Source organism: Nicotiana sylvestris, chromosome 1 (assembly GCF_000393655.2).
Source record: "Nicotiana sylvestris chromosome 1, ASM39365v2, whole genome shotgun sequence".
Classification (NCBI taxonomy): Eukaryota; Viridiplantae; Streptophyta; class Magnoliopsida; order Solanales; family Solanaceae; genus Nicotiana; species Nicotiana sylvestris.
The window spans coordinates 133,136,349-133,198,501 of record NC_091057.1 but is presented as its reverse complement, the minus strand read 5'-3'; the positions used below and the strand labels follow the sequence as shown (position 1 = coordinate 133,198,501).

The 62,153-nt window shown below is 39.5% G+C and overlaps 4 protein-coding genes across 7 annotated transcripts; 1 reads left to right on the top strand and 3 right to left on the bottom strand.

Moving 5' to 3' along the window:
- Positions 1 to 24,879: 24,879 nt before the first annotated feature.
- On the bottom strand, positions 24,880 to 28,447 carry LOC104232448 (GDSL esterase/lipase EXL3-like). The gene is made up of 7 exons (XM_070153349.1): positions 28,373 to 28,447; positions 28,194 to 28,314; positions 27,552 to 27,682; positions 27,236 to 27,448; positions 26,877 to 27,132; positions 26,074 to 26,181; positions 24,880 to 25,175 (listed from the first exon to the last, which is right to left on the bottom strand). The coding sequence occupies exons 1-7, from the start codon at positions 28,445 to 28,447 to the stop codon at positions 24,880 to 24,882; spliced, it is 1,200 nt and encodes a 399-aa protein (XP_070009450.1).
- Positions 28,448 to 29,170: 723 nt separating this feature from the next.
- On the bottom strand, positions 29,171 to 39,994 carry LOC104232454 (protein SEMI-ROLLED LEAF 2). Its single transcript, XM_009785670.2, has 20 exons — positions 39,777 to 39,994; positions 39,118 to 39,256; positions 38,642 to 38,716; positions 38,410 to 38,525; positions 37,704 to 37,818; positions 36,528 to 36,650; positions 36,293 to 36,340; positions 35,122 to 35,309; positions 34,789 to 34,985; positions 34,020 to 34,303; positions 33,800 to 33,949; positions 33,154 to 33,543; positions 32,903 to 33,052; positions 32,672 to 32,750; positions 32,464 to 32,588; positions 31,872 to 32,063; positions 31,594 to 31,734; positions 31,251 to 31,394; positions 29,839 to 30,045; positions 29,171 to 29,531 (listed from the first exon to the last, which is right to left on the bottom strand). The coding sequence occupies exons 2-20, from the start codon at positions 39,250 to 39,252 to the stop codon at positions 29,415 to 29,417; spliced, it is 2,976 nt and encodes a 991-aa protein (XP_009783972.1). The 5' UTR covers positions 39,253 to 39,256; positions 39,777 to 39,994; the 3' UTR covers positions 29,171 to 29,414.
- Positions 39,995 to 45,364: 5,370 nt separating this feature from the next.
- Positions 45,365 to 50,381, bottom strand: LOC104232465 (uncharacterized). 4 transcript variants are annotated; one of them, XM_009785680.2, is made up of 7 exons: positions 50,160 to 50,381; positions 48,736 to 49,337; positions 47,322 to 47,991; positions 47,144 to 47,244; positions 46,965 to 47,054; positions 46,111 to 46,238; positions 45,365 to 45,951 (listed from the first exon to the last, which is right to left on the bottom strand). In XM_009785680.2, the coding sequence occupies exons 2-7, from the start codon at positions 49,294 to 49,296 to the stop codon at positions 45,807 to 45,809; spliced, it is 1,695 nt and encodes a 564-aa protein (XP_009783982.1). In that variant the 5' UTR covers positions 49,297 to 49,337; positions 50,160 to 50,381; the 3' UTR covers positions 45,365 to 45,806. The 4 variants fall into 4 exon arrangements, with proteins under 4 accessions (XP_009783982.1, XP_009783995.1, XP_009784002.1 ...); XM_009785693.2 differs by having other exon boundaries at positions 48,736 to 49,328; XM_009785700.2 differs by having other exon boundaries at positions 50,222 to 50,381.
- A 2,051-nt stretch (positions 50,382 to 52,432) lies between these two features.
- LOC138874603 (uncharacterized) lies at positions 52,433 to 52,957 on the top strand. Its single transcript, XM_070153347.1, has 2 exons — positions 52,433 to 52,723; positions 52,811 to 52,957. The coding sequence occupies exons 1-2, from the start codon at positions 52,433 to 52,435 to the stop codon at positions 52,955 to 52,957; spliced, it is 438 nt and encodes a 145-aa protein (XP_070009448.1).
- Positions 52,958 to 62,153: the final 9,196 nt, after the last annotated feature.

Here is a 62,153-nt window from a genome sequence, read left to right as displayed (position 1 = left end):
AGAGGGCAATATTTGCTTTCGCCAAGGCCAGTGTCTCCGCATGCGTTTCTGGATCTACTAAGCATTAGTCGGAAGGTACAACATGACGATTTATCGAGAGGATATTGTGATCTCCATTTCTTGTATCAGCGGTACGGAACCCCGCAGGGTTTCGAGGAACCGAACCTTGGGTTAACTCACGGAGGGAACAGAAACAAATGGGAAGCAAGACGTACTTTGGCTTTTATCACAGCATTCTTGGGAGTCATGGTCTGTCCAAGGAAGGATAAAAAGATAGAGATAGGTCTGGTAGGGATGGCCGACGTGGCAATCAAAAGAACCAATAGTACTGTGGTTCCTTTGATTTTGTCCGAAATCTACCGGGCTCTGACTATATGCCGAGAAGGAGGCAAGTTCTTCCAAGGTTGCAACCTGTTACTTCAGCTATGGATGCAGGAACATCTCCATCACCGAGTAGGATACATGAACCACGGGTTGACCGAGAGGAATTGTATCAGCGGATTCAAGAAGCGCATGACAGGCGCCAGATTTCCTGAAGGTGTCGAAGCATGGTTTACACGGTTAAGGTCAACAACAGCTGACCAAATTGAATGGGCATTCGGTTGGTTGGCTGATACTGAGGTGATCTACATGTCGGCTGAAGAATGTCATGTTCTCTTAATGGGTCTTCGCAGCATCCAGCCATATGCCCCTCATCGGGTATTACGACAATTGGGCAGGTTTCAAGTAGTCCCTACTGACGAAGACATGAGCAAGCATGCCTTGGAATTAAGCCCGGGAGTCATATTCCCCGAGGGGAAGATTAGAAAACTGTGGCATGAATGTAGATTCTTGGAGCCCAAGACCATGGTGCGAGAACTAGCCAAAGGTGAGGTAGACCCAAAGTACGATGCTTGGTTCGAAGGAAGGTTTCAGATTCGGCAAAGACCTGCTAAAAGGGCACACGTCCAACACTTCACAGATGATTCGCAAGAGCAATGGGGATGGTTAAAAAGGGAGGAAGGTTACCGGGTTGAAATCGGGAAGCTAAAGCAACAAGTCGAAAGACTTACATTTGAGAACAATGTGCAAGCCGCTTCGGAGCAGGCTGAAAGAAACAAGCTAGCCCAAGAAAACCAAATCTTGAAGGCCCGCCTTCACCAAGACAGTAAGAGTGACGTTGACCGACAGAAGCGTCGCTCTGACGAAAGATTGATAGCAAGTTTGAGAAGTCAGGTCATCCAGAGCCAAGAAGAATTAGAACAATCAGAAGCATGCATAGCAAGGATGAAGGTCAGATGGGCAAGGCACACAATGGCCCGGAAGCAGCGTTTGCAACAGGTCATAAGGGATTATGAGATGAGCATCGGAATATTGAGGGAGACGAACTCCACTCTACATGATCGGATCGTCAAACAAGCACGAGATGCCCAAGCCGACAGAAGGCGATGTTACGATGCAATGACCAGAATGGAAAGACAAATGGAGATATTCCAGGATCAGCTTGCCAACAATGCGCAAACACTGGGGTTGAAGAACCGACAGATAAGGCATTTGTTCGCAGAAAGGGACAACATTCGAGGAAGGATCGACGAGATTGGGCATTACATCTACATGAGATGCCTGGCATGCGAGCAAATGCCTCGGAAGACCCTCCTTGTTTCCATCATGGGTTGCGTCCACCGAATCATGAATGAGTTGAAAGGTCTGCAGAGAGACCTCACACCAAGGGCCGCGGAAAGGCCGAATGATGCCTCGCGGGCCCCTAAGTTGGAAAATTAATCTTTGGTTGAGTCTTGTTTATTTGGTTTTGTTGTTTTTCCATATGTTGTTTTCTTTTCTTTTAGTCAAAACGGGTTAAGAACTGTGGAGTCTGTACTATTGCTATTCCTTGCTTGAAGTAATTTGTAATAGCAAAATTTTGAGAATGAATTTAACGATTTCACAAGAATTTTGTGTTTCTTTACTTTAAGGCAGAACTACGCCTGGTCTGATTCACGCGGGGACGTGATACGTAGGCAATCCCCATAAGATTCGACCGCTTTTAATAAATAAAGAAAAGAAAATGTAAATAAAATAAAATGCAAGGTTTCGCAAAATACTTTAAAGAGACGAATGAGCAAACCGGGATGACGCATGTTGTTTGAAGCAAAGCATGTAGAAACGGTTAATCGCCTAGGTGCATTGCATCCTCTATGTGTTATGATCAAATCTGTTAAGCTCTAACACTAACAAAGTTTGTTGTTGTCTGATACCAGACAGTTAGTTGTTAAAGAATTCTGGCAACACATTCATACCAAACCAGATCCAAAGGACCGATAGCATCAAGCATGACTACTTCGGAGAATAGCAATGAAGAAGAAAGGCCGATGAGCCAGTTGTTAAAAGAAGCGATGGAAAAGATTGAAAGGATGGGACTAGAAATGAATGCAATGCAACTAGCCCTAGCCAAAACACAAAAGAGTCCTGAAACACTGGGACACATGCCGGAGTACCCTCACTCTGGCCCTTCCACAAGCCGCCCAAATCCCCTCTATCATCAAGAAAGAAGCCCTCATGATTCACAAGCTCCACCACCCCATCAACCTCTCCCAACACCCAATATTCCCATTTTTGTGGGACCAACCTCAGCCCCTTTGCAAGAGAACGACCAGTGAGCCATTGTTTCAGGCTCACGATACCCAATACTATCCCCCTGAGCCTACATTCCATGCACCCGAACCACAGGCTTACAATCCCCATTTGGAAGTACCGGCAGAGGTTGAGAAGCCGGTTAAGGCCCCTGAACAGGATGAAGTGTTGAGAAAGTTCAAAAGCCTGGAGCAATCCTTCAGGAACTTGCACGGGCTGGGCAATCAAGTCAGCGTGGCATACAAAGATCTGTGCCCTTTCCCAGATGTCCAACTCCCGGCTGGGTTCAAGATGCCCAAGTTTGATTTATATGAAGGGCACGGTGATCCCATGGCACATTTGCGGGGATTCTGTAGCAAAATGAGAGGGGCAGGAGGCAAGGATGAGCTTTTGATAGCTTATTTCGGCCAAAGTCTGAGCGGATCTGCACTGGAATGGTATACCAGGCAGGATTTCAGCAGGTGGTACACGTGGGATGACCTGGCGCAGGCTTTTGCAGGTCATTTCCAGTACAATCTGGAGATAGTCCCTGACCGTCTCACGTTATTGAGAACTGGGAAGAAACCCGGGGAAAGTTTTCGCGAGTTCGGGTTCCGCTGGAGAGAACAAGCAGCTAGGGTCGATCCTCCCATGAGAGAGGGAGAGATGGTAGACTATTTTTTGCAGACATTGGATCCAACCTACTTTGGTCACTTGGTGACAACGGTTGGAAAATCTTTCAACGAGGTGGTCAAAATAGGGGTCATGATAGAAGAAGGTTTGAGGTCGGACAAGATCTTGAACTATTCGGCACTCAAAGCCACGACCCAGGCTATTCAAAGCGGCACGGGGGGTGCGCTTAGAAGAAAGAAAGAAGAGGTTGCCACGATCGAGGCAGGCAGTTGGTCCAGGGCTGGCAGGCCGCACTACAACCAACCCAGGCCTCACAGGTCAAATTACCCATACAACCCACCACAAAATTTCTATCCACCTCGAGAACCACATTGTTCCGTACACCAAGCCCAGGTATACACTCAGCCTCCGGTTCGCCCACAATGGCGCGCACCGGCTCCCCAGAACATATATGCACCACCACAAAACACCTACCCTCCACCAAGGGCATATAGAAACCCTTCAGGGGCAGGTTTCCGGGGAAATCCAGATGCTAGGAATGACAGGTTGCGGAAGCAAAGAACCTTCACCGAACTGGGAGAAACCTACACCGCTGTGTTCCACAAGCTGCGGCAATTGGGTTTGGTTAGTCCTGTCCATACTCGGGAACCAAATCCCCCGCCTCAGAATTTGGATCGTTCAATCAGTTGTGAATACTGTTCAGGGATGCTCGGGCACGATACCGAGAAGTGCTGGAAGTTAAGGCATGCCATACAGGATCTTATTGACACCAATAAGATCGAGGTCCAGACACCGGAGGCTCCTAACATCAACCAAAACCCACTGCCAGCGCACCACGAAACTCACATGATTGAGTTGGTGTGTGAGGGAGGAGAATTAAGAAAACCCTCACAAACAGTGATGATGATCCAAGCCGCCCCGAAAGAAGTCTTAACCAGTGGAGGAACGAGTGTACAGTCGCAGGGAGAAGGCGTCAAGCCGGTAGTGATATTGGGGAAGAGCCCGTCCGTCGTAGCAAGCAAACCCGAGCCAAGCAAGTTGGTAATACCAGGGATCCTGCCCACACCGGCAGTCGTGTTGAAAGGGGTATGTAGAGAACGGGTGACCATAAAGCCTGTGGTTCAACTGCCGATGATTGACAGCAGGGCTGTGCCCTAGAAATATGAAAAGGCAGTGGTGACGTACCAAGGAAAACAGGTGGAAGAAGTCAGTTGTGAAGCGCAAGGGCTGACTCGATCAGGTCGATGTTTTGCTCCGGTGGAGTTAAGAAAAACCAACCCAGTGGCAACCAAGAAGCCAGTGTCAGAAGAAGAGGCTGAAGAATTCCTGAGGAAGATGAAAGTACAAGACTATTCTGTGGTTGAGCAGCTGAGAAAAACACCTGCCCAGATCTCACTATTGTCATTACTCCTCCATTCCGAGGAACATCGTCGGGCCCTGTTAAAGATATTGAACGAGGCCCATGTACCCAGTGAGATTTCTGTAAACCACCTGGAAACCATTGCCAGCAAGATTTTCGAGGTGAACAGAGTGACATTCTCAGATGATGACCTGCCGGTGGAAGGAACGGAGCACAATAAAGCTCTATACCTAGCTGTCAAATGTGAAGACTCGGTGGTAACCCGAGTATTGGTGGATAACGGCTCAAGCGCCAATATTTGTCCATTATCCACCCTGGACCAGTTAAAGATTGACCGTGGAAGAATCCGGGAGAATAGCATCTGTGTCCGGGGGTTTGACGGAAACGGAACAGCCACTGTGGGGGATGTTGTACTTGAACTGACCATTGGTCCGGTCCTGTTTACCATGGAATTCCAGGTATTGGACGCCACGGTATCTTATAACCTGCTGTTAGGATGACCCTGGATTCATGCAGCCAAGGCGGTGCCTTCCACCCTACATCAGACGGTGAAGTTCGAGTGGGAAAGACAAGAGGTCGTGTTACACGGCGAGGATACAACATGCACCATGGGCGGAACCATTGTGCCTTTCATAGAGACCACTGATGACAAAGGTCCTTGGGTCTACCAGATTCTCGATACAGGGTCGGCCAACAAAATTTCTGAAGGAGAAATCATCCCGCACCCTAGGGTAGCTGCCGCAACAGTCATGATGGTATCAGAAATGCTGGGTAATGGATTTGTGCCGGGAAAAGGCCTGGGAGTTGAACTTCAAGGGATAGTCCAACCTGTTTCCCTTCCTAAGAATCTGGAAACCTTCGGGTTGGGGTTCAAACCAACCGCAGCAGACAGGAAGCAAGCGCGAAAAATGAAGAAGAGGGTCTGGTTTCTGCCTAAACCAGTGCCACGCCTCTCAAGGTCTTTTGTTAAAGCAAGTGCCAAGGGGTCAGCGATCCCAAAGATTCGAGGACCTTTGATCGGTATAAATGAAGACCTGAATCAGAGTTTTGAGAGGCTATTCGCAGATGTCAGTATGGTGGAAGCTGGAGAAGGTTCCAGCAGAGCAGAGATACAATTTGTGGGGCCTGAGGCCAAGACCAACAATTGGACAGTTACTCCTCTTCCTGTCCGAGGGGAGTCTTGGTAGTAGGCTTTGATTTATGTTTTGTGTGTTTTGTTTTGTCCGGATTATTCAAGGGTGTAATCCAAATTTTACTTTCGTTTTTGTAAAAGTGTGAACCCTTTTATCCCGCAAGTTTAATGAAGTTCTTTTCTTTTGTCCCATTTTAATTTTGTTTTGTTCTTTTTCTTTCTGAACAGTTCTCTTTTTACTGGTTCTAATGACATGGCATGCACAGCGGATCTTCGACCTAGTCTAATAAATCAATCTGAAACCGACTCAATGATGCAAGAGGTCGTTTGTGACGATGAATCTGAATGTGACGAAGGGGAAGCCTTCGAAGAGATAAACCGAGAACTGTGCCAATTTGAAGAGAAACCCAAGCCTAACCTAAATGACACCGAGGCTGTGAATCTAGGAGACGCTGATAACGTCCAAGAGACCAAAATTAGTATCCACATTGAGCCGAATGTCAGAGAAGAATTGATCAAAACCCTCATGGAATTCAAAGATGTTTTTGCATGGTCATATGACGATATGCCTGGATTAAGCACCAATTTAGTGGTTCACAAATTGCCCACTGACCCGGCATACCCTCCGGTCAAGCAAAAACTAAGGAAATTTAAAACAGAAATGAGTGTAAAAATCAAAGAAGAGGTGATTAAGCAGTTGCAGGCAAAGGTCATTCGGGTCACTCGATATCCCGAGTGGTTGGCCAATGTGGTACCAGTACCAAAAAAGGATGGAAAAATTAGGGTGTGCGTCGACTACCGCAACCTCAACAAAGCAAGTCCCAAGGACAATTTTCCATTACCCAACATTCATATCCTGATCGATAATTGCGCTGGGCGCGAGATCGGATCCTTTGTGGATTGCTATGCGGGTTATCATCAGATCCTAATGGACGAAGAGGATGCTGAGAAGACAGCGTTTATTACGCCGTGGGGAACCTACTGCTATCGGGTAATGCCGTTCGGTTTAAAGAACGCTGGGGCAACGTACATGCGAGCAATGACTGCTGTGTTTCATGACATGATACACAAAGAAATAGAGGTGTACGTCGATGATGTGATCATCAAATCTTGGCGTCAGGAGGACCATGTGGCAGACCTAAGGAGATTTTTCCAAAGACTCCGGAGGTATGATATCAAGCTTAACCCGGCCAAATGCGCATTCGGGGTTCCATCAGGAAAGTTGCTAGGATTCATCGTCAGTCGACGGGGGATTGAGTTAGACCCATCCAAAATTGAATCCATCCGAGATTTGCCACCGCCAAGGAACAAAACAGAGGTAATGAGTTTGCTGGGTAGACTCAATTACATCAGCAGGTTCATCGCTCAACTCACAGCAACTTGTGAGCCCATATTTCGGCTACTGAGAAAGGATGCTGCAGAAGGTTGGACGACAGAGTGTCAAGAGGCTTTCGACCAAATCAAAGGGTATCTGTCTAATCCACCCGTGTTGGTCCCGCCTAAGCCCGGGAAACCCCTAATCCTTTACCTGACAGTCTTGGAAAATTCATTTGGTTGTGTACTGGGGCAACATGATGACACAGGAAGGAAGGAGCAGGCCATCTACTATCTTAGCAAGAAATTCACAGTACATGAGGTCAAGTACACTCAACTCGAGAAAACATGTTGTGCCTTAACTTGGGTAGCTCAGAAGTTTGAAGCACTACCTATCTTCGTATACTACTTATCTCATATCCCGTTTGGACCCATTGAAGTATATCTTTCAGAAACCTATGCCCACGGGAAGGTTGGCAAAATGGCAAATTCTGCTCACAGAGTTTGATATCATCTATGTGACGAGGACGGCCATGAAAGCCCAGGCGCTGGCAGACCATTTGGCAGAGAATCCCGTTGATGAAAAATACGAGCCCTTAAGAACGTATTTTCCTGACGAAGAGGTCATGCATACGAATGAGTTGGAATTAGCTGAGGAACCGGGTTGGAAGCTTTTCTTCGATGGAGCTGCAAACGCAAAAGGGGTCGGAATAGGAGCATTACTCATTTCTGAAACAGGACGGCATTATCCTGTTACGGCTCAACTACGCTTCTATTGCACCAACAATATGGCCGAGTATGAGGCTTGCATTCTGGGTCTGCGCTTGGCTGCTGACATGGATGTCCAAGACGTCTTGGTCTTGGGAGACTCGGACCTCTTGGTACATCAAATTCAGGGTGAATGGGAAACACGAGATCTAAAGCTCATACCATACCGACAATGCTTGCATGATCTGAGCAAGCAATTTCGATCGGTGAAGTTCAAACACATCCCGAGAGTTCACAATGAGGTTGCGGATGCCTTGGCCACCTTAGCATCAATGCTGCACCACCCTGACAAAATGTATGTTGATCCTCTGCACATCCAGGTCCGTGATCAGCACGCCTACTGCAATGCCATAGAAGAAGAAGCAGATGGCGAACCCTGGTTTCATGATATCAAGGAATACCTCAGAATGGGGATATATCCAGAACATGCCTCTAGAGACCAAAAAAGAGCCCTTCGGCGTTTGTCGAATGGTTTCTTCCTCAGTGGAGGAGTATTGTACAAAAGAACCCCGGATTTGGGATTGTTGAGATGCATAGATGCCAGTCAAGCAACGACAGTTATGGCAGAGGTACATGCTGGAGTTTGTGGGCCACACATGAGCGGATATATATTGGCAAGAAAGATCCTTCGAACAGGGTGTTATTGGCTCACCATGGAACACGACTGTATCACTTTTGTGAGGAAATGCCATCAGTGCCAGATACATGGAGATTTGATTCATTCTCCACCAACAGAGTTACATACGATGTCAGCACCCTGGCCGTTTGTAGCATGGGGCATGGATGTCATTGGGCCCATCGAGCCAGCAGCGTCCAACGGTCATAGGTTCATTCTAGTGACCATTGATTACTTCACCAAATGGGTTGAGGCTAAAACCTTCAAATCAGTAACCAAGAAGGCAGTGGTGGACTTTGTTCACTCCCATATCATCTGCAGATTTGGGATCCCAAAAGTGATCATCACGGATAACGGTGCGAATCTTAATAGCAGCTTGATGAGAGAGGTATGCCAACAATTCAAGATTACACACCGCAATTCCACCCCATATCGTCCCAAGGCGAATGGAGCAGTCGAAGCAGCCAATAAGAATATCAAGAAGATACTGCGAAAAATGGTGGAAGGGTCCAGACAATGGCACGAGAGATTACCCTTTGCTTTGTTGGGTTACCGCACTACGGTCCGAACTTCCATAGGCACAACTCCTTATTTGTTGGTGTACGGAACTGAGGCCGTAATACCAGCGGAAGTCGAAATTTCCGTCCCTCCGAATTGTCGCTGAAGCCGGGATTGATGATGATGAATGGGTCAAAGCTCGATTGGAACAGTTGAGCCTGATAGATGAGAAAAGATTGGCAGCAGTGTGCCATGGTCAGCTGTACCAGAAGAGAATGGCGAGAACATATAATAAGAAGGTGCGCCCCAGGAAGTTTGAGGTAGGGCAGCAGGTATTGAAGAAGATCCTCCCACATCAGGTCGAGGCAAAAGGCAAATTCGCCCCAAATTGGCAAGGGCCTTATATCGTGACCAGAGTATTGTCCAACGGTGCTTTGTGTTTGACAGATGTCGAGGGTAGATGTGTCGACATGGCTATCAATTCAGATGCAGTCAAGAGATATTATGCGTAATTTCTTTAATTACGGCAATTTTTGGTTTATTTGTTTGTATTTGGCATTTGTTGAATAATGAGATGACGGAGGCAATTCTTTCTTCTATCCAAACACTTTTAACCCTCGCTTCCCCCTTTGAGCCTTAAGCAATTCTTTCATACCCCTCTTTTGGAATCACTAATGGAAAAGACATGGAAAAAAGAGAAAACAGAAAAGAGAAAGAAAATGAAAAGAAGGAAAAGAAAAAAAGAAGAAGAAGATAAAATCATAAGAAATACAAAACAGTGGGAACTACGTTTGACCTGATTCCTCGAAGAGGATACGTAGGCGCCTCACGGCTCGGTCATAGTGTGCATCATAGCGAATATAGGATGCATAATGTACATAGTGTGCATCATAGCGAATATAGGATGCATAATGTACATAGTGTGCATCATAGCGAATATAGGATGCATAATGTACATAGTGTGCATAATAGGACCATGTGCGTAACGCACATAGCGCAACATAAGTGTAAAAGATAAATTCCCCAAGCAAGAAAACTGGGGCAGAAGTTATGTTTTAAGTTCCAACAAAGGCTTGATTCCAAAGGTTGTAGCACATCACCCATCAAATTATTTTCATTTTTATAGCCCTTCTTTAACTCCACACCAAAACCAACATCAACGTCCAAAAGACCTCCCGATCAATGTTCGAGAGATGCCAAGTCCGGCAAATAAGGCCGAGAATAATACACCGATCCCCAGCAAAGGAGAGGATCGTAAGACTGGGAATGAATTGATGGTCAAGGGAATCTCCAGAAAAGAGGGTCGTATCTACAACACCCCGATTCCCCGAAAGTAATAAAATGAGAGAGTCTTATCGGTGAAAACCTTCGCCAGGCACCGAGAGGCGATGTAAGATGAGGGACATGAAATGAGAGAGTCTTATTGGTGAAAACCTTCACAGGCACCATAAGGCGCCGGGAGATGAGAGAAAAGAGAGAGTCTCATTAGTGAAAACCCCTCGAAGGGCACTATGAGGCGACAAGACAGATCAACAAAAGCTACAACATTCGAAATGGACACTCCTTTATCAGCCCCAGCAAATCAAACCATCGGGCAAATCGATTGATACAAATAGACTGGGTCGGGAATCGGTGGTGCACGTCATGATCACGGGGACCAGTCATGTCCTCCAGATAAGTTCTTTTGAGTTTCTTCTCCCACCAAAATATTGGTTCAGAAAGATTTTCTCCTTTTTCTATCTTTTATTTCTTTTCCTAAAATGTGTCTTGAAAGGATTTTTCAAAGCTTACTACCAGAAACCGGAGGGGAATTCATCCAATGCAGGATAATACAAACAGTCTTAAAGGCCGATCCCAGGCAATGCAGTGAACGTGCCCGGCAATTTTGGAGGAAGTAAGCTCATAAAGGGAGTGGTTTTGGGAATTAAAAGCAGACTCCCACAGCATGTGCTTAAAGAGAAAGTAGAAAAGGGGATTAGTTGAAAGCCAATCCCCAGCAGGCTAGAGACCCCCAGCAGGCAACTCTGCCCACTAATCAATTATGGGGACATAAAGCAAGAAAAAGAGAAGAAAGGAAAAATCATCCGCCCGAAAGGCACCCTCTACCACCACGATGAAAACTAATTAAATCCTTTTGTCTGCTGCAGGAAAACAAAGGATTGATGATGGCGGCAAGATACAACGCCAGGGAAATCACCAAAACCGGGGCAGAAAATTTTCTGCCGATTGTCAAAATTTTTCTCGGAAGAACGGGGAAACAATTTCAAATACATTTAAGTTCTAGGTCGCCCACCAGTATAATGCGGGAATACTTTTATATTCTAGGTCGCCCACCAGTATAATGCGGGAATACATTTAAGTTCTAGGTCGCCCACCAGTATAATGCGGGAATACTTTTAAGTTCTAGGTCGCCCACCAGTATAATGCGGGAATACATTTAAGTTCTAGGTCGCCCACCAGTAAAATGCGGGAATACTTTTAAGTTCTAGGTCGCCCACCAGTATAATGCGGGAATACTTTTAAGTTCTAGGTCGCCCACCAGTAAAATGCGGGAATACTTTTAAGTTCTAGGTCGCCCACCAGTATAATGCGGGAATACTTTTAAGTTCTAGGTCGCCCACCAGTAAAATGCGGGAATACATTTAAGTTCTAGGTCGCCCACCAGTATAATGCGGGAATACATTTAAGTTCTAGGTCGCCCACCAGTATAATGCGGGAATACATTTAAGTTCTAGGTCGCCCACCAGTATAATGCGGGAATACATTTAAGTTCTAGGTCGCCCACCAGTATAATGCGGGAATACATTTAAGTTCTAGGTCGTCCACCAGTATAATGCGGGAATACTTTTAAGTTCTAGGTCGCCCACCAATATAATGCGGGAATACATTTAAGTTCTAGGTCGCCCACCAGTAAAATGCGGGAATACTTTTAAGTTCTAGGTCGCCCACCAGTATAATGCGGGAATACTTTTAAGTTCTAGGTCGCCCACCAGTATAATGCGGGAATACTTTTAAGTTCTAGGTCGCCCACCAGTATAATGCGGGAATACATTTAAGTTCTAGGTCGCCCACCAGTATAATGCGGGAATACATTTAAGTTCTAGGTCGCCCACCAGTAAAATGCGGGAATACATTTAAGTTCTAGGTCGCCCACCAGTATAATGCGGGAATACATTTAAGTTCTAGGTCGCCCACCAGTATAATGCGGGAATACATTTAAGTTCTAGGTCGCCCACCAGTATAATGCGGGAATACATTTAAGTTCTAGGTCGCCCACCAGTATAATGCGGGAATACATTTAAGTTCTAGGTCGCCCACCAGTATAATGCGGGAATACATTTAAGTTCTAGGTCGCCCACCAGTATAATGCGGGAATACATTTCAGTTCTAGGTCGCCCACCAGTATAATGCGGGAATACATTTTGTCCGTTCATTCCATATTCTAGGTCGCCCACCAGTATAATGCGGGAATACATTTCAGTTCTAGGTCGCCCACCAGTATAATACGGGAATACATTTTGTCCGTTCATTCCATATTCCAGGTCGCCCACAAGTATAAATGCAGGCATGTCATCACCATAGGAGACGCACTTCCTCAGTTTAGTTTCACCATAGGAGACGCACTTCCTAAGTTTAATCTTACCAATAGGAGACCCGCCTGTAGAACGGAGTTTGTTGTAGGACAAAGAAAAATAGAAATCAGGCGTCCACCTGGAGAACAAGGACAAAGAAGGAAGAAATCAGGCGTCCACCTGGAGAACAAGGACAAAGAAAATAGAAATCAGGCGTCCACCTGGAGAATAAGGACAAAGGAAGGAAGAAATCAGGCACCCACCTAGAGAATAAGGGAATACAATTGAAGCATTGAAGTCAAAAGCCCGCTCATATGAGAAAGGAGCACACTTAGAATCAATGAAGCAAAGGAATACAACAGGAACCTCCAGCAGGAAGCAATAAAATCCCCAGCATCCACAAAAGGCTGGTCAAGAAAGACAACAAGAAAACAAGAGGGGAAAAGAACCCAAGGTACGGAAGTAGAGAACAGATGTGGTCCGCTCAAAGAACTAGCACCTACAACTAGCTGTATCAAGGTTCAAACCTGAAGTCTGTATGAAGCACCATTCAAGACTCAAGACCAAGTTTCAGAAGACTTACAGATAGGAATCCTTGTAACTAGTAGCTGATAGGCTTAGTTAGTCTTCTTTTTCAGTTTTCATTTTTGTTGTAACGACAGGACCGCGGACCGGAACCTCAACGGAACGGCACCTCGATCGGCTCTTCACCTCGGTACACTTCACTATCTCTCTCATTTCCGAACTACACGTGGCCTGATTCCTGTATAACCAAGGATATGTAGGCAGCTCAGATACCAGGGCTCGGTCACATTCCCTCCCTTTCCTTAAGTGTAGTCCGTCCAAGTAATGGTCGGGTCAAAAACACGTCTAGTCGTTCTTTGTCGGAAAACTCTTCGTGTTTCCAGTCAAAGAGGGGCAGCTGTAAGCACGTGATTTTTGACCCTCCCCGAGAATTTTCACATTTTTAGCGTGAATATGTGAAATTGGGTCTAGTATAGCTATTTTAACTATTTTTACTTTATTTCGTTGCAAAAAGAAAAATTTCAAAAAATATATATATAAATTTTAGTTTATGTATCTCTCATAAACTTGAAAAATACAAAAATTTGTACTTTATTTTGGTACTTTATATAAATTTGAAAATTATAAAAAATATATAGTTCTATTAATGTTTGCAGCCATTATAATTTTGAAAAGTACAAAAAATATTACTTCATATTTTTGTCTTTATTAAAAAACAAAAAATTACAAAAAAAGTAGTTTTATTAATATTCTATAGTCGTTTTAATTTTAGAAAAATACAAAAATATTACTTTATATTTTATCTTTATATAAAAAACGAAAATTACAAAAAATAGTTTTATTAATATTTTGTAGTTATTTTAAATCGTGAAAAAATATTAAGAAAATAATATAGTTTTGTTTTAAATAATTAGTCTTATTTTAGTAGCTATTTTGCTTACATAGGACTATTTAAGCAACGTGTTCCTATTTCTCGGGTCCGGGCAAAAGAATAATATTCGGGTTCAAACTACCCGGTTTTAGGCCTAATTTCGGACCTAACCCATAATAAACCGTGTCCAGGACACATGGGGAACCCCACCACGCGTGGGGGACATAAACCTTGAACCCCACCACGCGTGGGGCTCATTTTTCTGGGCAAAACCCAGTACAAAACACGGACAAGGGCCAAAAGCAGGGGGAAAACGAAAAAAGATTTTGGAAAATTTTAAAAAGCAAAAAACTACTGTTCCTCTTTCTTCTTCAAACGAAGAAAGAAAGGAAACCTACTGGGAAAAAGAGAAAAACCAACGACGCCGGCACCCCCCACGCACCCGCCACCACCATTGTTGCCGTTGCGAGCTCCCTCACGTCTGCAACCAGTCACCTTCCCCGGCTTCTTCTTCCCTACCCCGAAAAAACCAGAAAAACGGACGACCAAAAAACCCTACCTCCCCGCGTCCAAACCCAACACCAAACGAACGCCATAACCACCACCCCCCACGTCCAAAGTCACCATCAACGACGCCCAGCTCCATCACACCCGTCGCAACCCAAAACCAGTCGCGACGCCACTTCCTCACGTCCGAACGACCATCGCTTCCATCCTCCATTAAATCCGGCGAGTACTGCTGCTTCGCCTTCGTCGTCAAACCTTCAGCTCCCAAACACCACCTTCAACCAACCCACCTGCTCGTCGAACCCCCTCCTCCTCACGTCCAGCAAAAACACCAACTCCCTCACCTTCCCCATCGCCCCGACGACCCACTGCTGCTGCCCAGCTCGCAGTCCCCAGTCCAGCATCCAAACGACCCCTTTTGCTTCATATTCGCGTATCAGTCTGTTGCGTCGAAGAACGGAAATACAGCAGCAACCAACATTTCGTGCGTTGGCGGTCTTGGCCGAGGTTTCAGTCTCCATTGAGGTCGTCGTTGTTCGTCGAGGTCCGGAACGTCGAGGTCATTTCGAGTTTTCGTTGTTGTACCTCGTTCAGTGAAGTCCAGCTAGAGTCCCGTCGGGGTCTTGTTTCGTTCTAGGATTGTCGAGGTTCGAAGGTTGGTGTTCTTCGTCCCTTGTTTCATTTTGTTCGTTTCGCATGTTATGATTCAAGGCAAATGAGAGTATTTGATATTGATGAATGTCGACAATGAAATTTTGTTGTTTTGTTAAAAAAAAATGTTTATTTTATGGATAGTTACTGCGTGTTTAAAGTGAATGTGAGAATGTATGAGCGGTTTGCGAGTCATCTTGGTTGAATCGTTTTTTTTTATTATTTTTTATTTTACCATGAATATTATTATTTATTAGAATCGTTGTTTTCCTTCAATCTCGAGATGACGTCATCGGTAGAAAATTTTAATTATTTTTAGGCTTGCCTTTAATAAAAATGAGACGAGCCTCGAAAAAACGCACAAGCTGCGGGGCCCTCTAAGTGTATATATTAAATACTTAGATTCCGGGACGGGTCGTTTAGCAAATTTCACGGCCCTCCCCAAAAATAATAATGCGCTAGTTGCTTTAGGCGCGCCTTTAATAATTTAATTTTCTTAAACTCGGGTGCGCATTTCATGCGACCCAAATCCAAATTCTAAAACATCAAATAAAATATGTTTCGGATTGTGGGTGCATTTCATGTGACACAGTCCAAAGATATGTTTTAAGCGATGTTCACATTTCTTAATAATAATAATTAATAAAGCGGTTAAAAGATAAAATTTGCACATGGTTCATAATTGTATTAAAAATCAGATAAATAAGCCGAATATAACAGTTGAGCGACCGTGCTAGAACCACGGAACTCGGGAATGCCTAACACCTTCTCCCGGGTTAACAGAATTCCTTATCCGGATTTCTGGTACGCAGACTGTAATATAGAGTCATTCTTTTCCTCGATTCGGGATTAAAATTGGTGACTTGGGACACCCTAAATCTCCCAAGTGGCGACTCTGAAATAATTAAACCAATCTCGTTTCGATTGTCCTTTAATTGGAAAAAACTCCCCCTGCGCCCCCTCGGGCGCGGAAAAAGGAGGTGTGACAAGTTTAACTGCCTATTGTGATGCAGATTGGCAGCTTGTCCTAATACTAGGAGATCTGTGACAGGATATATTGTTAAAATGGGTAGTTCTCTGATTTCATGGGAATCTAAGAAATAACAAACAGTTAGTAGGAGCTCAGCAGAAGCAGAATATAGGAGTATGGCAGCTGTGGCAACAAAAATAACTTGGTTATCAGGCCTTCTTGAAGAACTAGGGATACCAATCTCTAAATTTGTTCAACTATTATGTGACAATAAAGCAGCTATTCAAATAACTGTGAATCCCATATTTCATGAACACACCAAATACATAGAAATAGGTTGTCACTTTGTGCGACAAAAAAATCAAGTCTGGGCTCATAGCACCTCACCATGTTAGCTCTGCTCTTCAACTTGCAGACCTGTTCACAAAGGGTCTGTCTATTCCTCGTCATAACTTGCTAGTTTCCCAACTTTGAGTGTTTGCTGCCTTCCACCCTCCAGCTTGAGGGGGAGTATTAGAGTAAAGACATATTAGTTGTGGTAGTTACATTGTGAGCAGGGGTATTTTAGTCCTTTCATATACTCTACACACATGAATCGTGTGAGCTCATGTGAGTTGAGTTGTATATAACTAACTCACTCTGTGTTAACAGGGCAGTTAGTCACATAATGAAAGATTCGCTTTCTTATTCCTCTCTCGTTCTCTGATTTCCATTCTAGCTTATTTCAATCGCATGCAATTGTTTTCCTTGCTAGATCTGTACAGAGATTCTATCATATATTTTATATTAATTATTTAATCATGTATATTCAATTAATAAAAGTAATTACAAACATGGTGTTATTTAGATCACTTAAATTTTCAAGTTGGACAATTTGATCATATGTTATAGCCTATAGGTGTCAAACTTGCAGATTTTCTACTAAATGAAGGTCACAACTGTAACGACGATTTGCTAATTTGAGAAAATGCGCTTAAGGAAATTGAATTTTTTTTCTCCTAACAGATTTAAACCATGTAGCTTAAGAAAGATTTTAGATAACTTATTTAAATTTTTTCAATGTACAACAAAAAAATAGGTGTCTCCATCACAAACAGTCAATAGAAAAAGTAGAAAAAATACAACGCTGGAAACCCCAAATAATAGCTGTTAGAACCCAATGAGATTCGAATCTGGGGACAATGAGAAAGAGAAGAAGATCGTCGCACGGTAGAGAGAGAAAATTTGGATTAACACAAATGACCGGTTCACTCTCTCTGGAACCTTCTATAAGTTATGTAAGATCCAATTACAAAGAATAAGCTGGAAAAGAAAAACGATACAAGGCCAACTACAACCCAATATAAATAACGAAGCCCAAACACAACCAAAGCCCAACTAATCCCAACTAATATTCTAACACCCCCCCTCAAGTTGGAGGGTGGTTTGCCACACCCAACTTGCTCAAGATGGATCGGTGAGCCACTCCAGGAAGAGCTTTAGTTAATATGTACGTAAGTTGCAGTCTGCTAGGTACAAAAGATAAAGAGATGAGACCCTCATGAAGCTTTTCCTGCACAAAATGACTGTCAAGCTCAATATGCTTGGTGCGTTCGTGAAAAACAGGATTTCAAGATATATAGATGTCATATTAACTGTCACAATGAAGGGGAACTGGAACAATCGAAGCAACGGACAGCTCATTGAGTAATCTGGCCAACCATGCCAACTCCGCAACGACTCTACGCATAGACCTGTATTCTGCTTCAGCAGAAGAGAGGGCAACGATTTGTTGTTTCTTGGATTTCCAAGTAATAAGGGACCCCCTTAAGTAGAACCAAATAACCACTAACAGATTTGTGAGAATGGGGACAAGTTGCCCAATCAGAATAGCAGTAAGCTTGAAGAGAAAAATCAGGATCATTAGACATAAGCAAACCTTGACCCAAAGTCCCTTTGACATATTTAAGCACATGAAAGGCATCAGTGAGATGAGAAGAAGAAGGAGCATGCATAAATTGGCTTAAAATTGAATAGAAAAGTCAAGGTCTGGTCTAGTATTAGTGAGAAAATTCAGTTTCCCAACCAACTTTCTGTAAAGTGTATGATCAGGCAAGAGTTCCTCAGAATTGGCTTTGAATTTCATAGTAACATCCATCGGACTAGCTACAGGAGTGCAATCCAAGTAGTTGAACTCAGTTAAGAGATCAAGAGCAAACTTCCTTTGACAAACGATCACCCCTCTAGGTTCTGGTAACACTTCCAAACCAAGAAAATAGTGAAGAAGTCCCAAATCTTTTATTTTAAACTGATGGTCCAGAAAAAGTTTGAGGGAAGACATTTCTTTTTCATCATTCCCACTCAACAAAATGTCATCAACATAAACAACCACAATACTAATAAGACCATGACCAGACTTAATGAAAAGTGAGTAATCATTCTTAGAAACTGAATAACCCATGGGAATAAGAGATTCGCTCAACTTGGAATACCATTGTATAGAGGCTTGTTTTAAACCATATAAAAAAATTTCAATTTGCACACCATATTGCTCCCAGAAACCATCATACCTTGAGGAATTCTCATGTACACCTCTTCATCTAAATCCCCATGCAAAAAGGCATTGTTGACATCTAATTGAAACATATTCCAACCCTTCTTAACAGCTACATCAATGATTGATCTGATTGTGGTCATTTTGACAACAGGAGAAAAAGTTTCTGTGTAGTTAATTCCTTCTTGTTGAGTGTCCTTCACAACTAATCTTGCCTTAAATCTTTCTATACTCCCATCGGCCTTATGTTTAATTTTATATACTCATTTATTTCCAATTGGTTTCTTTCCAGGTGGAAGAGGTGCAATATTCCAAGTCGCATTAGCTTCAAGGGCCTCAAATTCTTTCAACATAGCTTCCTTCCAGGTTGGATGTAATGCTGCCTGTTGATAAGTTGTTGGCTCAAGAACAATATCTAAAGCTTTATTAAACCTTGATTAGTTGAACTTAAACTACTAAAGCAAACTGACTTGAGATAAGTAGGAACAGAAGTTAAAGTGAGTGGAAAACGAGAAGAAGCAGAAACACACACATAATCTTTCAAGTAAGAAGGTTGATGATGGCGCCGAGAAGGATATCTTAGAGGAACTTCAGGTGCAGTAACTTGAGAAGGTGCAAAAATATCAGAGATAGGAATTGAAACAGGTGGAGAAAGTGAGGTAACAGAAGAGGGAGAAGGTGTAGAAATATTTTGGGAAGAAGGAGAAGTGTGCTGACGAGAGGAATTAGTAGGACCAGGTATACAAGAGGTAGGATAATCAAAGTTTGAAGAACTAAAAACATCTGGAAACAATGTTGTAGGTGAAATGGACTCAAAGTAAGGAAAAATATTTTCATGAAAAACAACATCTCTAGAGATGAGGATTTTCCTGTCTGAAAGTTGCAGCAGCTTGTATGCTTTTTTTCCAGGAGGGTAACCAAGGAAAATGCATGGAGTAGATCTTGGAGAAAATTTATCTCTTAAAGGCTTAGGGACCACTACATAACACAAGCAATCAAAAATCCTCAAGTGATTATAGGTAGGTTGGACTCCATATAGAATTTCAAATGGGATTTTTCCAAATAAAATTGTACTAGGAAGTCTATTTATTAAGTAGGTAGTTGTGAGTATACAATCTCCCCAAAAATGAAGTGGAAGTTTGGATTGATATAGGAGAGCCCTTGTTGTTTCTAAGAGATGTTTGTGCTTTCTCTAAACTATACCATTTTATTGAGGTGTATAAGGGCACGAAGTCTGATGTAAAACTCCTTTTGAATGAAAGAATTGAGTGGCTTCAAAACTCATACCAAGTTTTAGGGCATTATCTGTTCTAATGGTTTTAATTTTCAGGTTGAATTGAGTCTTAACCATTGAAAAAAATGATTTTAGGATAGAAAGTGCATTCCCTCTGGTGTTTTAAAGATGAGTCCAAGTACCTATACTACAATCATCTACCAGTGTTAAAAAATACTTGCAATTTCTGTATGTTGCAGTGTGATATGGTCCCCATATATTATAGGTGTTAAATGGGTCGGGTCAGCCCGGTTTCGGACCGGCCCATACAGGTTAAAATCGGAACCGGCCCAGACCGGTATAAGGGGGCTGGGTTGGGCTGGGTTAAGGGGGACATGCGGGTTGCACCATTCACATTTGAAATACCGGTTACCCAGACCGATACAACCCGATAGATAAACAATGATATCAAACCGGTTAACGGGCCCGACCCGGACCGGTTTAACGGTAATTTTTTTTTTTATTTTAAATATGGGCCCATATCTGACTGTTGGCAACGGTCCATTTCAGAAAATGGTCGTTGCCCAACGGCTGAATTGCACAATTAGCCCAATTTTGTTTTTTTTTAAAGATTAACCCCTTTTTCAAAAACTATAAATACCCCCCCCCCCTCTCTTCCTCATTTTTTCACTCATCTCTCAATTCTCAATCTCAATTCTCATATTCTCTCATTCTTCAATCTTCATTCTTCACCTATTAAAGTGCAATCAACTATTTGGCTATTTTTTTTGAAATTTAATTTATCATAATATTTATTTTTTGAAGTTTGAACAATTGAACTTCAAAATTGGAATAATTGATGTTTCTTTGTGGTAACATTGGAGTTGCGAAATCATCAAGTGCTCAATTTATTGCCGAATTCGGTGCACTCCCTCTAACTCTTTCTCCTATTTACTATTTTATTTGCATATTTATTTGTTTTGTTGCTAGTAGTTAAATTTTTACAATTTGTTTAATACTGCAAAAAGAGTTTATAACAAGGTTACTAATCGGGGAAATAAAAAAAGAGGTAGTACTTCAGCTTCAGCATCTAGTAGTAATTTAAATACCTCTCCAAATATTACTGAAACATTACCTGATAATAATATAGATTATGAACAATTGCAGGAAGATTTTGGTATAGATGATAATGAATTAGAAATGGAAGATGAGATACCACTTACACCTAGTAGTGTTGGAGCTGCTAGCAGGGGTGGTGGTCGTGGTGCTAGTAGTAGACCACCTGTGGACCCGACTAGTAATCGTAGAAAAAGAAGTAAGGTTTGGGAATTTTTTGAGGAAATAGAAGGTACTGATAGAGTTAAATGCAAACTTTGTAATGATACCTTTAAACATAAGACTGGGGACAATTAGGGGGGACTGGGACACTTAGTAGACATATGAGAATTGAGCATCCTATAGAATGAGGATCTGATGGAGATGGAAACCAATCAACTCTAAACCCTACTACTGGAGGTCTTCTGAAATATAATAAAATGACGGATCGTGAGGAGTTAGCAAAAATGATTGCTTTGGGTTGTCTACCTTTTTCTTTTGCTTCTTCATCATATCTTATTATGTATATTCAAAGGATCTCAATCCTTTATTTAAAGGTATCCCTAGAAGTACTTGTAGATTTGATATCTTTAGACTTCATGGACAATATCAAACATACATACGTTATTTGTTTAGCCACCTTCCTTGTAGAGTTTCTCTAACTTATGATATTGGTCATGCTGTTAATGAAAATAATTATTTGACAATTACATATCATTGGATAGATGATACTACTTGTATGCAAAAACGTATTATCGCTTTTAAATATGATGACAATCAGAGTCATACTGCTGCGTTTATAAGTAGTACTATTTGTGAAGTTGTTGAATTTTATAATCTCAAGCAAAAAGTATTGTATATGCCTTTTGATAATGCTTCTAACAATAATGCCGCAATTTCAATATTAAAACTGCATTTGCAACCACCTCTTGATGAAATTTTTCATGTTTGGTGTGCATGTTATGTTTATAATTTAATTGTTAAAAGTGGCCTTGATTTATTTTCAACTGAGATTACTCATGTTAGAGTGTTATTCAAGGAAATAATAGACAATCTAGAATAAAGGAATTTAAGAATAAGTGTGTCCAGTATAACCTTAAACCCAGATTCATGTCAGACGAAATTGTTATTAGATGGAATTATACATATATTTTTAAAATGTTGCTACAAATATAGATTCCCAATAACTGAAGTTGCTAATGCGCATTGTATTGATCCAAACTGTATGTTAACAACTACTACTTGGGAGGTCATTAATATGTTGTTAAATTTTTACATAAATTTTATACATCTACTGTTGAGTTTTCTGGAGCATATTACCCTACTGTTACTATGGCTTTAGTACATATAGCTGAAATTTCTTTTCTACTCTTTGAATTTAAGAAGAAAGAAAAATATAGGGATGTTGTTGAAAAAATGCAAGCAAAATTCAAAAAATATTTCTTTTCAATTCCTCCGATTTACTTAATTGGTGTTGTTTTAAATCCTTCTATTAAGATGTCTGATTGTCACCTATTAATGAATTCTTTATATACTTATATGGAGATTGGACCAACTGAAACCTCAGATTTATATACTTGTATGAACAAGCTAAATGAATATTTACAACAATTATATAATTATTATGCAAATGTAATTGATGATGCTGCTCTTAATGTAGGCAATATTAATCCCACTATGCACTGTACCACTTCTGCTACTATGGATGATGAAGAAGGCCTTGATAGTTTTAATATTTTTTCTACATTTTCTAACACTCAAACCAGTAGCAGGAACATTGATGAACTTCAATTCTACTTGTAGAAGCAAAAAGAGCCTCGCACAAAGGAATTTTCACCGTTGGGATGGTGGCATGAGAATGGAAAGCAATTTCTTGTTCTTTTCGCTATGGCTCGGGACGTACTAAATGTGCCAATTTCAACTGTTGCATCAGAGAGTGCATTTAGCCAAGCAAGACAACAACTTGGAGACACCCGTCACTCGTTAGGAAGTAATGATTTGGAAGTTTTAGTATGTTTCAGAGATTGGATTAGATCGGAACGAAGAAATCAAGGACGTGAAGATGTTGATAGCCCAGAAGATGAGGAACTTGGAGACATATTAACACATGGTAACCCATCCGAATTTAACACTCCAGAAGAAGGCCACTCAGTTCATATTGATTATGAAGAACTTACTAAGGCAATGCAAAACCTTTGAATTTACTCTTTTTTGGTTAATTTACTTGTTGTTAAATATAAACCTTTCAATTTGTAAGTTTGAATTTTGAAATAAATATAGCACTTGCAATTTATAAGTGCAATTTTTTCCCATCTTCCTTGTATTCTTTATATTAATACAAAGTATTAATTTAACTTACAATAGTTATACAAAATAAAAAAATAAAAAATACACTAAACCCGGCCCGACCCGACCCCCTCAAATCGTAACCCTTACGGTTTAGTTTTTACCCGGATGAACCCGAACCTGTTAAATCCGGTAAGCCCCAACCCGTAACCGGCCCGGACCATAACCCGTACGAGTCCAAAAAATCCTAACCCAGCCCGGCCCGGCCCACCCGTTAAACACCCTTACCATATATCCACATGGACAAGATCAAAAATATTTAAAGCATGCGACTGACTATTTTGGAAAGGAATTCGTTGTTGTCTAGCAAGTGGGCACGCATCACAAATGAAAGGTTGTCTATCACAAGATGGAACATTGATAAAAGTGATTTTATGTAATTTGGAAAAGGGAAGATGACCCAACCTATTATGCCACAAAATGTGTGACTTATTCATATTGACATTATTTACATGAACAGAAAGTGAAAAAGGAACCGTGGAACAATCAGATTGTGGTCCTGTGGAGCTGGAATTGAGGAGATAAAGTCCTTTAGCCATCTTACCATGTACGAATGGCTTCTTCAGAGAAGGGCCCTGTAGGAAGCATGCGATTAAGGAGAAAGTTAGGAGTAATGAAGTGTCAAGAATAAGCTTATAGACAGAAATAAGATTGTACTAAATGTAGGCAGATAGAGTACTTTAGAAAGAGTAACTAATGAGTTAGTATGTACAGTACCAATAGAGGTCACTTTCACTTTATATCCATTAGGTAGTGTGACAAGGATGAGAATTGGTAAGTTAGTTATATTGGTAAGTAAACTTTTATCAGAGGTCATATGGTCAGTTGTTCCAGAGTCTATAATCCAAGAACCAGGATTTAAATGAGACTTTAAACACGAACAAGTTGCATAACTCATGTGACAGAAACAAGCAAGAATACCTGCGAAACTTGCAGAAGCAGAGGGGTACTGATTCTGGCCTTCATCTACAACTTGCACTTGTTGAAGGATGTTCCTTAGCTGCTTGTATTGGTCTGCGGTTATGGTAGTGGATGAAGTGGGATTCTCAGAGAAATTGTCAACTTTGCTTTCAGGATTGGAATACACATTAGTAGCAACTCTTGCGTTTCTATTGCCAAATTTGAAGTTCTGTGGATAGCCATGAAGTTTATAACACTTTTCTATTAGATGCACATTCTTTTTGCAATACTACAAAATAGTTTCTGAGGATCTGAGATTCCTTATCCATCAGAATTTCCCCTTTGATATTGATTCAGAGTAGGGAAATTATACTTCTGCGGTTGAGTATTGAAACTAGTTCTTGGATTGTTGAAGGAGTGTTTGGGTTTGGAGTTAGATCCAACAAAAAAGGAAGCCGAATCCGATTGAAACACAAGAAGATTTTGAAAACCCATTTGTTTCTCATCTTGAATAACCAAAGAATACGCTTTGTTCACAACAGGAATAGGCTCCATCATTAAGATGTTTCCCCTAGCATTGTTGAAGATTTCATTGAGGCCCATTAAGAACTGCATTAGTTTCAAGTTTTGATCCCTTTTCATCATCTTATGTTTACCCCCACAAGTACACTCACAAATACAGTAAGAATCTGTGTTTAAGGACTCCATATCATCCCAAAGTCTTTTAACTTTGTTGAACTAACCACTCTCGTCAGATGACCCTTGAGAAACTGAACTCAAATCCTTCTAAACTTCGTACATTCGAGCACCATTGGACTGTCCATACCGCTGGTTCAATTCATCCCAAAGTCTTTTGGCAGTTTTGGAATATATGATACTTTGAGAAATATCCGGGTCTAGAGAATTGAGGATCCAACTAATAACCATATGATTACATTGTTCCCACTGATCAAAGAGTAGGGACTCAACAGGAGGTCGAACATAACTACCATTAATAAACCCTGTTTTCTTCTTCGCAGAAAGTGCGATAATGATTCCCCTCCTCCAGGAACCAAAGCATGTACCATCAAACTGTTTGGAAACTAACATAATACCAGGATTATCAGAGGGATGCAAATAGAAAGGATGTGAAGGGGGAAACAGGTTCATCATCAAATTGGAAATTTAGAGATGGATTCTGGTTAATTTGTTCATCATGATCACTTGTATCACCCATCGCAAAAAAAAATGTGCTACACAATCAGAGAATTTGAAAAAAATGAGATGTTATCAATTCACTTAGAACACCTAAAAACAACAGCAACTTCCCGTCATAATTTTCTGTGAAATACCTCCACGGAACTCCTCAAAAACGCCTCAAATACCAAAACAATTGAACCGTTGATTCTCATATGAAGGAATTCGATCAATCTCTTGACGTGAACTGAAGGAGAAGGTCAAATTGATAGCAAACAAAATTAGGTAAAAAACAGCAACGAAATTGAGAATTTCCCCGATCCAGAAACGAAACAAAAAAAAAAATTAAGGAGAATTAACCAAGGAAATCAAAGACACAATCGGAAACTAGGTGATTTCCATGGCTCTGATACCATGTTAGAATCCAATGAGATTCGAATTTGGGGACAATGAGAAAGAGAAGAAGATCGTCGCACAGTAGAGAGAGAAAAATTGAATTAGCAAAAATGACCGATTCATTCTCTCTAGAACCTTCTATTAGTTAAGTAAGATCCATTTACAAAGAATAAGCTGAAAAAGAAAAATGATACAAGGCCAACTACAACCCAATATAAATAATGAAGCCCAAATGCAACCAAACCCTAACTAAGCCCAACTAATATTCTAACAGTAACCAAATAGAGGAAAGTAGAACCATGCTTGTGTATATGAATCGATCATTTGGTCATGAGATGAAGGTTTGAAGATGTTGGAGGAGAACTTGACGGACTAGGAGTCTATAGCCTTTCTCTGTAAGATGGAAACCGTCCCAAAAAATATAGTCATAATCATTTGAACATGCGGTGGGACAGTAATCTAGCAAATCTAGTTTTCCAGCAAGAGCACAACACCCATTTTGTGCAATCTTGTACCCTGCCACAGCAAATCAAATAAAATGAAATTAAACTTTGTATTCCAATTTCATTTTAATAAAAGAACGATATGAATTGTGTAACGATTAGCTATTAGGAATGATAGTTCACAAAAGTTCCTGTCAAGTAGTAGCTGGCTGTAGAAGATTAAAGATAGTTTAGTACTCCATCCGTTTTAATTTATTTGAACTCATTTGATTGGGCAAGTCCATTTCTTGACTTGGCCTACGTGCATTATACCTAACCTTTTAATTTGATTTCAATCTCAACAAAGAAATGAAAGTATAACTCTTTGCTCGCTTGCGGCACCTCTTAGTCTTTTATTTTAGTCTGCCTTGTAAAGATCTCTCGGGTGTCTATGGCGGATCCGATTAGTCTCGTGATGAAGAGAAGTCTTTTCTGATGTTGAAAGGTCGACCTCGTTCACTCGGAAGGACACAACCTTGACCAGCCTTCCGAGTTCTGCCCCCGTTACCACAAAGACTTTAGAAACAGAGAGAAAGACTTTTGAACTTGTGGTATAAAATGAGGCATATATATTTTGTGTGACTCTAAATCATTGCATAAAGATAAATTGTTTCCAAATAAGGAAAAGAGTCTTTTTTTTTTGCATAAATTAAAAAGGAAATAGATTCATACAAATTGAAACGGACGTAGTATTAAAGATTAACAAATGGGTGGTGCCATAGTAATTACCATATTTTGTAGGGTTGTTGATTAGATCAAGGATGAAATTGTAGAAATCAATGTAGACCATTTTAGCGTCAGGAAATGTGTTAATAAGAGAGTTTATCTCAGTCGAGAGCTTGTTGTTGAACGAGTATGCTTTGTGATTAAGAGAATCGACACATTTTCTTTGAATTCCTCCTTGCGTATTTCTGTAAAATGGTAAGCATCCTATTGGTCCTACACCAAATACACCAATTTTGCGTGCCCCTAACTTGTACAGGCCCTTTCAAAAATAAAAATTCAAATAGCAAAGATCAAACAGTTTCAGTTTAGTAGCTAATTTAACCATAAAATAATTAAATTAAGTGTATGTAAATTAAAACTACCGGCAAAAAAGTGGAAGCAAAGTTGACCAAGAGCTGGTTGTACGATGGGTTTAGAGAGGAAGCTGGATTAAATTGAATGTCAACCTGGCCGGTAATTACTATAAAAAGACTGTTGCTTAATATTTCTAAAGCTCTAACTTGTCCAACAATAGCTTTAAGTTTTTCGATATATTCTTCGAACAACTCTAACTGTTTTGGGATTGATAAAACTGGCTGCATTTTCATCAATCAGAAAAAAAAGATCAATAAAAAAATATAGAAAAAAGATAACTCCTCACCTTTATTCTTTAAGGATAAAAGGAAAAGGAAACTATACCAAGAAAGCGTTTGTTTGTGGATCATATCCAGAGGCTGCTGAAGCAAAGCAAACTCCAGTTATGAGATCCTTAGCTTGCAGCGTTGGATCAAGATATGGAGGCAGGAGCTCCTTTATTCCCAGTTCTTCCACTATTTATAACAAATATAATCAAGGAAACTGTTACTTATATAAAACTGAAATTCGTGATCTACTCATTTTTTAGCAACTAGTCCAACCAACTCAAAATTTAATATTGGATACAAAATAATGTAAATCAGTGGGTCAAAATGCAATCCAAACTCAAGCATCCAAAAATCAAAATTTGAGATGGAGAGTTATGTAAATTTGGAAGAAGTTAAGCTCCTAATCTAAGAAAAATTACATATGAGTAGCTTTTACATTTTTTTAATAAAAAGCTATTTCAAAAAAAGAGGGGAGCTTAGTCATGTCGGACGACCTAAAGTTGAGTTTATGACTTGTTATTTGATCCATCGAAACGTGTTACCCACTCATATTGACCCAAGCAAACTTTGAGCTAGCATTATTGATTTGACATGTTTTAACACGCTCAAATTTGACCCAACTGCCACATCCAAACTGAACTAAACCATGTCAGCATATAAAAACAAGGAGGAAATTAAAGTGGTAAAATCTTGGTACCAAAAAGGTCAGAGGGAACTTTTCCATCACAAAATCTGCCATTGGGCTTTCCTCCCTCGAAATTCTTCCCATGATGTAGGATGTTCCCCCGTGCGAAACCAGTTGTTGCTGCCTGTATCAACTACGGTATCGCCGAACACAAAAACTGCCGGAATAATACTGCTCACGTTGTATGCTACCTTCTGATCCGTTACAGCAATAACAATGGAGACAAAGAGACTTAACAGCACAAAAATACAAGAGAAGAACTTCATTTTCGTTATTTCTCCTCAAATTTTATTCATGCCCACGAAATAAATACAACACAACATTAGTTTGTCAAAGTCAAAGGTTTCTTGATTGTTGCGAGTACGTGCATATATAAGATGAAATTATCGCAGATATATAAAGTTGGTAGCATTTGCCATTTGTCATATTTCAGGTTTCCATATGATCACATCGTGCGCGTTACCATAGTATTCTTTGCACTGACAGCATGTATAGTATTATCCTGTCTGATTTGCTTTGCTTATTTCTTTAAAGGAATTGTTATTCTATATTTTTCATGACTTAGACATGTTAGATACGAATCTCAAAGTTATTGCCTGAATCTTAAAGATATCATATACTAATGTAGTTGAAATTTCATCATTTTGGTATTAACATTTAAACACAATGATTAATTGGCAGAAGTACATGCATTGGTTATATATAATTCTTTTGTATATGATGAGCTCCTAGCAATTATGAGTTGGCCCTTTACGATATTTTGAGTGAAATGGCAGTAATTAATGGATGATGAGTACTAATGACGAGCACGAGAGTTTACGGGGACATTTGAGCATTCCTATATACTATACTACATTTTAGAAACAAAACAAATCATCATTAAAATAATTATGCAAATACGTTACAATACTAAATAGAGGAAATGAACATTTACATAATCTAGCACCAGAAAGGGGAGGTTTGGGGTTTGGGGGGGCATATTTAGGAGCTGCAGTCTTAAAGCCAGTTTCATAATAACATAAGTTAGAACTGGATACAGCCAGAAATGCGTTAGTAATACTGCACTTTAAAACAAAGATTCAGCAAACTAAGTCGCACAAAGACTAACATAGAGCACTCAATACATTCAGGCGTGGCAGCTCCGCGGTTAGAACTAAGCAAAAGACTGAGCTAAACCTACTAGTCACCACTAGCTACTTGTCATTTACAACTAAACAGACCGGTTGCGTGCATCTAACCTCTAGCTGCTCTAAGGAAGTTATCAAAAGGACTTGCAGGAGGTAGCCTAAGTGCTAACCATGGTTCCTTTGACAGTGGAGGCCCCCTAACAGGTCCCTCTTCTTCAAGTATCTGCAGCAAACACAAGTTGTGAAATGTTAACACATGCCCATATGGTTATCAAATACAAGTAGGCAAAACGTTACGCCTTAAAACAATGATGGCGTAGTAAGGGGCATAAATAAAGAGTCATAAAAGAACAAAAGCAACTTCTATACTAGGATGTCGTTTTGCTATATCTCCTGAAAACATACTTGGAAACTGATAAAAACAAAATCATACGAAAACACATTTGTGCTCCAAGTTTCCAAGCATACACAAGTGTCACAGGATTCAAAAACATGAAGATTTAGTTAGAAGACAGTTAACACAGTATCACCTTCGCGACTGCTGATGGCCCATTTGTTGGGAAGGCCGGATACGCCATGCCAGCTGCATTCGTACAGCGATTTTCATGAGCTAGCCAATTGGAGAGTTTCTTTCTTGTGTCAGTGCCAAGAGATTCACATTGACCAGCAATGGTATCATATGGAAGCGGTGAAGTGGAGACAGATGAACCAGCTACTTGACCAGCCACCTCGAGTGCCTGAAAACACAAAACCAACCTAACTGAATAATACTGCTCTCAAACCCCCTAATAATCATTATCTTTGTGATCTGTCTGCTCTCATCATTTGGACTAACCAAAACTATGACAGTTTTATGCGTGTCCAGATTCAATTCTTAATACAGCCTAACTAAATAATATTACGGCAAAACACCACGAGCAGTCATAAATAAAAGATTCCAATCAGGGAGCAGAACTTGCCCTTGTCAGACAATGGAAGAAGCACAAAAATGTTTCGAAACTAGGCAAGACCACCTAGCATAATACTAAGGAGCTGTAATCCATCTCTTTAACTTGACAGGAGATGCAAAATACTAACTTTATGAACAAACATCAATATCAAGCTAACTTTATGAACAAACTTCAAATGCAAGCCTGCTGGCAAATACAAGAACTAATGGCCCATACTGAGCAGATATTTAACTATTTTGCTTCAGCTTTAAACTCACATTTTCTCACTTCGTAGGATGTTGCATGAAATAGAAGGATAATACGTCTATCATGTTTATATTTTTACTCCCACTAATTAAAATTGCATTCTTCTTGTGCAATTTCTGACATAGACTTGACGTTCAAAATAGGCTAAACATTGACCATTGGATCAAAATATGAATTGATAGACAAGAATTCAAAATTTTAGAGAGAGAGAGAGAGAGAGAGAGAGAGAGAGAGCTACAAACGCAAAATACACTCATTTTTTGATTTCAATAAAGGTGAAATCTATTTGCAGAAAAGTGCATTTAGCATCACCTAAAATCAGAACCAGTATTTGACAGATACTGTTGCAGATAGCTAGTTACTTCATTATGTAATTTTTCTATTAAAGACTTTCCTTTTTTTTTAAAATAGTTATACTTTCATTTACAATATGGAGATCGCCTGTGAGAAACAGCCAAATTAACTATTAGTCACACCTCCCTAAGCTTGTAAGTAATTCTTTTAATGAAGACTTTCCTTTTCTTTGAAATAGTTTACACTCTCATTTACAAAATGGAGATAGTCTATCAGAAACAGGCAAATCAACTATTAGTCACACCTCCCTAATCTTGTTTATAATTAATAATTTTTTCCTTTTGGCTAGACTATACTCTACTTCGACAAGCAAGCTCATCCATGGGAGTACACAAAGGCAAATAGACAGATGCATGTTTGAGGACAAAGATAAGGGGTTGAGGGAATATTACCGATTCAAGAAGCTGTCCAATGCTCACAACATGAGTCATTGAAGGGGACGGAGACATAGGAATTTTGGGAATGAATCTGGCGATGTCAGCAATTGAGGATTCACTTACTTTGTCATCCTCTACAAATGAATTTGGAGAAAAATCCTGCAGCAATAAGCGACAAACGTATAAAAATGGTTGTGATTCAGGTTGATGAGAGCATATATTAACAATAAGAAAAGTGGCAGCGTAAAAACTAGAGAATAATATGGAGAGATTCATGTAGCAACAAGTATCACGATGAATGCTAATCCACCACCATTGTCACATCACAAAGAAACATGTGAATGCTTGATGAGCATACCCCATCAAATGAAGGTGAATCTCTGGAGTGTGATCCTATTTGGGCATGATCCATGTCAACCATTGATTGTAGACAAAATATGAAAGTATCATCAGGAGTGAAATCCTCTGATAGCTGCTTGAATATGTCATCTGCCTCAACCTAAGGCACATTCCAAGAGAATAAGTAAGGACCTAAATAAATCCATTTCGTAATTTCTTTCCTTTTTTTAGGACTGGGGAGAGGAGGTTAGTTAAAAAAAAAAGTAGTATGCATAATATTTTTAAGACAGCTAGTACCTCTGCAATGCTAGACAAGCTTTTAACTAAGATATCCTTTATTATCTCGTGGCACTCATGAATTTTGCTCCGCAATTCTGATAGTGATATTACAGCTGCTTCATTATCAGCTGCAGAACAATATGCTCTCACATCTGCCTGAGGCTTCAGGTATACTTGATAATCATCATTGATACCCAGAAAAGGATCAACCTGAACATGAAGGGAATTAGCAGCAATTAATACGTACAATATGCTAAAGATACAACAAAATTGTTAAGCAACATGTTAATAGAGATGAAACAACATTTTCTGTAACTTGTTCCTCAACAGAAGAAGACTTTCTTCTACTTCAATGTTGTTGCAATCATAACTTGTTCAACAACAGGAAAACAGTTTCTTCTATTTCCATAGCGTTGCAATCACAACTTGTCCAACACAGAAAAATAGTTTATTCTATTTGCATAATGTTGTGAATATCCTACCAGTTACGAGTCTTTTAATGAAAAGGCAAGATAAGACCACTAGTTTGCATTAATTTTTCCAAGCATCAGAAAATGTAGCTGTGACTTTGAGAATGAAGCTTATGAAAAGTTTATCATAGATTACTCACACCACAACCCCGTAATGATTCGAGTAAAACATTCAGGTCAGTTATCTGATAAATCTTCGCTGTAAATGCTAACATTGCAGCTGATAACACAAGAAGCGAACGCTGGTATGCTGGAGGTAGCGACCCTGAAAGAAAATATTCACAAGGTAATTTTACCAGACAATAATGAGTTCGTTACTAGTTGGAAAACTACAGTACAGTGCCGTACCATTATTAGGGTCCACGGATAACTTCATAAGTGATAGGGGAAGCTGACAAAAGCGGACCATTAAGTTATTGTGGGTTTTCTGCAACAATAGAAGATTAAGAATCATGAGCATAGTTTAGATACAAGATGCTTAGAGAAAGCAAATGACTGTTTGGAGGTCTACAAAATGCAAGGTGTATCCACCCAAACTAACATGCATTACAAATGAGTTATTTTAATCTGAATGCGCACCCTAACACGTGAAGAAATAAGCGTTAAGCAGAATGACTGAGCTATAGCTTCAGTATTTGCAGGTAAATTATCTGGCATGTTGGCTTGGGTCCAGAGGGCTGACAGCAACTGGACAATTTGATCCTTGTTTAGCTTCAGAATGTATGGTTCCTGTGTCAACCAGTAAAAATCGAGGTTCAGTTGGGCCAGAAATTAGCGGGAATGAAAAAAAAGGAGCTAGAATAAAAATGTGATATCACTAATGTACTTACACCCTCATTCAAGCTACCAACTGATACAGCTGTGCAATCAATCATAGAACTAATATTTTGAAATTTTGGAGAATTCTTTAGGGCCCAACCCTTATTCCGTTCTTCGTCAACTATGTCCCTCTCCTTTAAATCATCTGGACTACCAGACCCTTCCTTCAACTTAATTCCATCCTTTTCCTTCCGAAGCTTCTCAAGTAGAGCAGTAATTGACACAAACGTAGATGTACCATTGGCATTCCATTTCCTTGTATGGTTGGCTATGTCATGGCTAATATGGTTCGAACTTGGAATTAGGAGAACAGAAAAGATGTGGTGTCCTCCAATACGAATTTCGACATCCGGATGCAATGTCACTTTCAATAGCTGAACAAATAGCTCTTCAGGAAACACCTACAAGAATTAAAAGATAGTTAAATACAAAAGTAAATCCAGTTTCAAAAGCAAATGATATAGAAGATGAACGCATACTTAATTCATCAATGGGAATTTTCTCTCATTGCATTTTCAACATCACGTATTAGTTTTCATTAAAAGATGAGAAAATGTGCAATTAAAGCTCAAGTGAAGGAAACATATTTTCATGTAAGCATACTAGCCAGCCATCTAAGAGGACCAAAACATCTGATGACAAAAGCTAGCTTCTTACCTGTTGGCATCGTGAAACGACAGATGCCAATGAGATCATATGAGCAAGAATGATCAAGGACCCCATTGTAGCCCTGGCAACCACTTTAAGAGATGGCAACTTCTCCAGCATCATTGCCATCATATCAAACAGTGGCCGTGCATCAACAATCTAAGAGGAAAAAACTCTGTTAATATCAAGAAATACATTATCATATACTTCATTCGTTAACATAAATTACCCCTTTTGCAGTTTCTAGGAAGCATTCTTCAATGGATGTCTGAAGTGCAAGATTGAAGTTTAGCTCTTGCTCTTGAACCGATTCGACAGTTGCTTGAAGGCTTTTACGCAAGTGTCTGCACAAGTCACTGACAAACCGTACATCTGAGAGCCTAGCTCCTAATCTGATGAGTCGAGCCAAAGCAGTAGCAGTTTGGATGACATAAGACATCATTTGAGGATCATGTGCCACATTTTTGTGGTCTAAATGGCGAATTACACCAGTTAAAATCAGTTCTTGATTCCCTGAGAAGAACCACAAGCATTAAGAAAACAATTAGATGCTATCAAGTCAATTCCAATATTTGCGCCATCAATGTCCGGTAGAATTATTATGACTACAAGAAATTCAATGTCATGGCAAAGCATTTCATGGTGACATAACAGATACCAGACCTATGACCCACCAGTTTAAGCAATATACTAAACATACAGTCCTTTGTTATTCACCTTCTTTTCAAGACACAGTAAGGAAATACAGGTTGCAGAGAAGATGTAGCAACTTTTGTTAGCAGGAATGTAGTGTGGAAACCAACAAAGAAATAACATCTTTACAGTGACATGAGATATGGTTATACAACCATAGATTGATGAGCAAATTCCGACTACCAAGAATCTTAATCATGAGGACAAGGACAAAGGAAAAGTTGTTGTAAAACACAGGCACGTCCATACTGGGAGCAGTATGGATAATGACAGCAGGTCCAAGAAGCAGTGTATTGGTGGATTACCTGAACTTTCTACAAGGTAGATCATATCAGAAAGAACCATCACAGCCAATCCATGTAGGGAAGCCCAGTGCCTCCCATGGTCAAAATGGACAAACATTGGATCTAATACCCGGCGCATTGTACTGCTCTCTTTGGCCAAATCAGCCATCTTTTCCAGACATATTTGAGCCCACACTTTTGGTGTTTCAGTTTCTTCTCTGTAGAAAAAATCTGAGTTAGACAGATAAAGAAAGGAAAGCAGATAAATTGATTAAAAACAAATATCAACTCATTGGTGGCAGTTGCAGTTATCTAGTAAGGAAGCCAACTTTTGCTGGATTTAACGGCACCAACCTTGTTAATAAAGATGGATCTTTCTTATCAGGCCGGGGTCTAGTTATGTGGCAAGGACCATATTCACTACCAACAGCTCTTCCTTCAGATCTAACTACTTCGTCCACCCAATTGTGGTGTGCCTCCCCTCTTTCAAAGTCTTCATTATGGATTTCAGGCTCATAGTTATCCAGAGTAACATGAACAATCTGCACAAGTTGAAAAAGAACTTCAATGATGTCTGGTAATTGTCAATTGTTAACAAAAGATAACCATAATTAGAAGAAAACATCCACAAGTTAGATATTTCCTAGTCAGCGAATCTAGAATAACCAATTGGAATGAGAAAACAAGACAACTTTCCTTGAGCTACAAATGAGCCAACCCTAGCTGATTTCTAGAGGTTCGAACTTGGTTTGGCTAATGCTACAAGTACAAGCACAGAAAAGCATGGCACACCTAGCATATGAGCCAAGGAGCTTAGCTTGAGTAAATCTATTGAAGCTCATGCTCAAGCTAAACTCTGCTTGTTTAGACAAATGAGCCGAGCTCAGCTCAAGTTCAAGTTTATTTTTTGATAACCCGAGTGCTGAGTTCGAGTTTATTAATGAAGCTAGTCATCTATTAGTTTGTTTAAACTTCTTCTTAAGAGTTTTTTTTCAGAATAAAATGGCATTCATATGGTAAGTAGAAATAATCATTTTCTTATGTGGACCTTTCATATTCACAAAGGAAAATAGGAACGAGGCAAGAGCTGAACTGATCTACCAAGCTCAGCTCATTTCCTAGAGCTATGCAATAAGCATGAATCTGTTTTGTTCAATAAGTAAACAGATCAGCTTCGAGCTTATACAGGCTCAGCTAAGTTCATTACATCAGTTCATTTACTGGTCTAATTTTTCACTTGAAAGTTGGCCATGAAGAACTTATGTCAGATCAGCTTGAAAGACAAACGAGAATGGATAGAGGACTCGCTAGGACCCCAGCCGAGCTGGGGGGGGGGTACAATGTTATCCACAACATATAGTCTATCTTAGGAAGTTAGTAGCAAATCACTATGAGAGTCATGAAATATGTCTGGCAAAATGAAGAATCCATAACCATTGTAAAATTATCAAGAGGGAAGCAATAACTTAATCATAAGGAACTAGAACAAGTTGCATGAGAGAGAGAAAGAGAGAGAGCTCTTAACCTCATCAAAATCAACAAATATATGAGAGAACTCTGCCATGAACCAAACCTGCAAAGGTGGAATCAATTGCTCAGATCCAACTAAACATTCAGCAAACTTGTATGAGGTACAATGCCGCCAAATCATTCTCAAAAAAAAAAAACGTTCTCAAAAGAGGCAAAATGTTGCCAAAATAACAAAACCATTGTTAAAACATTGTTTTCAACTCCAGCCATAAAAGGTAACTCCACAGTACCATGGCAGAAAGACACTGCAAACTTGATGCCCTCAAGTTCTGATGTTCTTCACCAGTCTCCCTTGCCAATGAACATACTTTGGGAACCAAAGTTTCTATGTTATACGTATATGTTCCATCTACCTGCTTCCAGAAAAAGATGGTAAGTAATTTTACACATCAAAAAACCTAATGGCAATCTACTTTCGGTGTAGAATGACTCCAGGTATACTATAATTAGGAAGTAGTAATATTACATACAAGATTCTTGGGCAAAAAAGATTCTACAAACAAGTTGATCTAAAATGGACAAGATACAAATCTTAGATAACAAATACAATATGGTAAGAGGAGACTCTTTACACAGGAAAATTAAAGTAGGACACGCGTCTAGACAATTAAGACAAACCCAAACATATTGTTATATGCTTTAGCTTCAATAACACAAGTTTTCACTACCAAAATAACATAGTTTAGCAGTAGTGCTTCATATCGAGGTGAATCAAACAGGACAAATAAACTATCAATCCATAAAATGACTATAACTAGACTATGAAAATACGTTCATAGCATTTGAAACTTCAAGAAAGAATAAACAACAATTATAACATGCCGGCGCCTAAAACTATGAACACCCAATAAGGATAATCTCACTCTGAATTCATCATTTAACCTGAAGGTGTAGGTAAACTAATGTCCTCTTCCTTTATCGGCTTTTCGTTTCTTACATCCTTTTGGAGTTGTCATCTGAGACAGCTAAAATCATGATAGCAACAAATTATAATATCAATACTGATAGTTCTTGTGTAAAGCTGACCAGGAAAGAATCCAATCATCTTTGCAACTGGACTGGATTGACATGCATAGAGATGAGTAGATGGAATTGGCACAAAAACAACACTAGCTTTAATCTTTACTATGATGCTTTGGAATTGCATGTTGAATACCAAATACCGCCTTTGGAGCCAATAGAAGCTCTTAAAGTGAATTAAGTCGTGCAACACTTCTTTCATCAACCAGGATATCGCGGTGTGAAGAATACCCAACTAGACATGTTCAAGAACGTTTCTTTTACATCTCATTGAATTGTATAAGGTATTTATGCTAATCAACTACTCATTACATCTGCAGATTGCAACCCCAGCAGAGAAATTGACATAACACATAGCTGCATTCATCAATATTTTCCTTAATCACCTGACTGTAAATAAACCTGGTCAGAGTCTGGCAACCAATAATCCTGATAGCATCTCTCTTAGAGTCATCCAGCAGTTCAACAACCATGTCTAAAAGGCTAGCAGCAAAACATGCCCTGCAGATACAAAAATTGGTAGTATATTACATTCCTAGAAGATAAAATGGAAGCTTACTCCAAATTGACTTCATTTCACAAAATATAATGATCTCAGAGTTATCTAGGACAGGTTTTAACAAACCAAGAGAATCTAAACCATTACATAATAGAATCACTCTACCAGTTAGTGTATCAACTATCAAATAGACTTAACGACTGGCTAGCCTATTGATGGTTGGAATTAATATGCAACTAGTTAGATGGTAAGTATTATGTGAACCTGCGATTATTGATAAAACACAAAATCTCGGTGGTAAGGAAGCTCAATTAATGATAACTAATATCAGATTAGAAATTATGGCACACCTTATCTGCTCTTTTAAGTTATTTATTCTGAAAGTAAGTTGCTACACCTTAACTGAAAAAGTGCTTCAAGAAATTAAAGAGCGATAGTGGGAAATCATGGCTAAAACGTAGTAAGGTTGTATAAAGAAGAAAGGGCTAAATTTCACTCTATCATATTCGGGATAGTAATACAAGAGAATATTTTGGGGTTTAAACTCTTATAATTCATCAAGGTTGTTATATATATGCACAATAATAACTCACATTTGTTCTTTGCACATGCAAAGCAACTTATTGTACACCTCCGCAATAACATTGATAAACTTAATGTGCTCACTTCGCAGTTCTTTGTGGCATCTTTCTTCAAGATACTTCGCAATCTGAACAAGGAAAACCACAACATCTTTAAAGGATGCAATATTTTCATATATTTAGGTATCATTGTTTCCATGCTATACGTAAAGTTTAAATTCACAAGCAGAGAGAAAGTCAATACCTTTGGGATTCTGAAAGGGTTTTTTGCTGCATATTCGCATAATTTCACTATTTTCCTATCATTAGGCGAGCCATCCTGCATTCACAAGATGCAGAGTAATTTACTGTTGTCTATCACAAGTACAGATTCATGATTGCCAGAAATGCACTTAAGCAAGCCACTACTCATGATACTTTTGGATTTGGGTCCATCCACTTTTCTCAAGCATAATAAAGCAGTCTAGGTACAAAACTAATATTGGACGACGGCATCAGACAGTGGAACACAAATGTCTAATAGTGGTTCAGAGGATTAGTGTTTGACTTCTACTCCTATGAAGGAGTGAACTCCAAATGATATAACCATGAAAACTCAAATTTCCAAGTCACCTGCTTCCACTTTTAGAATGCAAGGAATTGGACAGATAGATGAAAACACAACTAAAAGAAATAAAGACCCTAGTTAGACCTCAAGAAAACTAAATTGAATGTACTTACTGGGGTTTTAGGGAAGATTTCAGCTAGCAATTTCTTGTAACGCTTCACGGGTTGTCGAGATCGAGACCTCATAGCAGGACAGCAGATGCACATGTTCCCACATGCTGGGAATAATTTCCTTGAAATAAACCCCATTTTCCTTCAAGTTTCAGAAAAAACAAGTAAATTTTCTCAGTGATACAGGAAGGACAAAAGAACCCAACACACCCAAAATTAGCAACATACATAGAACAACTCAGAACTCAAGCCAAAACCAAAATGCAGTTAAGAAAAATCATCCCACCAACCAGAAAGGGCAATAAAAGTTTCTTTTAATTAAAAATAAAGAAGAAAACTTTCTGAAAACCAGAGGCTTAAAAGGGTGAAGACCAAGATCATTAATTATAAAACAGAGAAGACGTAATCATGCATAAATAAACACCAAAAGAAGGCAAAGAAAATAAAATAAAAACAACAGGCTAAGCCAATGATCAAATACCCCGTCCCCAAGAATGTGCAGAAGAACTTTCCAAGAAAAATAACACCAAGAGTTAAAAATAAGCTGTAATTACAAGGACACAAAATTTCAACTTCATTAAGCCAGAAAAGGGCATAATCAAGAATTACAAGGACAAATACACAGCACAATATTACTAAACAAGTGATTAAGATTAACATACCTTCAACTACAGAAGGAGATCTGGGGAGTGAAGAAACTCCAACAAAGGTTTCAACTTTGAGAGAAGAGCTAATGAGGAGTGAAGAAAGAATCAAATGTTGGAAAAAGCAAGAAAAGAGACAACAACAAAGTGAGCGCGTGGATTTTGAGGAACAAATCTTTAAACGAGGAAACAACAGCATGGGCTTGTTGGTGGGGGTGGGGGAGGGGGTTAATAGGGGGGGATCAAGAATCAAAGACCAGTACTAGAAGAGTAGGCAGAGAAGAGATCACGTGATTGTCAGGTCACTTAAAAGAGACTTGCTTTTGTCTTTTGTCTGTCACCTCTTTGAACAAAGGTCCCCTTAAATCAGTACTTTATTTTCGTCCTTCTGTTTTTAATTTTTTTTGGAATAATTTTCCACTTTTATAGTTTTTCTTTTTTCTTTCTTTTAACTGTTCTTTCTATGGTCTTATATTGAGTCTCTCTTTGTGTGTGTGTGTGGGGGGGGGGGGGGAGGAGTTTGAAGAAAAGATGTTCTGATGCATATGATTTCTTTTTTCTTGGTCTACAAATTTTTGAATTGAAATATGAGCAAGCACTTTTTAACTTTTCAGAGATTTGAGTGGAAAAAGATATTTGGTTGAAATACTATGAAATATCTAACCAATTGTTTCTTATTGGCAAAAAAAAGTAAAGTGAAGTAGTGTTACTTTAGTAAAAGCCTTTGTATCCTAAGATAGCTGCTTAAACACCAACATTGACAATGTACTTTTTGTTTTACATCGATTATGGGCAAGAAAAAAGTGTCAAAATTCAACTTTATCATGTTCTCTACTATATGGTCACATTTTAAAAGTCTATATTTGTATTTCAACTGCAAAATAATTCCTCACTAAAAAATTATTCAATACATTGAGTCATTTGTCAATTATGAAAAGATCATGTTTAATAGTATTTCTTACTAATTTATGACTTTACTTTCTTATCGATCAGAAAAGTACGCTAGAAAATACTAATATAAAAAACTCTTCGTCATTTTTACGTAACACTTTTTTTTCGACATGCAAAATTTTTCAATTTACTCTCTCGTTTTTGGAAGGGATAAGTATTAATTAACTTTCAGTAAAACAAAATTTACTATAACCAAGCACTTTTCAATAGAAAAGATGATATTTTTGGAATATGTTCGAAAAGGAAAAATTCCTACGCAGCAGGAGGATATAACTTTAGTTATATTATTTTAACGCCAAACTAAAGATTTTTAAATCAATAAAGATGATTACATAAAAACTGAAGCTGATTATATTAAATGCACCAACTGTAATCCATGCGCTTTAATGCGACTTTGACACTGTACCCTCGGTGTAATGGTTACCCAGCCAATCAATCAAGAAATGGAGAATGTGTACCATAGAAAGATTACTAAATAATGGAGTATTTGTTATACAGATTAAGTAAATATATAATTATACAATTGTTGGTACACTGAAGACAGAGGAAATAGTGAAATTAAAAATTACAAAATTAAATGTCATCTATGTTACCCTGAGCAGGTGGAGAGAAAAGTCATATACTTTGGTCCCACTGATTGACTTAAATATTAACCTTCACCTCAATCTTGAAATTGAGAGCTTATATATTAGTACAAGGACATTTAAAATTAGACGTCGTTGACCATCTTTTTTTTTTTTTTTTTTTTGTGTCCTCTTTTTCTTTGCCTGAAAGATCACAAACCTAAACTTGAAAAATAATGCTAAACAAAACAATATGAACCAAATCTTCTTATTCAGCATTAAATGTTGCTTTCGCCACCTAATAAAAGATTTAGACATGCAAATAGAATCTGGAGAAACGCTTTAAAAAAAAAAAAACATTTCAAGTAAACATCAGCGTGCGTGCCAAGTTATGGCACAATAGATTAGATTATAAATTTGTTTTAAGTACAAAATAACTTCCAAAAGCAAGCAGCCAAATTGCATTACTAGACACAGAAACAGCCATCAACAAATAAACGATACTCCAAGTCAATGTACCATGAGGGAGACTTCTTACATTTTAATTTTTCAATTTAAACAAATATATATATATATATATATATATATCGGCTATAGTTTTTAAAAACAGCTAAAAATATATATTTCTCATTTTATTTTATAATTTTGGGGCCTAAAATGATTTTAAGTCTCAACAGGGCATTTGAATGGGTTGCAACTAGTCCGATCTGGAGAACCTCAATCGCATAATCAAGAATTTCGTTAATGATATTTAACAAGGTTCAATGGCCCGGGGTTGGGGTTTTGGGTTGGGTTGTTTGGGGGGGGGGGGGTTGAATTGCTCAGCCTTCATGTCCTCGACTAAATTGGACCTATGAACTGTTATGAAAAATATCTCTCGACATTGTATCAACGTGTGATATCATATATAATAGCGCATAAAATTCCTGTTTTCATTCTAAACCTACATTAAATTAAATGTTTGAATAAAATTGGTAGGGTTGAATATTGCAAATTAAATTCTACTGCACGAGAGAGTCTATGAAGGCATTTGCATAGCAGAAAGTACTATTTCTATTTACAGGTTGATAAGGATATTTCTACTATTCGAAAATAGTGTTATTCCTTCAAAACTATAGATATAAAATAAAAACTTATAGTTCAAAATGGTTAGGCCAAAATAAATTTATATACTATAAGTTAGTTAGAGGATGATAACCTAAGAAAGGTGGCCATGAAGTGATGTTACATGAACATGCCCTCAACTGCCCCATTGCCCACTTTATTAAATATCAAGAACAGGAATTGAAAGAAAAGTAAACTTGAATTTGGACCTCCTCACCAACCCCGTTCTTTCTGTTCGGGTGTACATAGGCCGGGTTGGTTCGGATTTTATAAATACCAAACCAAACCAATTGTGTAAGGTTATTAAATATAAAACCAAACCAATTGTGTAAAGTTATTAAATCTAAAACCAAACCAATAAAACTTGGTTTTTTCAATCTCGATTTTTCTCAGGTTTTCGGGTTATCCGGATTTTTTCGAATTTTTTTCGGGTAAAATCTTCGTAGGACAACATATAACTTGTGCTCAAAATATTTCTTTAATCCTAGTAAGATACAACTATATAAGGTATTTTCCAAGAAAATAATACAAAATATGAGATGTGTTATGGCACTCCTAAAATATTCAACAATAAAGACAATAACATTATGTAATATAAATATTGCTAATTAAAAAGCCATAATAAAAATAAATATAATCAAAAAGTACTAAGTCATGCTAAAATAAGTAGACTAATAAGAGAGTATTAATTACATGACTAAACGCTAAAGAAAAAATAAAAATAGCTAGGTTATGCATTTTTATCTAAATTATTGCAAAAAAAAAAATAGATACCCAATACATTGTCGTTTGTAGTATTGAATTGAATGTCTTTTGTTAGCATTAATATTGATTTGATTTTAGTTTGTGCTTTTGTTAGCATTATTTAAGTTATTAATATTAATGGCTATAAAACTTGTTGGAACATTCAAAAGTTCTAAGTCCAACCTTGAAATAATACCTTAAAAGATAAAATTATGAAAAAGTTTAAGAATATATTTATAAATTACATCACAACAAGTATATTTATATATTTAAATATATCTAAACTTTCTATATATGTAATGTCGGGTTGATTTGGTTTCGATTTGACTTTCTTTAGTTAAAATCAAACCAAACCAATTATGATCGGGTTTTTTTTTTCCAACACCAAACCATAGTCGAATTTTTTTCTCAGTTTGACTCGGATTATCGGATTGGTGTGGTTCATCGATTTACTTTGTACACCCCTACTTTCCATACATAGACCACAAATCTCATACTCTTATCATTTAACCATGATTCAACACTTACGCTAACCCATGGATAAATATACCAATGCTGTGAGATGTTAAATTTAAGATGTCGAAGGTATGATGTATTTGAACAAATAATGGTAATATGAGAAATCAAAAAATTTAAGTACGATATATTTACAATTACCTCTAGTTTTGCAGAGACTTGGGTTAATGAATACTTATAAGAAAGCACTATCTTTTAGTAGTAATTAGCCATCTATAGATACCATTTGCTATATTACGAATTATAGATATCTTTTTTGTGGTTATAAGATGTATTTAAGCTATTGTATTCATGAATACAGTAGTAAAAATAGGCGTGAATCAGGAAAGTCCAGCTAATCAGTTGTTATATTCGAGTGTATTTGACTGTATTCATGGAGTGAAACGTGGGATTACAGCTGGACAAATTATTTTATTCGACTGTATTCACGGCGTGAAATAGGGGATTACACTGTTTTTAAAACGGAAACTGAATCAATTAACATAATAGACTCCTAATATAACTCAATAAACTCAATTATAACACACAAATTTTGTATTTTCAATTATAAAAAAGATTCTCAACCGAAAAATACACCAAAAAACAAAGCAATCTTCAGAGAAATTATATAATACACCTGAATACATAAATGATATTAATTTTAAAAAAAATATATGAATACATTCATGACATATAGCTAGACAGTGAATACAATGAAATACATAGAATACAACGGGACATTGAAATACAATGAAAAAAAAGACAGTGAATACAATGAAATACATGGAATACAACGAAATACATTGAGTTACAATGAAAAAAAAAAGACAATGAATACAATGAAATACATGAAAATACAGCGTGATACATTGAAAATACATTGAAATATATTAACAGAAAAACAAGTTGCTCAGCTCCAAAATCCGTCGTCTTTGTTCAAGAACAAACCCTAATTTCCGACGAATCCTCCGTCGAGCAAAAATCCTGAATCTCATTATTCCCACGCATCCTGTACATTGCTTTTGACACATCAATACCATCGTAGCTTTTGTACCACTCCTCGCAACTCCCAGGTACGAAGCCATGATCAACTCCCTCTTGCTTACAGAGTGTATTTCGATTATATAGGCATAGAAGTGAACAAAACTAACGAGTTTTGCCTGGGAAAAGGGGATAGTGTGGGAGTAAAGCGAATGAAAAAGAATTGTTAGGTGTTGACAGTTTCCGGAGAGTATTACAACGTCGTAGGAGATGGTGATTCAATCGTGGTTTCGTGGGAGAAGAGAGTAAAATGTATGCAAAAAGAGAGATAACGTGGTTTGTGAAATTTACCGTGATTATGTGAGAGAAAATCTGAGAAAGGAGAGAGAAAAATATTAATTAGCGTATATGGTGCCTTAAGTGTAGGATATAACTATAATTAGATATTTTGTTATAAAGGGTAAAAGGTAACTATATAATATAATTTTTTAAAATGATATTTATTTAAAATAAATAGGGTACTAAGCTTTTCTATAGGGCGTAAAATTTCCTACTTATAACATATGATCATATATGAAACTCATCAAACTGCACATGGACAAAAATGTAGGTAAAGAGACATTTGTACATTGTCAAATTAAAGCATAAAGTTAATATTGAAGTTAGTTCAGTAATTTTATAAATTTACTTAACAAAATTATCGTGTCGAACACACACACACACAAAAAAAAAAAACAATGATAGAATATTCTGGAGAAAAGGACAAAATTCGGGAGAATAGATGCACAGACCCTCGTTAGTATTTTTTTTCTTTCTTTTTCACACAGGACCTCCTCCCTTAACTGTTGAAGGAAAGGATTACAGCAACAAAAAGTGTATTCACAGTATGACAGTATTTAGATTGACATTCGACTTCAAAGTATTTGACTGCATTTAAACTACCATTCGACTCAAAATGCTAAGACCTTAAGTCCCTGTTTTCAATGCCAGTTATGATAACTGGATCGACTAAAGTCGTATATAATCTACTGTGGTTCGATACTGTACACTACTATGAACAACTCCAGCTGAAGCGATAGATTATGCCAGCAGAAGTATGACAGAAGAATCATAAGATGGTATGCAAAACATCCACCACATGATTCTCTACAAAAAATAGGCCAAGTACCTATCAGTATAACTGTATAAGGTCCGGAGGAGCTCAGCACAATCAACAAGCACTCAGAGGTTGAATCTTTTCACGTATTGCTCTGTAGCACTGGAGACTGCAGAGAGGAAGTTTTGATTTGGAGTCTCTGTATTTATACGTATTCATACAAGATGGACCAGCACATTTCTCGCGAGGTGGAGGATAGCTGAAAAGCCAGATAAAACCCCAAATAAAAGGTAACATAATTTAGTGATCAGTAGTTACACAAGGGGGAAAACTTGAATATTGGAAAAAGGTCCGCAAGCTAACAACTCTAAGCATCCAAACTTCAAAAATAAGCATTTCGTTCTAAAGAATATATCACCTGAAAGCCTTAGGCTCAAATATGCTCGGGAGTCCCATCTCATTAGGAAACGTCACAACATTACCAGAAGGACCCATGACCCATCTGATAGTACTTGATGACAGTGCAGTAGCAGTTGCATTCCTCTCCTGAATGAATAAACATATGTGCAAAAGAAAATTTGTGATATATAATAAAGAGTGGAGTGCAGAAGAAAACTTAACATTGTAGCTTTTGACTCCTTATCAAGAAATTACTCTCTTTAAATATTAACAGCTTCTTCCCTAATTCTAGAAGTGCATGGAATGACCACAATTGATCCAGATGTGCTCATTGAAGGATGTCATAGACACTATAAAAGACAATGGAAGACTATTTTAAGCAGCAAGGAGCAGGAGTGGCAGAAGGGAAGAAGAAGATACTTCTTGCCATTACTATGGACGGCGACCAGAGAAAGGAATGAACTAAAAGGAACCATTCCCATGGATGGTCAAGAGGGAGAGGAGAAGAAAGGAAAAAGGCAAGAAAGAAGAAAAAATGAAACCACCATGAACATGTTAATTGCTAAAATTTTGACCCTTAGTAAATCCTACGGAAGAAGGGGGGCCTTGAAATAATGGTAAAATTGTCTCCGTATGACCTATAAGTCACGGGTTCAAGCCGTGGAAGAAGCCACTAATGCTTGCATTAGGGTAGGATGTCTACATCACATCCCTTGAGTGCGCCCCCTTCCCCGGACTCTACATGAACGCGGAATACTTTGTGCACTGGGCTTCCCTTTCAATAAATCCTATGGAAATTGCCAAAAGCAATAAAGTAGAAGGGGCTACAATAAACTTTGAAATTCAAGATGCTCGACTTGTGCTGCATCTCACCTGTGCTAACTCCTCTTGTCGCTTCTTAAGTTTATCTTCTCGCTTTTTCCTATTAGAATCTTGACCAAGGATTTTCCTTATTGCTTCAGCCTGTAAAAATCAATACAAGTAAAGAACTTACATAGCTGTACGGAAGCTATATCAACATAAGCACATAAACTAGAGCAAGAGGTATAAACCTCCGACTCTCGAGCAGCCTTTTCAGCTTGCGTTCTCCGTCTTTGTGCAGCCTCGGCTTTCTTCAACTGCTGTTCCACTTCAGATAGCTTCTCCTTTTGTTCTGCAACCAGATCAAAATGAATTTACCAGCTGATCCTGAGCTGAAGTATGTAATCCACAGAAGACAGGGAAACATACTTTTAGGTGGTGGAGGTGGAAGCCCATGGGGGAATCCAATTGCACTCAAGCCTGCGCTGGAAGAAATATCTTTTCCAGTTTGAATTGCCTGTTGGCGAGTAGTGACCGCCAATTTTGTCCCACCATCCACTGAGAAATCAATGAATTCCTTTCGTTGTTGCTTCTTCATGGGTTCTAACCCAGTATCAGAAAGCACCGCTCCTTCTTCAGAGTCAGTATCCTGAGATTCCCTAGCTGATTTGGATTTCTTCATCCCTTTACGTGCTTTGAGCGAGTTGTAATCACTAATACCTGCACCATAACCATCGGTAGTTTGACTCAACACCCTTGATATCTTCCGTTCCTTTTTACTTCCAGGTTCATCAACATCCTCATAGCCAGCACTATAAATAGCAGAGTACTTGGAAGACTTGAGCTTCTCCAGGTAACGGATCTCATCATCATCATCATCTTCATCATCTGATAAATGTCTTTTAAGCACAGGTTTGCTTTTATGAGCTGCTTTATATTTTCTAAATTGTTTCAAAGGGGCAATCTGCCCAGGTAACTGATCCTGCAAGGAATCCACTCTCCTGATGCTAAAACCAGTTTTAGCAAAATCCTTCCAAGGGATACCTCGTAAGCCAATTGCCTTGCCAGTATAAGAGGGATGATGTCCACCAGTATTCTCCTACAAAATATGAAAAGCAGACCTCAAATTAGCCTCTGCCAACACTAAATCACCAGTAAGCCAAGAAATCTAATAAATGTCTTCTTTTCGGTCTTGGGGGGGGGGGGAGGGTATGACGGTCACATTCTTATGGACTTAGCTGGTGGCTTTAAGTTTAAACTTTTATCAAGGGAAAGAGACTGCAAGCTGATGTCCCCACAGGCCACAAACTTGGATTTTGCAGCCATGAAAAAGAGAAAACCACTTAAAGAAGCTCAAGAGTTGCTGAGAGGACAGACTAAGAAGCTCTAGAGAACTTTAAACATGACAAGCTCATTCAAGACAAGTTAGGGAAAGTTTGTAACTAAATGGTAACGTAAGTTAGGGCAAAGGGCGAGAAACAGCTTTTGCTACAAGGCTTTCATTGTTTCTTTACAATAGTGTCTTCCGCATCGGGTACGTTTTCTGTAAGGCTTCTCTGTAAGACGGTCATATTCAAGATCCTGGTATGCATTAAGTTATGTTTAACATGTGGAATTTGAACCCATGCCCTTTAGGACCAGAACCTTAATCTGGCACCTTAGACCAAGATCATTTAGGTTACAATCTTCTATGCAACATCTGGTAAATACCAATTGTAAGCAACACCATTTCTTTAGTGTTAGACCAAGGTGCATCCCCAGTCAGTATGATGTGTTTCCTAAAGTTTCATATAGCATGAAATGTGTGCAATGGAGTGATAACAACAGGTCAATGAATAATGACCTTTGGTTGCCATGGTTGGGGGGCATCTGAAGAGGAGGAAGACTTTGTTGAAGAGGATCCAGCAACAGAAGTGTGTATTGTTCTTGTAACACCGCCAACCTTGAGTTTCACTGTCTTGACTTTATTGTCATTCCCAGCTCCATCCGATACTATTCCATGCAGTCCAGAATGGTTATTGCAAATCACAGTTCCGCTTATTTGGGGATCTTCTATATGAGATGCTGTGACGTATCCTTCACTAAATCTGTTCATATCTATCTGATCATCCTTTTGTTCAGTATCACTGTAACAGAAGTCTCCAGAGTTTCCATCTTCCACACCTTGATTCATGCCAGTCTCAGTGCCACTGAGGTTACTATATGATGTTCCTGAAATATTACCATAATCAACAATGTCATGACTGGATGCTCTGCTCACACTATCAGATTGCGGCGTTGATGAAATTGATGAATTGTCAGGACAATCCAGAAGCATCTGGGACTCATTTTGCGGCCGGCGATACAGATTAGTCCTCTGTTTCCTAAATGCTTTGCCCAACCCAAAACCTCTGAAATTATCCATAGTAGTAACAGAGAAGGTGTACCCAAAAGCTACTGCAGTTGCTACAGGCAAAAGACACAGATAAATACTTAATAAGATCAATGCATTGTGAGATAGCAAGGACTTAAACCAAAATCATATCAACTGGTATCACTGTATACATACATATTTAGAAAATTCCTTTCACTTAACAACAACAAAATCCTCCAAAAAAAAAAAAAGACCTAATAGATGGCAGCAATGATAGAATGAACTATTTGGAGTCATCACCGACGATTACAGATTAACATAAAGCAAATATCTGAATCTCTCTGTCTAAAAAAAGAATCTGAATATCAACCAAAATGATATCAAGAAGATGCTCGCAAAGTTACACCAAATTCTAAGATCAATAGATAATTTTGTCGGCCAGAGGACAGAACAGACTGTGGAAAGATGTTGCTAAAATTAACAAAAATGCGTTTGAGAAAGTGAAACACTTCAATTGACTCAGGAATCAAGTATATTTTATACTTACAAATCTTTGTGAAACACTTCAATTGACTACGAAATCAAGTGTATTATACTTTCAAGTTACAAGTCTAAAAAGAGCTCTTTTCCACTTAAAAAAAACAAGAATCGCGCTAAAACTAAGTTATATTAAAAAGGGAACTCAGAAGTAATGACTTAAGTAGTTACAACAGAAGAAATCTGTACAAGAGACTTGATTTACTAGCAATTCACAGTTTCAAGAAGCTACGAATACAACATTCTCAAACCACAAAATGTACTAAAGATTTAAAAAGAACCCCAACGCGACAACACTTTAACCGACCTAAATTTTCATTGTCCCTTGAAAACCCATCAAACAACTAAGTAAAGCAAAGAAAATATTGAAACCTTACCATCTGGGGTTCCACTCACTAAAACAAATGCAGCAAATTAACATTAAAAACAGACGCTTCACCTTAGGTGTAATGTACAGGCCCCTCGAGATAAAACCCTCGAGAAGACTAATAAGCTCGTAAGTGAAGAGAAGAAAGAGAGGTGTGGAGAGGGCTACTATTTAAGGATGGTGTTACTGTAAAGTTGAGAACCACGTGGTGACTTCCCAGTCGTCTTCTTGCTCCCCGGGTTCTATACTCTAAAAAACACAGCCTCGCAAAAAAAAAAAAAATAATAATAATATAATAATAAAAAAAATTATAATAGCTGTTATTCACGCGTAATTTAACTTTAAAATTATTTTAACTTATGTCATTAATAAAATAGTTAACTGATTGAGATATGTGAGAAATAAGACAACACGGGAGTTGTGAATTTGAATTCTTTTTACCATTTTTTCCCTGTAAATAGTGCAATAATATGCTCCAAATTTGGGAGTTTTAGTAGTTTAATTAGTTGGCTACTTAGAATTTTTACTTTGCCGGTGAAAGTTGGATTCTGTCCTTGGGGAAGGGCAGGGATAGGGGTGGGACGGGAGGCAAGAGAGGTAAACGGGCACAAGGGAACCTATAGATTGAGAATTGAGTCATGAAATATAAGTATATCGGGTAAGTCTATAGAGCTGGCGAAGATACTCCAGAAGAGGAAGGTCAATATAGCGTATGTCCAGGAGACTAGGTGGGTAGGATTGAAGGCGAGATGCGGACAAATATAAGTTGTGGTACTCTGGAGTCCTGAAGGGTAAGAATGGTATGGGTATTTTGGTGGATAGGGAACTTAAAGAATCTGTGGTAGACGTATTAAGTTGGTGGTTCAAGAGTGCACCCTAAAAGTCATTAGCGCTTATGCGTCGCAAGCGGGCTTGGATGAGAAGGTTAAGAGGCGCTTCCGGGAGGGGTTAGATGAGATTGTGCGTAATATTCCGCTTACTGGGAGGTTATTTATAGGAGGAGATTTCCATAGACATATTGGGTCGATTGCAGGCAGCTATGGCGAGGGCATGACGACTTCGATTTTTGGGATATGAACATAGGAGGTACTTCGCTGTTGGATTTTGCCAAGGCATTTTTGAGCTGGTGATTGTGAAATCTAATTTTCTGAAGAGGGAGAAGCATTTGGTTACTTTTCAGAATACAGTGGCAAAAACTCAGATTGACTATCTTCTCCTTAGGAGTGTGACGGAGGATTGTGTAAGGATTGCAAGATTATCCCGGGTGAGACCCTCATGACGCAACATAGGCTCTTGGTGATAGACGTCGGTATCATGAAGAAGAAGAAGAAGAAGAGGAAGAATGCACGAGGACGACCGAGGATCAAGTGGGAAGCCTTGACTAAGGATAACGCTCAGGAGTTAGAAGAGAGGTTATCGGTTGTGGGAGCCTGGAGGAGTAGTAGGGATACGAGCGATATGTGGTCGGCGACGACAGACTGTATAAATGAGGCAACGAGAGAGGTGTTGAGAGTCTCGAAGGGTTACTCTGGGGCACACAAAGGCGATTGGTTGTGGACTAAAGTTGTCTAAGGTGAAATGGAATCGAAGAAAGCAGCGTACCTGAAGTTAGTAGGGAGCACATGCGAGGAAGAGAAGAGAGCAAACAGAGAGAAGTATAAGGTAGCTAGGAAGGAGGCGAAGTTGGCGGCCACAGAGGCTAAAACTCTGGATTTTGCTCGTCTGTACGAAGAAATAGGGGCCAAAAGCGGGGAGAAGAAATTATTTCGGCTGGTCAAGGCGAGAGAGAGGAAGGCTCCGGATCTAGACCAAGTGAGTTGCATCAAAGACGAGGACAGTAGAGTATTGATGGGAGAGGCCTAGATTAAGTAGATATGGCAAACTTACTTTCATAAACTTCTGAATGAAGAAGGGTATCGGGGTATTGTGCTAGGCGAGTTGGGGCATTCCGAGAGTCACCGTGACTTCGGGTACTGTAGGCGCATCAAGGTTGAAGAGTCCATGGGGGCTATGCGTAAGATGAGTCGGGACAGAGCTACCGACTTGATGAGATTCCGATAGAATTTTGGAGGTTGTGGCTAGAGCAGGTTTGAAGTGGCTGACTGGGCTGTTTAATCTTAATTTCAGGATGAAGAGGATGCCGGATGAGTGAAGGTGGAGTATAATGGTTCTGTTGTACAAGAACAAAGGTGATATCCAGAGTTGCAATAATTATTGGGTATCATATTACTTAGTCATACCATGAAATTTTGGGAGAGGATGGTAGAAGCGAGGGTGAGGAAGATGGTGTCTATATGTGACAACCAGTTCGAGTTTATGCCGAGTCGTTCTCCTACGGAAGCTATCCAACTTATTAGAAGGTTGGTGGAACAATACAGGGATAGGAAGAAGGATTTGCACATGGTATTTATTGATTTGGAAAAAGCATATGACAAGGTTCCTAGAGATATTCTCTGGAGATGCCTAGAGGCTAAAGGTGTGCCGGTTGCTTATATTAGGGCTATTAAGGACATGTATGATGGATCTAAGGCCCAGTTTAGGATAGTGGGAGGCGACTCTGATCATTTTCCAATTGTTATGGGGTTGCACCAAGGATCTGCGCTCAACCTATTCTTATTTGCCCTAATGATGGACACACTGACACACCATATTCAATGATAGGTACCATGGTGTATGTTATTCGCTGACGACATAGTTCTGATAAACGAGATGTGGGGCGGCATTAACGAGAGGCTGGAGATTTTGAGACAGTCCCTTGAGTCTAAGGGTTTCAAGTTGAGTAAGACTAAGACGAAATATCTTGAGTGAAAGTTTAGTACCGATCCGGGGGAAGCGGGCATGGACGCGAGGCTTGGATTGCAGGTCATTCTCAAGAGAGGCAGTTTCAAGTACCTTGGGTCGGTTATCCAGGGGGGTGGGGAGATCGACGAGAATGTCACACACCGTATAGGGATGGGGTGGATGAAATGAAGGTTAGCATATGGAGTCCTGTATGACAAGAAAGTGCCACTACTACTCAAAGGTAAGTTTGTGGTTAGACCGACCATGTTGTATAGGCTGAGAGTTAGCTAGTTATAAAATATCCAGAAGATGAAAGTTGCAGAAATGAGGATATTGAGGTGGATGTGCGGGCACACGAGGGCACATAAGATTATAAATAAAGATATTCGATAGAAGGTGGGCGTGGATACCATGGATGACAAGATGGGGGAAGCGAGGCTCAAATAGTTCGACACGTACAGATGTAAAGCTCAGATACCCCGGTAAGGAGGTGCGAGCGGTTGGTGTTGGTGGGTACGAGAAGAAGTAGAGGGCGGCCTAAGAAGTATTGTGGGGAGGTGATCAGGCGGGATATGGAGAGGCTTCAAATCTCCGAGGAAATGGCCCTCGATAGAAAGCTGTGGAGGTCGGGCATTAAGGTTATATGTTAGGAGGTAGTTGAACATATTTCTAACTCGCACCAGTGTGAGGCTACTCTGATAGGATTTTGTCTTAGATTGCTAGTAGTCAATATTGTGTTCACACTACTCTTCTGTTTTTATAGTGTCGGGCCTTATTTACTAGTTATTGTTTACTTTCCATCTATTTACTAGTTCTTGTGATGTTGTTATTATTTTTATAGTTTTTATTCATAGTACTGATATATTGTATCTTTCGTCTTCTTGAGCCGAGGGTCTAAAGGAAATAACCTCTCTACCCCTCAGGATAGAGGTAAGGTTTGCGCACACACTACTTTCCCAGACTCCGCTTGTGAAATTTTACTGGATCATTGTTGTTGGTGGTGGTGAGAGTTGGATTCTCAAAAGATTTTTTTTTGGGTTAAAAAGCTGTATTTCATTATAAACTACTCGTTAGGGTGCCAACTGACAGTAACATTGTTTCAAGGGGGTATATCAGTTCACCCTCATTGTGACTAAAGTTATCAATATTAAAATCTAAAATTTGTCGTGATGAAATAGTTCATGTGATGTCTGCCCAAAAAATATATGCGGAAAACACCGGAGCAACTGTTACAAAATATTTTCAAAAAGTTCTTCTTGGCTCCCTCCTTGGCTAGTAGATCAGCTACTCTATTCGTCTCCCTATAGATGTGCTTCACCAGCACGTCTCCTAGACTTTGGACGATTGATCTGCATTCAAAGATGATTGAGTCATAAATAAGGTTTCCATTAGTAAGCATTCTAATTACCTATGTGGAGTCTGTATTGATTTCTAAGGGTATAAGATGTCTTTCTTCCGCTAGTTGCAGACCCCTTAGGATAGCAAGAAATTTAGCTTGTGTGTTGGTAGTATGCTGTATACTTTGCATGTAGCCCAGAATCCAGTTCCCACTTGCATTTCTGAAAACACATCCCACTCCTCCCTTGCCGGGGTTCTCTAGTGCAACTCTATCAGTGTTGAGCTTGTACATATTAGTGGGTGGTGGCGTCCATTTGACCCAAATAGTTCTATTCTTTGTTGGTGCACTGGTTATTGAAATGGTAATATACTCAGTTACTTTTGCCAATGCAGCTTTTAAATTTACCACATCCTTTCTTTTGTTGAATAGGTTATTTGTTTCTTGTGAGCCAGATTTGCTAGAAGCAGAAAGGAATTAGGTCTTCCCAATTGATGAAGCTGTTGAAGGGTTTCTTTTTAAGGAAATCCCATATGCTTTGCTAGTCCCTACTATTGAAGGAAGATACATGGCTTGGAAGAGGGTTGGTACTTTTAGAAACAAGCCTTGTCCAAAATTGTTTGGCATTAAGGCATTCAAAGTATATGTGAGCAGATGTTTCAATTGCCCGGTTGTAGAAGCATCATTTTGGGTCTAATTGGATCCCAATATGATGGAGGAAGAACCCAATGGGGAGCATGTCATGGAATAGAAGCTAGAAGAAAGACTTGATTTTATTTGGAACTTTTAATTTCCAGATCTACAGGTAATTATTACTTGTGTTTTCACAGTGTTGATGCTCAAGGTTGTGTAGTAGGGAGTATTCTGACTTTAAAGTGAAGATCCCATTAGTGGTAGCCCTCCAGATCATTCTATCTTCTTTTATTGGGTTTGGTGGGTTAAAGGTATTGTGGATGGTGTTTTTGATGCTTGGGGATATGTTTAGTGATATAGAAGAAAAATCCCAATCTCCAGTGTTGTGGGTTGATGCCACTGTGATGGCCATGTCTTATTTGGTAAGAGGTCCCTCAATAATGGATCTGATTAAGGGGAAGTTTGGGATCCAAGGGTCATTAATAAAGTTGACTCTGTTCCCTGAGTGGACAACCCATCTTTTGGCTTGCATGCATGTTTCTCACCCTTTGAGAATGCATTGCCAGGTATGAGACTTTGATTTTTTTGGTGGGTGTCTCCAGTTGCAATGCTTGGCTATAAGAGTTTTTTCCCCGAGGGAATGGGGGTTCTGGTAGAGCCTCCAAGCCAGCCCTGACTGGATTGCTTTGTTCTTCAGCTCAGCTTTTCCCTGTGCCTTTGATTTTGTGACTGTGTCCCAGGATAGCAGATGCATTTTCCTTTTGACACTGGTGGTACCCCAAATGAAATTCCTTTAGATTTTGTCAATTTCTTTGGATGTTTTGGAAGGAAGTTTAATGTATTGCATGACGTGGTTAGGCATGGTGTTGAGTGATAATTTTGCAAGGGTAGTTCTTCCAGCCAAATTGAGCATGTTAGTTTTCCATCCGGTCAATTTTGTGTGAAGATTGTCAATGATGAATTAGAAGTCATTGTGGGTGGGTCTTTTGTGGAAGATTGGGAACCCCATATTTCCAAAGGTGGTTGATGCCTGGATGGAAAAGATGTTTGAAATGGTTTCCATTTAATGTGGTTGGCAATTGGCACTGAAACAGACTTTGGATTTGCTGAGATTGATTTTCTGTCCTGAGGCCTGATTGAAATGGTTGAGAGTGTTGAGAATTGTGTTGCAGTTTTCCTGATTAGCTATAGCAAACAGAGTTAGATTATCAGCAAAAAAAGAGATGAGATATCTTTGGGACGGATCTGCTAATGCTAATGGGGGCACATTCCTTAAGTTGGACACTTCTCTCAATGGACCTGAATAATCTTTCCATATAGAGGATGAAGAGGTAGAGTGACAAGGGATCCCCTGCCTAATACCTCTTGTGGGTTTAAAGGAGTTTGTCTACTCTCTATTGACAAAGACAGAGATGGATGAGAAACTGACACAATACATAATGAGGTTGATTGTTGCATTGGAGAAGTTGAAGACATGAAGGATTTCTTTTATAAAAGAACCATTCAAGTCTGTCAAAGGCCTTTTCCAGGTCAATCTTGAGAATCATGTAGGGTATTTTGCCTTTCATCTTCTCGAAATGGGTGATGTATTCTTGGACAATGATGGAATTATCAGAAGCTCTCTTGTTGGAGAGGAATCTAGCTTGAGAAGGGCCAATGTTAATGGGCAAGAAAGGTTTGATCCTGTTTACTAGAATCTTAGTGACAGTTTTGTAAACACTATTGCATAAACCTATGGGCCTAAAGTTTCTGATCATTGATGACTGAGGACATTTGGGAATGAGTCATAGGAGTATTTCATTCATCAACGGATGCATTGTGGATATTGAGAAGCAGTTTTTACAAAAGGAGATTACATCCTTTCCCACAATGTCCCAGTATCTTTGATAGAAGAAAGGGTGTAGGCTATCAAGCCCTGGAGCTTTGAAAGGCTTGAAAAAGAATATGACATTCTTGATTTCACTATCTCTGAGGGGCATTGCCATAGAGGTTTTTTGGATCTAAAAGGGAGGGCCCCTAGGGGCTCTGAGTGGTGTTGTTTCTTTGTGAATGAGTATGGGAAGTGGAGTATAGATCTAAGAAGAATTTAGTTATTGAATCTTTAATTCCTTTGGGCTCATAATGCCAATGCCCTGACTCCTCCTTAAGGGAGAGGATTATGTTCCTCCTTCTCCTGTTAAGGGTTGATGTGTGAAAGAATCTAGTATTAACATCACCATCAGCAAGCCAATTAATTCTAGCTTTCAATTTCCAAAAATCTTCCTCATTCTTGAGGACTGAATCAAGCTCTTCAATAAGGTTGTTCTCAAAAGATCTAGTTTGGTAGCTAGGAGATTTCTGGATCCCAACTATCCTGGCAAGAAGATTCTTTTTTTCTTTTAGAAGATGTTGCCAAATGTTGTTTTATTCCAAATGGTAACATTTTCTTTGAATCATGTGGTGGAAGGGATCAGAGTAGAGTGGGAAGGGAAAGAATCCCTGATGAGAGATTGGAACATGGGGTGGCTGCACCACATTGATTCGAGCCTGAAAGGCTTGGTGGTGGCCAGAAGTGTGTTATTATTGAGCTTAACTAGCAAGGGACAATGGTCAGAGTGGGTCCTTGCTAGATGAGTAATGCTAGCCTCTGGGTATTCATTTACCTAGTGGTTATTGGCAAAATACCTATCAATCTTTTCAAGGATGAGGCAAGACCTATTTTTGTAACGCTTGTTAGACCAAGTGTATTTGCTACCTTTGAACCCTAGGTATTGTCACGACCCAAGTTCGCCCTCCGTAAACTGTTATGACGACACCTAGTCTCTACAACTAGGTAAGCCTAACAATTGCGGAAAAGAAACAAAATGCAGAAAAACTAATAAAAATTGAAGATAAGCAAATATAGAAGCGTTTAAGATGCCTCTCGGCATATACTAATACAAGATCTCAAAAACTGAACAACTTCCCAAAACCCGGAATCTCATGAAATCACAAGCTATGGATACTACATTGTGATCTAACTCCAAAATGTCTAAATCAAGATAAATACAGAAGGGCTAAATCTATAAGAGAATGGAAAGGGACTCCTCGGTCTGCGGACGTGGCAGATATACCTCGAAGTCTCTGGAGAATCGCCTCGCCTCAAGGGTAGTAGGGCTGAGTCGAAGTACCTGGATCTGCACACGGGGAAAACATGTGCAGGAAAGGGCACGAGTACGCCGCAGTGGTACCTAATAAGTGCCAAGCCTAACCTCGATCGAGTAGTGATAAGGAAGGTCAGGGCCTTACTAGTCATATACAATAATATATATAAGGAAAAGAAACAATATTAAACTAACACAAGGTAATAAGAGTAGCAACAACTATGACAGAGACAAAATAATCACAGAAGGAAATACAACTCAACACAAAGATAACAACCGGGGATCTCCCAGGATACCGTCCTGTAGTCCCCAAATGTAAATATCCAATGGATCTCCTAGGTTTCGTCCCGTAGTCCAACTCATAGTGCACGGGGATCTACCGGGATCCTGATCCGTAGTCCCAAATGTAAATACCTAGTACTGGGGGAATCTACCGGGTGCAGTCCAGTAGTTCCAATATAAATGTGCAGGGGGATCTACCGAAATATAAATCTGTAGTCCCAAAGTAAACATGCAGGGGGATCTCCCGGGATACCGTCCTGTAGTCTCAAAGTAAACACACAGCAGCAACACAAAGAATATTTAGTTAAATCCAAATTTCATACCAAGGTAACAGGCATTTCTAACCTAGCATGCTACACATAGTTCAAATAAAGCAGTTTGAGCAAGTAAAGCAATTAAGTCAATTAGACATGCTTCCCTAAGCTAACAGTAGGCCTAAATTACAAGCAGTATAAACAGGGAAGAAAACACAGTTATAGTTACGTAATGGAAACATGATTTTCAACAATTAGCACATGTACGCATTCACCACCTCACGTACAAGGGATTTCATATATCAATAACACCAAATCCTAAGGGCAGTTCCTCACACAAGGTTAGGCAAGCCACTTACCTAGAACCGGCTAAAAAATCAACCCGAAACCACGCTCTTGCCATGAGTACTCGACTCCAAATGGCCCAAATCTATTCAAATCAATTTCATAATGTAAATATAGTTTCAAGTAACTAATTCCACTAATTAATTCGAAGCTAACATGCGAAATTAAGAAAATTGCCCAAACAGTCCCCCAGGTCCACGTCTCGGAATCGGGTAAAAGTAACGGATTATGAACCCCACATTCACTCACGAGTCTAACCATACCAAAATTATCCAAATCCGATGTCAAATCCCCAATCAAAACTTGAAAATTAGGTCTAAGAACTTTTCCAAATTTTCCTCCAATTTCTCACCCCAAATCCAAAATTAGATAATGAATTCATGTTTAGATTAATAGGTTATAAGCAAAAAGGAGTTAAGAATCATTACTCACAAACTCCCTCCGAAAATCTCTCCAAAATTCGTCTCCTGCCAAGCTCCCAGTTCAATTTTGTGATATGAACTCAAAACCCTCAATTTTGAACTTTATGTTCAGCCCAGACGCGACCTTAATTGCGATCGCGGAAAATCTCACGCGATCGCGAAGAGCAACATCTGACCCCCAAATTAACCTTACGCGAGCACGATAATTCCTATGCAATCACGATGTTGCACTGTTCAGCTCTATGCGATCGGGGTTGACCTCATGCGATCGCAAAGAGCAACTTCCACTCCTCAGCTGCCTCACTTTTTCCTCTTCACTAACGTAGCGTAGCCCATACGTTCGTGATTCAATTTCTACCAATACTAAGCATTCACATTCCCTTTCCCACGATCGCGTAGAAAAAAATCCCCTCTACCTTATCTAAGCCTTCGCGACCGCGAGACTCCTCATGCGATCGCGATGAAGAAAAGTCTGCAACCGAAAACCAGCAAAAATCTGATCCTTCTCCAAGTCCAGAAATGGTCCGTTGAGCATCCGAAACACACCCGAGGCCCCCAGGACCTCAACCAAACATGCCAACCAATCCTAAAACATCATTCAAACTTGTTCCAACCTTCGGAACGCTCAAAACAACATTAAAACACCAATTTAACATCGGATTCAAGCCTAAGAACTCCAAAAACTCTCAAATTACGCTTTCGATCAAAAAGTCTATCAAACCTCATCCGAATGACCTGAAATTTTGCAAGCACGTCACATTCAACATTCCGAAGCTACTTCAACTTTCGGAATTCTATTCTGACCATGATATCAAAATCTCACTATCAAACCGGAAACTTCAAAAATTTCACTTTCGGCATTTCAAGTCTAAATAAGCTACAGACCTCCAAAACATAATCCGAACACGCCCCTAAGTCTGAAATTACCCAACGGAGCTAATGGAATCAACTGAATTCCATTCTGAGGCTGTCTTCACACTGATCCAACTACGATTCAAATTCTAAAGCTTAAACTCTCTTTTAGCGACTAAGTGTCCCAAAACACTCCGAAACTCAAATCAAAACATCCCGACAAATCAAAACAGCAGAAACAAACACGGGAAAAGCAGTTAATAGGGGATCAGGGTGTTAATTCTTAAAACAACCGGTCGGGTCGTTACATCCTCCCACACTTAAACATTCGTTCGTCCTCGAAAGAGCATAGAGACATACCTAAAGTAGTGAAAAGATGAGGATAACAACTATACATATCTTTCTCGATCTCCCAGGTCACCTCCTAGACCGGCTAACCCCGCCACTAAACCTTCACTGATGCAATGTTCTTTGACCTTAGCTTTTGAATTTATCTGTCCAATATCGTCACTAGCACCTCAACATAAGACGGATCCTTGTCCAATTGGACTGAACTGAAATCCAACTTGTGTGACGGGTCACCGTGATACTTCCGGAGCGTCGAAACATGAAATACCGGATGAACTCCTGCCAAGCTAGGAGGTATGGCAAGCTCATAAGCAACCTCCCCAACACGTCTCAATATCTCAAAGGGACCAATAAACCTCAGACTCAATTTTCCTTTCTTCCCAAATCTCATAATGCCCTTCATAGGTGAAACCCGAAGCAGAACCCGCTCTCCAACTATATAGGAAATATCACGAAACTTCCGGTCTGCGTAACTCTTCTGTCTGGACTGGGTTGTACGGAGTCTATCCTAAATCACCTTAACCTTCTCCAAAGCATCCTGAACCAAGTCTGTGCCCTATAATCTAGCCTCACCCAGCTCAAACCAACCCACCGGGGATCTACACCGCCTACCATATAACGCCTCATACAGTTCCATCTGAATGCTGGACTGATAGATGTTGTTGCAGGCAAACTCCGCCAGTGGCAAGAACTGATCCCAAGAACCTTCAAACTTCATCACACACGCACAGAGAATATCCTCAAGAATCTGAATAGTGCAGTCGGACTGTCCGTCCGTCTGGGGGTGAAATACTATGCTCAACTCTACCCGAGTACCTAACTCATGTTGTACGGCCCTTCAGAACCGTGATGTGAACTGAGTACCTCTATCTGAAATGATGAAAACTGGAATACCATGCAGATGAACAATCTCCCGGATATAAATCTCTGCCAATCGCTCCGAAAAATAGGTATTACACACAGGAATGAAGTGTGCGTACTTGGTTAGCCGATCCACAATCACCCAAATGGCATTGAACTTCCTTAAAGTCCGTGGGAGTCCAACTACAAAGTCCCTGGTGATCCTCTCCCACTTCCACTCCGGAATCTCTATTTGCTGAAGCAACTCACCAGTCTCTGGTACTCGTACTTCACCTGCTGACAATTGAGGCACCGAGCTACAAACCTAACTATATATTTCTTCATCCGCCTCCACCAATAGTGTTATCTTAAATCCTGGTACATCTTCACAACATGCGAATGAATGGAATACCGCGAACTATGGGCCTCCTCTAGAATCAACTCCCAAAGCCCATCAACATTGGGTACATATATCCGACCATGCATCCTCAATACCATGTCATCACCAATGGTCATATCTCTGGCATCACCATGTAGAACGTTGTCCTTGAGGACAAGAAAATAAGAGTCATCAAACTGACGCTCCCGAATACGATCAAACAAGGAAGACCGAGAAACCATGCAAGCTAGAACCTGACTAGGCTCCAAAAGATCCAATCTCACAAACTAGCTGGCTAAGGCCTAAACATCCATCGCATGGGCCTCTCTGCTGCTGGTAAATAAGCTAAACTCCCTAAACTCTCTGCGCGGTGACTCAAAGCATCGACCACCACATTGGCCTTGCTCGGG

Bases quoted from the DNA above. Each gene is read 5' to 3' on its own strand.
- LOC104232448 (XM_070153349.1), bottom strand. From the start codon at position 28,447: ATGAAGTTCTTCTCTTGTATTTTTGTGCTGTTAAGTCTCTTTGTCTCC. The intron at 28,315-28,372 runs GTAGCATACAAC...GCGATACCGTAG, and splicing joins TTGCTGTAACGGATCAGAAG to TTGATACAGGCAGCAACAAC. The intron at 27,133-27,235 runs GTAGTTTTAATT...TATTTTTGAAAG, and splicing joins TTGCTTCCACTTTTTTGCCG to GGCCTGTACAAGTTAGGGGC.
- LOC104232454 (XM_009785670.2), bottom strand. From the start codon at position 39,252: ATGGGGTTTATTTCAAGGAAATTATTCCCAGCATGTGGGAACATGTGC. The intron at 37,819-38,409 runs GTGAGTTATTAT...TTGTATCTGCAG, and splicing joins TGCATGTGCAAAGAACAAAT to GGCATGTTTTGCTGCTAGCC. The intron at 32,589-32,671 runs GTACGGCACTGT...ATTTTCTTTCAG, and splicing joins ATCCGTGGACCCTAATAATG to GGTCGCTACCTCCAGCATAC.
- LOC104232465 (XM_009785680.2), bottom strand. From the start codon at position 49,296: ATGGATAATTTCAGAGGTTTTGGGTTGGGCAAAGCATTTAGGAAACAG. The intron at 47,992-48,735 runs GTCATTATTCAT...CATATTTTGTAG, and splicing joins CCCAACCATGGCAACCAAAG to GAGAATACTGGTGGACATCA. The intron at 45,952-46,110 runs GTGATATATTCT...CTGGCTTTTCAG, and splicing joins TTTGAGCCTAAGGCTTTCAG to CTATCCTCCACCTCGCGAGA.
- LOC138874603 (XM_070153347.1), top strand. From the start codon at position 52,433: ATGGTGTCTATATGTGACAACCAGTTCGAGTTTATGCCGAGTCGTTCT. The intron at 52,724-52,810 runs GTTATGGGGTTG...ATTCAATGATAG, and splicing joins ACTCTGATCATTTTCCAATT to GTACCATGGTGTATGTTATT.